Below are 72089 nucleotides of genomic sequence, written 5' to 3'. Positions count from 1 at the left end.
TTTCTTATTGACTAATGTTTGACTCGTAGAGATCACTTTTCTCTATTATTATTAGTACTGTTTAAATGGACATAGAATAGGGTGACATCCAATGAGTTTTGTTTTTAAATAATCCCCTCACATGGATGTCAGCAGGAGCCTATGTTATGTTTCTAGCAAAGAAAATCTGATAGTTACAGCCTTGATCATGTTAAACCACATAAGATTCTCTTAGCTAACTGAAGCAAGATGTTATTAATGGTCTTTAAGAAGTAAGTTACTGTGTTGTGACTGGGCCTATGACTAGATCACTTGGCAAAGAACTGTGAGAGCCCTAGGAACTGAGAGTGATTCCCCCACAACCAACATCCTGAAAAACGGTAAGGGTCTCAGACATACAGTCACAAGCAACCACAAAAGAAGGAACATTGCCAACGACCACATGAATTTGGAAGATGACATATTTGCAGAACTAATTGGGAACATTTTGATTACAAATTTATATGACCCTCAATGGAGAACCCCATTAATCTGCACCTGAACTCCTGACCTTCAAGTACTCTAAAGCTAAGATTGTTGTAAGCTATCAAGTTTTCAAAAATTTATTATGCAGCAAAAGAAATCTAATACAAGTTGTATGGGAGAAATAAGAAAGAAACAAAGAAAGAATAAACAAACACTTTAGTTAACAGTATGAAAATTTAGAAGTTTATAATGAATCTTTTTCTTTTCCAGAGGTTGATTTATTTCAGACTCTTCTTCCTTATTTGGGAGACTAGATTAATATAACATTCTCCACTGGTGTATGTATATTTAGTATGTATGTGTGTACATATATACGATATATAGTTTAATATACTTCAGGTGTTTGTTTTGACACAAAATCTTGAGCATTAAGATAATTATAGTGAAGTTAATTATACTGAAGTTAATTTGGCCAAAGCTCTGTAATTAAATAGAGCTCGTCAGCAAATAGTCAGGTATGATCATGTACATATGATAAAAAGATGTGAATTTCTTTGTTTTTAATTGTATTTAGTAATTTAGATTTGAAAGCCACTAAAAGTAGTTTTATTATACATTATTAAATTTCAAATGGAGGTGATGGATATCTGTTGAAAATGAGTTTAAAATAAATCACACTCAAAATTACTGATAACTCCAAAGAATGAAACATATGCTGTGTAACAAATACAGAAGAAAGGCAAAGAATAGAGAAAACTTGCGATTGTTGTAATATTTTAAATAGCTATATCCACTAAGGTGAGTGAATTGCATTAAGTTTTAAGAGAATTCCAAAAATATAAAACTTGCAAATTTTGGTCATAAGATTTTATTTTATCCCATAGGTGTTTTTCTTTAATTCTAATGCAAGACTCAGCAAACTGACACTTGGGTCAAATCCAATTTACCTCTTGTTATTGTATAAACCTCAAGCTGAGAAGGATTTTACATTTTCAAATGGTTGAATCTGAGTGTGGTGGCACATGCCTGTAATTCCTGCACTCAAGAGGCTGAAGCAGGAAGATTGTTTGAAAGTTCCAGACCAGCCTCGTCTACAAAATGAGCTCAATTATAGCTGAACTGCACAGTAAGACCCTGTCTCAAAAAAAGTTTGAACAAAATGAAAAGAATAGTACTCAAATGTCATTTCTGACCAATAAAGTGATATTTGAACATAGCCGCATATGTTTATTAGCATTGTTTATAGTTATTTTGTGCTACAATAATAGAGCTGAGCATTAGAATTAAAAATTGCATGCAACCTGAAAAACTGAAAATGTATATAGTACTTGTGTTTTATAAAGAAAAAATTTGTAACACTTTCTTTGGTGTTTGTTGTGTTTTTAAAATCATCATTAGAAAAGACTGTGTGCATGTTTTGCAGTGGTATACTATGTATGTGTGTCTAGTTCTGACTTTTAATGTATTGACTTGTTATGTCATGTATTCTATTACAATAAAACATCATGATCCATAAATACAAGATATAATCCTTCATGACACTTCACCCTGAGTGACTCAACTTTAGGCTCCATTTCTGTTTTCATCCTTTTTTCATTAACAATTTATGCCTCCTCATTAGCTCACAAAGCTGCCAGGATATTCCTGGGATTCATAGTCTAGCATTGCTTCATCCAAAAGTGCTTCACACCATCTGGCTGATTTCTTTACACAGGCACTGCAGGGGCCAGGAGTTGTAAATCATTGCTTGGCATTTCCAAAGGGTTAACAAAAGGGACTAAGGGCCTATTAGCATTGCATGAAGAGTAGAGTCCAGTTCCCATTTTCCCTGTGTGGAAATTTTGATAGCATGATGTCTTTATAAAACAGAAACAGGCTCAAAAGAAAGATAAAGGTAGCAATGGTGATGTTTGGAAAATTTAAACAAAGTCACTCTAAGAAGCACACAGGCATATGACCTTTTATATATGAAAAGGGAAGGATGGAAAATTATGGGAGAAAAAGTAATGTATTTTTTTTTTACTATTGTGGGCATTAGGCTGCTATGACTCTGACAAAATGTTTCTGAAATCTTCAGAGACTTATCTGATATTTAACTTTTCTGATTTCTCTGGCATGTCAAATTAATTTGTAATTTCATTTGTAAAACACTGAAAAACAAAGTACATTTTAAGATAAAATGATTCTGCAAATGATCATTTGCATTATTATTCCCTCCTCCATCTATAACTTTAATTTTACTAAAATCTGTACTGCATGAAAAAAATACAAAGAACTTATTTTAATTTTCATAAATGTTATTGCGTATATTAAATGTATGCAACATATTAGGCTCTTTTTATATGAATGGAATACTTTACAAAACTTAAGCCTTTGACTCTAACTTCTTTCACACAGTAGAGGATGTCCCTTATTAATATTCCTTACACTGCCTATTGGAAAATGGAAATGACTGAGGTTGTCTTCGAGAAGGGTGTTACATTGGTGCTGACCTAGTGGTCCAGAATTTCCTCTTTCCTGACCGAGCAAGGTCTTCTTGTTAACTTCTCAGGGAAGGTATATTTACATGGACATCCAAACTGTTTTTTTCTCATTGGGATTTAGCCTTAAACCTCAAAGTAGAGCATTACAAGTTTAGCTAAACTACCTTAAAATTTCTATATTTTCTAAATTCAGAAGAGTGAATATTTAGAATTCCAAATTGAAGTGCATTGATTGTGACTCTGAATTTTATAATTTTACTACCAAAAGTCATTATTTGGTACTTCAATTAGAAAAAAAAAAAAAAAAAAAAAAAACATTGTGCTATATCCTGAAATTAAATCCTGACCACCAGGCTTCATTTTGGAAGAAAAATTGCATGAATGTAAAAAAAAAAAATACAGAATGGCACAGATTATGCCAACCAATATGGTTGGATAGGAACACAACATAGGAAAGATAGAGTTCATTTTGAGGTAAGATAGATGAAATAAAAGTAAGTGGAAAAGAGACAAGAATATTATAATTTAAAATTTTGATTTTCAACAAGACTCACTAAAATTCCAAGACCTATTAAAAATGTATACCATTTCTTAATGAACTTTTAGATTTTTTCTCAATGTTCTAGTGTTACTAAAAATGCTGGAAAAAAGACCTTGCACATAAATCTTTTGGATATATGTCTGAGATTTTCTGTATAAAGACCATCTAAAATGGAATTATTTGATTAAAATATATGTATTAACATTGGAAAGCTTTGTATTCACTTCATGTGACAACCTTTATTTCCTAAGAGTGTATGAGAGATTCTGAATTTTTTCTTCATCTGATAAAATATTTATATGCCCCTTATCAGAAGATGTCTTTTAAAATTAACATTGGATATTACTTTGAATTTTAATGCAATTTTATATTCTCTAACACAATTATCTCTATATAAACTCTGGAAGATGATTGTTATTCCAATTTTAGAATAAGTATGGAATAGAGAGTTATAATCATCATGTCTGGGGCTAATTTCTGCTATTTTTGTTTAGTGTTAATGGCTTCCTCTGAAACAAATAAGGTTATGTGTCATCCATGATGTCCCACATAAAAAAGCAAGACCTTTCTACTGAAGCATTTTTAGAATGTATTTCATTCCTTAAAGTCAACTTTGCTATTTGGTTTCATTGCATTTTCTAAAATTGAATTTCATCACAGTGGACTTAAAACTAGGGATTCATATTGAGGGTTGGGTCAAAATTTCAAATTCATTTTGTGCTGCTATGGTTGTTGTTTTAAGATAGTCTATGATTTATTTACGTTTCACCAATGTGTTTATATATACAATAGGTTATTTTTATCTTAAGTAAATGTCTTAGTCAATCAGGGCTGCTATAAAAAATTACCAAAGATGGGGAACTTAAGCAACAGAAATTCATTTCTCACGGTTGTGAAGACTGCAAATATGAGGTTAAGATGCCAAAATATTTGGGTTCTGAAAAGAGTTCTCTTTTGAGTTGAAGACTCCTATCTTCTTAAATATTCACCTGAAGAAAAAAAGGGAAGAATAATTTTCTAAAATTCCTGCTGTAAGCATACTAATTCCATGTATGTAGGGGTGTACCTTCATAATATAAGTATCTTACAAAAGTTTCACCTCCTAATAGCATTCTGTCTTTGGTTAGGCATTCAGCATATTATTTTGAGGGGAGTACAAACATTTAAATTCACTGCACTCCAAACATGATCACACAAAATTTATATCTTTTTCACATTCAGAATGCATTCATTCCATCCCAACAACCTCAAAAGTGTTAATCCAGCATCAACTCAGAATTCCAGTCTCATTTAAGTATCCAAATAAGATGTATGTGAAATAAGATACATATTAAATGCATCAAATTCCTAGTTTCCAACTTGTCATATTCTTGTTGACTCTTAATTCTGTCATTTATCATGTTCTTTTGTCTTTGAATCAGGCATGCATTTAACATACATGCATTTTTTTCACCAATTCATTCAAAACATTTATTAAAACATCAAACAAAAAGAAATCCAAACCCTGTCACATGCCTGTACCACTATCATCTTTTCTGAAAGTGAAAGTCATCCTGGTTATAAATCTATCTTACTTTTCATCAGTAGAACTAAGGTCCTGAATTCCAATGAGACTGATGTCATTAGCCCAAGCATAGGGTAATCAAAGACGATAGTGGTATGAAAAAACAGTAATGTAAGGGTGACAGCTGCTATTTTTCACACTGATCTCTAGTTAAACAGGCCTATGGGAAAGGTAGTAGATAAAGACAGTGTATAAACTGAATTAAATTCTCATAAAGTAAGATGCATTTAATTTATTTTCATATTAGTATAATGAATAATTAAAAATGCTCATTCTCTTTTTAGATTTGGAAAGAACAGTGAATTTTCAAATCTACCTGGAAGCTTTATTAACTACAATTGTTTCTTTCTTTCAAAGAGGTCATTCTCTAGCTGAATTTTTAAAATCATTGTGGTAATTACGTTTTTCACTGTTATATTTGTGTGATTATATTCAAAGTTCTCATGTTTAATAAATGCATTGAATGGAAAAAAAGGCAAAATGATAACACTAGATATGAACAAAACAAGCACTTTAAATGCCCATATGTAAATGTGCCCTTAATTAAAGATTAGTCCATAAAGAAATCTTTAGAAATAAATCCACGTTCTTTCACTTTTTCTTAGAGTTTTTTTTTATTAACAAACTGAAGAAGAACTACTTTTTCCTCAATTATGTCATCACTGGAAAAATATCCAATCCTTAGTTTTGTTCTAGTGACAGAAGACCCAAGTTATATTCTCAATCATTATAATTAGGTTAAGCCTGTGGCATTCATGACAAAGTGATGAGAAAATTTGAATCATACCCAAGCTTAAGGGAGTAAATCGATTGCAACTATATTCCCAGCCACTGTGAGATAAGGATAATTCCTGAAAATATCATAAAGAAATGATAATCTCAAACCCTTCAGTGAAGGAGGAGACAGAGCAGCTGTAAGAGAGGACTGGGAAGACCAGATATGCCACTTAGAAGTCCTACATTTACCATCAAGACCTGCTCAATAAGGCAAAACTTTTGTTAGCCGCTAGTCTGTAAGGACTTTCTGATATACAGAAAAGAAATTTCTGACTACTAGATATTCAGTATGAGTTCATGTTCTCTTAAATCAAAGAATGCATTATAGGAACAATGGAGGTTAAGAGAAGAATTTATTTACTGAGAGAAAAAAGCTTCTGTTTGAGAGACAGAAGGGATCCCAAGTGAGTTACCAAAGACTCTTATCTTTTCTAGGGACTTTTATAGAGTAAAACTACAAAGTGAGGCAGGTCTAAGGTGAGGAATGTTTGGGAACTCACAAGGTGAGCATGAGGTGGGACAGAACTGTGGCAAACCAATAACATTAATTGCTCAGGTAAAATTGGTTAGGGGACAAATGAGGAAGTGAGTCATGCAAGTGGGCATGCATAAAGGGCAGTGATTCTTCTTTGTGGGGTTGGGATAATGATTCCTGGATTCCTCAGGGTGATAGAGACCTATTTAGAGTATGAATCCCTGATGATTTTCTTTAAGAAATATGTAGGTGCATTCATTTTTTCTTTTGTCCTGAGGTATGTCCCAGAGCAGAGGTGTTTGTCTCCCACCTTTGCAAGGTATCTGGCCTTCTGGTTCCTTTAAGGGCTTAGCCCTATCTGGATGCCTAGAGTATTTCTATCTAACTCAGTTGCCTGTAACACTTCTTTCATGTGTCTATTATATACTTTCATGTTATTCAAAATGCATGTTAAAGAAAAGCCATGGTTAGTCTGCCAAATTTGTCTATATTTCTACACTGTTTTTTTTTGTTTTTGTTTTTGTTTTTGTTTTGTTTTTGTACCAGGAATCAAACTCACAGCACTTTGCCACTGAGCTATATCCCCCACCCAAATTCTTTTTACTTTTTTTCACCTATTATTTCAAGATGTAAAGTTAATGAGTAGTGGGATGCAGTATCATTCTATTCATTTTGGGATATGTAGATAGATGTTTTTTCTTTTCACCTTCTTTGATTTAATTTTATTTTTGCTTTTCTTTCCTATTTAAAATCACTAATTTTGTGCCATAACAACTGAGTTTAGCAATATGATTGCAAAATTTTGTGACAGTAGGGAGATAATTGTTCCCTAAATAACATTTTGTGTATATAATAAATGAAAAAAATATTATGTACATAATATTCATCAATTATGTACTTATAAAATTTCTTTCACAAAATTGCCAATACTAAAAGGTATAAGTGACCTGTATTTTTCTCCTCTCTTATGGTATTTGTTCCAATTTTTCTTATCTTTATGTGGCATTCATTATAAAAAAAAAGTTCTGCATTCTTTTTGGGATAATATTTCTGTGAAGTCATACTGTGATTTAATTGCTCATTCCTTAATAGCTTTGACAATGCCTCACAAATAACTAGGTAGTGAGTGAATGTTTGCTGGTCAAATCCTTGTTGTTTAATGTGGAGAAACTACGGCCTTGAAAAACCAATGGAACGCATAGTTGATTATACAGCTACTAATTAGGGAAGCCTAACAAAACTTGAGCTTTTCTACTAAAAATCTGGTGTGTTTATTCATGACTGTGTGTTTAATTCTTGGCTTGCTACATTGACTTGCCCCTTAGGACACAACAGGTACTAAAGAAGTGGTTTCTCCTTGTAATCAACAGCAAATGCTACCACATGATAATACATGCCAGCTTGATAGAGCAAAATTACAATCATAAGCTACATGAATCTAAGGAACAGAATGAATTACACAGATCTGTTCAATTTGACATAAAAATGAGAAACATCATCATTTCCACTTTATAATGCATACTATCTTGAAGAATAGAATTATTCTAAAATGCTAATCAGTACTCAATGCACTCAGGTTTTGCTGTAATCCTCTTCAGGAGCAATAACTCTGATAGTTCCCAGTAGTAAACAAGAGGATAAAAGTGACAGACATAACTTCATTGTTTCTAGTCTGGAAAATAATAAATAATTTCAAAATATACATAATTAATAAGACTCTCAACACATGCATGGAGCTCTCCAAGTAGGAATTCAAGTCCAAAAATACCCCAACATATTTCTGATATAGGGGAATGAAACTCCCAACCTACTAGATGTCCAATATGAGTTTGCGTTCTCTAAAATCAAAGAATGAAATTTAGGAATGACAGACATTAAGGGCAGAATATTTATTGAGATAAAAATGCTTCTGTCTGAGAGACAAACAGAAGGGGTCCCTAGCAGGTTGCCAAGGATTCTGCTTTTTGTAGGGACTTCTATAGAGTAAAACCACAAGTTGAGATGGATCTAATGTGGGGAAAAATGGAAACTAGCAAGGTGTGCATGAGGAGAGAAAGAATTGTGGTCAGTATTAATTGTTGAGGTAAAATTGATCAAACCAGGGATAAATGGGAAAACAGTCATATAGCAAGCAGACGAGCTTATAGAAAAATGACTCTTTCTGTAGGGAGTTGGGATGGTGACTCCTTGCTTCCACAAGGTGACAGAGTTTAGACTCTAAATCCTTAGGATATGGGTGTATTTGCTTGACCTTTTGTCTTGGAATCTGGCCCACAGCATGAAGTGTTTGTCTCCTCCAAGGTACTTGGTCCTCTGTGCTGGCTCGCTCCGGGGCCTAGCCCTGTCTGACTGCCTATAGTATTTCGATCTAACTCAGCTTCTTATAGCATTTCATCTGAGGAACAGCACTGATTGAAGATAGAGCCAAGTTAAAACTATGCTCACCTCCAAATTTAGCAAAGGGCTCAGCGCACAGTAATCATATCAGACAGTCCAGGTCTAACATTAGGGCTTCCTTCCCTTGGAATCCTGCTTAGATCCAGCCAACAACCATATTCATTGCGTAAAAAAAAAAAGAGTCTTAATGAAAGGGGCAGGGGTAAAATATAGAAAGAAAACACACACATTCTATGGCTATGAAATCTTGTTTTGTTTTTTAAGACAATGAATGTAATTTTTTTTTTCTTCTCAGAATTGTTCTGGAGCCATAAAGCTTTTAAAAACATCATGCATCTAATTCAAAGCCTTTAATATTTATATCAAAAATTCATTACAGTGACCTAATAAATCAGTACTTGGTAGTAATAAATAATCAGAATGTGTCACATATTAAAATGATAAACCAGAATTTAATAGTAAAGAGCGAAGGTGTCTTCCAATCTGACAGCCAAAACACTATCTAATGGGAACATTTGGAAATTCAACAGTGATTTATACCAGGGCTTTTGTTGAGTGTGTGTAAATCCAGTGAAAGATTTTACATCTTATCAACTTCAACATTTGGTCCACCATTTATAAATCAGGAAATTAGGGAAAAGTCAGGGATCTGTAAATCTGAACAGTAAATCAGAAATTTTACTACTTGATTTATAATTGTGTAAATTTAGAAATTACATATATATCTAACCAGATAAGAAATTATATTTAAAATCAGGAGATTACCATTTTAAAATCTCAATCAAAATATATGTTAGACCATCTATATTTTATACCATCCACCAAGTTAGACAATTCTTAAATTGTGTATTTCATAAGACCATAAACATTTCTGCACCAAGTAGAATACCAACACTGAACAATGTTAATGAAAGAATTAACTCACTCTTACTCTGTGAAATTTAACAGGGAATAATTTATACATGTTATTTACTTTGTAATATTCTTGTTTTACCATAAATGGACCCCAAATGATTATATGCAAATCTTAGCCTGAAAAGATTCCATCTGATTGTAAACACAAAGTTCAAAGATCTTCCTTTTCTATTATAATGATCCATAAATAATTTTAGAATTCTCCATGTAAGGACAACTCTCTCATGCTTAACTTTACTTATGACTTCTCACAATGGGCTCCAAGGCCCAATCTGCTTCCATCAGTGCTGTCATTGCAGGGGATCCATGTGACCATTTTACATAAGCCCCATACTGTAGCATGGAAGCAAGTGAGCAAAGGGACCTTCATAGGACTCCCTGTTTGCTTATTCCAAATATCTCTTGAAAGAACAGGGAATATGCTCATCCTGAAAGTACTCAAGTATACCAGAATCTAGGGAAACTGAAAAGGCTAAGAAATGCCAACAGGTGACTAACTAATAGGTGAGACTCGGCGTGGCTTGTTTGTCTCTCCCTGGCTCCATTTCAGAGAAACACCATTGCTAGACTGTCTCCCTGTGAATAATACTGTGGTGGAAGTGCTTAAGCCAAATGCAGATTTAGAAAGATCCATCCTGTCAAATTTTCTCTGTCCATTATCTCCACATCCCATTCAATCCCAAGATTCAAGCATGCTTATTCTCCTGTTTATCCCTGTCTAAGTAAAATAACCCTCTTCCCCATTGCCTCTGCAGTGTCCCTGCCTTGTGCTCTCCTCTCTTCATACATACTAGTTCTTGTCTCACTGATCAGTAAGATCATCTGTGCCCAACATCCAAAACAATGTTAGTCTGTGACTCATTTAGGCTAAAATCTTTTTGAATTAATACAGATTTTAGTCTTTCTTGAGGAAGATAATGTTGTAAAATTTTGCATAGAATGTGGGAGAGGGAATAAAAAGGGGGTGAGGATAGGCTGAGAAGGCAGATTTTTAGAGAACTCAATTTTCACAATACATGTGGTTGCTCTGCTCAAATGCTGTAATTGGAGATCTCTGACGTTGACTAATAGGAAGTAGTCAGTGGAATGTAAACTGCAAGTTAAAAGTTAAGAAAATATTTGTCTTTGGAGCAGAAAAGATCAAGTGAATTTGACCAACTCTTAGAAAGCCTATCAGAGACCATTTGGCTATTTACTTGGTGACCATATGATAACCTGATGTTTTACAATTATGAGATCAGGGATTTGAGCAGCCAACTGCCTGGTTATTCCCAGGAGCTTGACACTGTGGCAATGTTTACAACCTTAGAAATCTGAGTTGAAACTGCCATCTTTTTAAATTTTATTTTATTTTATTTTATTTAAGAGGAAAAAGACAAAAACACAAAACAAAACAAAGCGGTGTAAGGGTACACGTAATACAGAACTACAAAAAAATAACAGTAAGAAATCACCTGTTAATAGATTACATACATCTTTAAGAAACATTATATAGGTCTTGTCCTGCTGGTCCCCAAATAAGGATGCCAATGCATATGTCCCTGTGTCTGCCACACCTACTGTTTTAAATGGCAGTGAAACTGTGAAGGGATATTTTTTTCTTTATTTTTAAAGAGAGTAAAATTAAACAGAACAAAACAAATAATAAGAAAACAATGTAAGAGACAAAGATTTGAAACCAAGACAATAGGAGATCTTCACTGTCTATCATATTGTCTCTTGTTTTCTTCCAAATAGTTGTCCATATCTTCACATAAAAAGAATTCATACAAAACAAGATAGTATAGAAGTGATCAGAACAGGATGGTGAAGGAATTTTAGGTCTTCAAGACCAGACAATAAGAAGTCAACAATGGCTGCCATAATGTCTCTCATTCTCTCCAAAATAACTGTCCATACCTTCATGTATGTTGAAATTCAACAAAACAAAACAGACTAAGATCACTCTGAACAAAGAGTAATAGTATCGCTGGATTTTACATCATGACACTACAGAATCAGCACTGGGTATCTTACTGTCTCTTTTTCTTCAAAGTAGCTGCTCATTTCATCATGCATTATACTATCAATTCTCATAAACCTTTTAAAAGTTATACACATGCATGAGTCCTTACATGTATAACTATCCTTTCTGTATTAGAGGAAAAAACAAAACAAGACAAAACAAAACAAATTCCTAGAAATACATGAAATGAATAAAACATATAAACGACAAAAGCAAAGATCCCAGAACACTGGTGATATCAAAACAAGGTGGTATGAGCATAACTAGGGTTGTTATTTTACATAATGATCTTCAAGAGTTCCTCAAATCACTATACAACAATATTCAAAATTGCTCTCATCCTATGAATGTTAACTATTTTGTTCAAAGAACTTGTAGAGTTTGTAGCACAATCATCTTAGCTATCCTAAGTGTGTTTATATAATTTTAGACATTTTTCTTTTTCCTGCTTTTCTGTTTTTCCTCATTTTCCCTGAGATATTATTTTCCCCTTTAAGCAGATTGTTATCCTTTCACTGTAATTATTGATTTTTTTGTACCTTATGTGCACTTACCATTTCTTAGACTAGGTACACTATACAGTATTTATACATGTGAATTTGATTTATTTCACTTATGAGTAAGACCTCGAGTTGCATCCATTTACTTATAAATATCTCAGTGTGTTCATTCTTTATAGCAAAGCAGTACTCTATTGTATAAAAATACCACATATCTTTTTTATCCATTCCTTAGCCCATGGGCATTTAGGTTGTTTCCAAGATCTGGCTATTATAAATTGTGCTGCTATAAATATAGGTGCACATATAGAAGAGACTATATTTCTTCCAGTGGGCATGTTTGGACCCTTTTTCAAAGATAAGGTGACTGATTGTGTTTGTCATTGCAGTTGTGTCTTCTAACCTATTGAATTAATCTTCAGGTATGTTTTTATTCCAGTACCATGCTGATTTTATTCCAGTATCTTTGTAGAATAACTTCAAGTCAAGGATTGTGATGCCTCCTACCTTGCCTTTGTTGCTTAGAATTGACTATGCTATTCTGGTTCCAGATGAATTTTAGGAGTAATTTCTGTAGATCTCTGAGGAATGCTAGTGGTATTTTGATTGGGGTTGCATTAAATCTGTATAACACTTTTAGGAAAATGGTCGTTTTGACAATGTTTGTTCTTCCTATCCATGTACAAGAAATGTCTTCCCATTTTCTGAGGTCCTCTTCAAATTCTTTTTCAGGATATTATAATGTTCCCTGAATACATATTTTGCTTTTTTTTTTTTTTTTAGATTATTTCCTAAGTATTTCATTTTTCTGGATGCTATTGCAAAGCATGTGGCTTATCTTATTTCTCCATCAGTGGTTTTGTTTTTAGTTTATAGAATTGCTATTGATTTTTGAGTTTGATTTTTTATCCAGCTACATTACTGAATTTATTTGTTATACCTAGGAGTCTTTCAATGGAGTTTAGGGGGTATTCTATGTAGAGTATCATGTCACCTGCAAATAATGATAATTTAACTTCCTCTTTTCTATCTTTATTCCTTTTATTTTTCCCTCTTTTCTAATTGCTCTGGCTAGTATTTCCAGCACTATATTGAATAGGAGTGGTAGTAACAGACATCCTTGTCTTGTGCCTGATTTTAGGGTAAATGTTTTCAGTTTTTGGCCATTTAATATGATGTTGGCTGTTGGCTTGTCATAGACGGCTTTTATCTTATTTAGGTAAAGACCATCTATTCCAGTTTCCTGTAAGGTTATTATCATGAATGAATAAGTGTTGGACCTAATCAAAAGTTTATTTTTTTCTGCATGTATAGAAATGATTATGTGGTTCTTATCTTTTGGCTCTATTGATATGATGGATCACATTCATTGGATTTGCATATGTTGGACCATCCGTGCATTCCTGGGATGAATCCCACTTGGTAAAGGTGTATAATCTTTTCAGTGATTTATTGCATTCTATTTGCCAGTATTTTATTGAGAATTTTTGCATCTATGTTCCTTTGGGAGATGGGCCAGGAGTTTTCTTTTTCGGTTGGGTCTTTCTGAGGTTTTGGTATTAGAGTAATATTTGCTTCCAGGAATGAGTTAGGAAGAATTGTTTCCTTTTCAATTTTATTGAAGAGTTGAGGATTGTCAGTGTTAAGTCTTCTTTGAATTTCTTATAGAATTCCACAGTGAATCCATCTGGACATGGGCTTTTCTTTCTTGCTAGAGAATTAATTGCATTTTTAATTTCATTAATTGAAATTGAGTTATTCAGCAGTTTTACATCTTCTTGGCCCAGTTTAATAATTCATATGTTTCTGGTAATCTATCCATTTCTTCAGTGTTATCAAGCCCATGAGAGTAGTGGTTTTCAAAATAAATGTTGATGATCTTCTGTGTTTCCATAGGGTCTGTAATGAACTCACCCTTTTCATTCCTTATTGCATGAATTAGAGCTTTTTCTTTCCTTTTTAAATAAAGTTGCCTAGAGCTCTATTAATTTTATTTATTCCTTCAAAGAGCCATCTTTTTGATTCATTGATTCTTTGTAGTGTTTTCTTAGTCTCTATTGCATCAAATTCTGCTCTGACCTTTATAATTTTCTCCCTCCTTTTGGCTTTGAGCTTGACTTGCTTTACTTTTTCTAGATATTTGAGTTGTAGTTTGCTTATTTGTGTTCATTCTGTTTTCCTCATGTGGGAGTTCAGCACAATAAATTATCCTCTGAGGACTGCACTCATTGCATTCTACAGGTTCCAATAAGATGTCTTTGTACTTTCCTTTGTGTACAAAAGTATTGTTTAATTTCTTCTTTAATTTCCTCTGTGACCCACTGATTGCTCAGGAGTGTGTTATTCAATTTCCATATGTTTGGGGGGTTTTTGCAGTTTTTTGTCATTAATTTCTAATTTTATGGTGCTATGATCTGATAGCGTCAATGGCATAATTTCAATTCTTTTGCATTTGCTTAAGAATGTTCTGTGGGCCAATATATGGTCTGTTTTAACCTGTGTGCTGTGTCCTGTGTGCTGCTGAGAATGATTCATATTCTGATGTTTTTGGTTGGAACACTATATACATCCACCAAGTCCATTTGTTCACAGATGTGATTCCATTCTGCTATTTCTTTACTGATTATCTGTCTAATTGATCTGTCCCTTTGTGTCAATGGCATGTTAATATCTCCCATTATAATTGTGTTAATGGTTATTTGATTTTTCATTTCTGTTAATATTTCTTTTGTATAGCTAGGTGCTCCCAAATTTGGTGCGTATATATTTAAGATTTTTATCTCTTCCTCTTCAAATGTTCCCCTAACTGGTATGTAGTGACCTTCTTTATATCTTTGGATCAATCTTGGTTTGAAGTTCACATTGTCTGCAAATAAAACAACTATCTCTGCTTTTTGGGGGAATCCTGTTAAATGGAGTATTGTTTTCCATCCTTTGACTTTCAGTCTATGAGCTTCCCTTGGGTTTAGATGGGTTTCCTGTATGCAGCACATGGTTGGATATTGTATGTGGATACATTCTGCCATCTGTTTCTTTTAATTGGTGAATTGAGGTCCCTTACATTAATGGTTATAACTGATATATATTGGTTTACTTTTGACATGTTATCTTCATACTGTTGATTTTTTACCTTTCCACTCTGTTTAATTGTGTGTGTTGTTTAGTGATTTATCCTATGTCTGTCTAGAATGTCTCTTTGTGTTCTTTGCAGGTATGGTTTGGTGGTCATGAAGTTATTCAGCTGTTCTTTGTCATGGAATTATCTTATTTCTCCATTTATTTTGAAGCACAGTTTTGCAGTGCACATCAGTCCGGTTTGGAACTCATTTTCCTTTAGGATCTGAAATATTTCACTCCATGTTCTTCTTGACTTAATGTTTGTTTTGAGAAGTCATCTGTGGCTCTGATACAATTTCCTTTATTGATGATCTGTCTCCTCTGTAGAAGCTTTTAATATTCTTTTCTTATGTTGAATTTCTGCAATGCTGATTATTGTATGTCTGGGCATAGGTCTATTTGGTTTATGGTTATTTGAAGTTCCATATGCTTCACTGATCTGTATATCAGTTTCCATTCTGTTTGGGACATTTTCATGTATTTCTTCTGTAAATAGCCTCTTGATAGCATTTTTGTTGTTACTTTACTTTTCATTTAGAGCTATCAATGTTATGTTGTTTTCTTTGCATCATCTTGAAGCTGTTGAATTTTTATTTCCTGTTTACTTGTTATTTTTAAACAATCTTTCTTTTCTTGTTCACTGGCTGCAATCATGTCTTTGAGGTTGGAAATTCTTCTTTTTAAAATTTTATTTAAAAAAGAGAAAGGTCAAAAAAGAAAAACAAAAAGCAAAATGCATAAACAACAACAGTAGATTCAAATAATAACAATAAAGCTTTTCAAAACAGAATGAAAGAAATTTGACAATGGTTATTATATTGCATATTGTTTGATTTTTTCAAATATGGAGAAGAATATTAAAGAAAATAGAGACAGAGAAAAGAAGGGTAAAACAATACCGAATTCAAACAAAAATTATCATCATACGATCACTAGTTGTTACATTTCTCATTGTAGTCTTAAAAATAGTTGCCAAAGTCACAAAGTTCAAGAATAAATAATGGCTAGACACTCAAACATTGATAGTACAAAGCCTTATGCTCAGTGTTCCAACAGAAATTCAGTAATCTGGTCATCTCTCTTACACACTATACATACCATTATACTCTTTAGAGCACTTTCCTACCTTTTCACTTTCATGATATCTATTATACTTTTTGGATCCCATTATTCTGTCAGCTTTTATTGTTTCTTACACTAGAGAGACAATGTGATATTTACTCATGTGAGTTTTGTTTATTTCACTAATGAAAATATTTTCATTGTGTCCATTTATCTATGAAGGACTAATGATCATTCATTTTTACAGCTGAGTATTATTCTGTTGTATAAAAATACCACATTTTTTTCATCCACTCTGCAGATGATGGGCATTTTGATTGTTTCCAAGATTTAGCTATCACAAATTGTGCTGCTTTGAACATGGGTGCACATATATCTCTGTGACATGACCTTTTCAATTTTTCTGGGAAAATATCCAGGTGGGGAATAGCTGGACTGAATGGAATTTTCAATTGTAGAGTTTTGAGGAATTTCCATACTGATTTCCACAGTGGTTGCACCAGTTTGCATTTGCACCAACAGTGGAGAAATATTCCCTTTTCCCTGCATCCTCACCAACATTTGTTAACAGTTGTTTCCTTGATGGCAACCATTCCTTCTGGGGTGAGATGAAATCCCATTGCAGTTTTAAATTGCATTTCTCAAATGACCAGTGATAGTGAACATTTCTTCATGTATTTATTTTCCATTTGTATACCTTCATCTGAGAAATGTGTGTTCATCTCTGATGACTGGTTTTGGGGAGGGTTTTTGAATTAGGGGGGGCTTGATGTTTTCAAGTTCTTTATATGTTCTGGATATAAGTCCTTTGAGGAATTGTTGCATAAAACTCTTTCCCATTCTGTGGGTTTTCTTTTCATTTTTTGATGATTTTTTTGAAGTGAAAAATCTTTTTAGTAATATGAAATACACTTTGAAGTATTTTCCATGTGGTTTGCATTTTATTCATGAATTGTCTCCCTATCCCTATGTCTTCAAGGATTTTACCTACTTTGTCTTCCAGTAGATTTAGTATTTCTGTTTTAATATTTAGATTCTTGATCCATTTTGACTTTAGTTTAGTGTATGTTGATAAGCATGTGTCTATTTACAGTCTTTGGTATGAGGAATGCCAATTTTTCCAGCATCATTTATTAAAGAAGCTATCCTGCATCCAGTGAATATGTTTAGCACCTTTGTTAAATATAAGGTGGCTGAGTGCTTTTGTAGTAGTGTTTGCATTTTTTAATTTGTTCCATTGATTCTCAGGTCTATTTCTTTGCCAGTACCATACTGATTTTATTACTGAGGTTTGTAGTATGGTTTCAAGTCAGGAATTGAGATGACTCCTGTCTTGCCTTTATTTCCCAGAATCCCTTTGGTATTCCAGGTTTCTTCTGTTTCCAGATGAATTTTAGGAATATTTTTTCTAGATCTGTAATGTATGTTAATGGTAATTTGATTGGGATTGCATTAAATCTGTGTAACAGGTTTTGGAGTATGGCCTTTTTCACAATGTTGCTTCTTCCTAACTAAGAGCAAGGAATATTCTTCCCTTTTCTAATATCCTCTTCAGTCTCCTTTTTTAGAGTAGCATAATTTTCAGCATATAGATCTTTCACATTCTTGACTAGGTTGATTCCTATGTGTCTGATTTTTTTAGGTGCTATTATGAAAGGTGATATTTCCATAATTTCTCTTTCAATGAGTTTTTGTTTGTGCATGGGAATGCTACTGGTTTTTGAGTGTTGACTTTATGTCCAGCTACACTGCTGAATTTGTTAATTACTTCTAGTAATCTTTTAATGGAGTTTTTGGAGTCTTCTATGTAGAGTATCATGTTATTTTCAAATAGTGATAATTGAACTTCTTCTTTACATGTTCTTATTCCTGTTATTTCTCCCTCTTGTCTGATCGCTCTGCCTAAAATTTCCAGAACTATATTGAATAGGAGTGGTGATAGTTCTCATTCTTGTCTTATTTCTGATTTTAGAGTGAAGACTTTTATTTTTTGTCCATTTAGTATAATGTTGGCTGTTGGATTGCCATTAATGGCCTTTATGAGATTTAGGTACAAACCATCTATTCCAAGTTTCTGTAGGGCTTTCATCATAAACAGGTGTTGGACTTTATCAAAAGCTTTTTCTGCATCTATTGAGATGATCATGTGATTTTTATTTTTGGCTCTTTTGAAGTGGTGTATTACATTTATTGATTTGCACATGTTGTACCATCCCTGCATTCCTGAAATAAATCCCACTTGATCATGGTGTTTTATCTTGTTGATATTTGTTGCATTCTATTTGCCAGTTTTTATTGAGAATCTTTGCATCAATGTCCATTAATGAGATTGGTCTATAGTTTTCCTTATTGGCTATGTCTGTTTCTGCTTTTGGTATTAGGGTAACACTTGCCTCAAAATATGATTTAGGATAGAATGCTTTTCTTTCAATTTCATTGAAGAGTTTAAGGAGTGTTAGTATTAAATCTTCTCTAAATTTCATGTAGAATTCATCCATAAATCCATCAGGACCTGGGCTTCTCTTTGTCAGTAAGTTTTTAATAACATTTTAAATTTCAATAGCTGATATTGGGTCATTCAAGATTGTTATATCTTCTTGATTGAGCTTTGGCACTTCATGTGTTTCTAGAAATCTGTCCATTGCCTCTGTGTTTTCCATTTTATGTGAGTAGGGATTTTCAAACTAGATGTTCATGCTGTTATGACTTTCCATGGGATCTGTAGTAATTTCCATATTTTCAGTCATTATTGAATTGATTGGAGTTTTTTTCTTTCTTTTTTGATATGGTTGGGTGGAGATTTATCAATTTTTTATCGTCTCAAAAAGCAGCTCTTTCTTTGTTAATTCTTTGTATTGATTTTTTGTTTCAATAGCAATAATTTCTGCTCTAATCTTTAAAACTTCCTCTCTTCTATGAGATTTGAGTTTGACTTGCTCTTTCTTTTCTAGGAGCTAGAGATGTAGCATTAGGTTATTTATTTGTGCTCATTCCATTTTCTTAATGTGACTATTTATTGCTATATATTTTCCTCTAAGGACTACTCTCATCATGTCCCATAGATTACAGTATTCTGTGTCTGAATTTTCATTGCATTGTAGGTATTGTTTTATTTCTTCTTTAATTTCATCTGTAACCCACTGGTTGTTCAGAAAGTTGTTATTTAATTTCCATGTATTTATGCAGATTTTGAAGGTTGTTTTTACATTGATTTCTAATTTTAGTGCACTACAATCAGATATTATGTATGGAATAATTTCACTCCCTTTGCATGTAAATAAGAATATTTTATGAGTTACTATTTGTTCTATTTTGGAGAATGTCCCATGTGCAGCTGAGAAAAATGTATATTCTGATGTGATTGGATAGAACACTCTGTAAACACCCACTTAGTCCATTCATTCACAGGTGTGATTCAGTTCTGTTATTTTTTGGTGACATTTTGTCTAGTTGGTCTATCTCTTTGTGACAGTGGAGTGTTAAGATCTCCTATTACAATTGTGTTCTTGTGTTCTTGGTTTTTCATGTCCATTCGTGTTTATCTTACATAGCTGGGTGCTCCTGTATTTGGTGCATATATTTTTTTTTATAACTGTTAGTTCATCCTCTTGTAGTGTTTCACTTATGAGTATGTCATGGGCTTCTTTATCTCTTTAATCATTTTAGGTTTTCATTTCAATTTGTCTGAAAACAGAATAACTACCCCTGCTTTTTTCTGGCTTCCTGTTGCATGGAATACTGTTTTCTATTCTTTGACTTTTAGTTAAGAGTTATTTTTTGAGTCAGATGTTTCTTGCATATAGCATATAGCAGGGTCCTTTTTTCTTGATCCATTCAGTCAATTTGCTTCTTCTGACAGGTGAATTGAGCTCATTTATATTTATGAATATCACTGATATTTACTGGCTTGATTTTGCCATATTATGTTCCTGTTGTTGGTTTTCTGCTTTCCTCACTTGTTTAATTTCTTTTCCAGCCTGGTGGGGAAACAACAACAACAACGTTGTTGTTCTGGACATTGTGGTCATTTTTATCTCTATCTAGTATGCCTTTCAATACTCTTTCTGGGGTTGGTTTGACAGATATGAATTTCTTCAGTTGTTCTTTATCATGGATACATTTTGTTTCTCCATTAAATTTGAAAGATAGTTTTTTCTGGGTATGTCATTCTGGGTTGAAAGTTGTTTTCTTTTAGGGCTTGAAATACATCATTCTAAGCTCATCTTAATCTGAAGGTTTGTGCTGAGTAGTCTGCCATGATGTTTTTAGACTTTCCTTGATAAGTGAGCTGTGTCTTTTCTCTAACAGCTTTTACTACTCTGTTTTTATGCTGTATATCTGGGATCTTAATTATTATTAGTCTGGGTGTATATCTATGTTGGTTATGACTGTTTGCCAATTTATATGCATCACTTATTTGTAGGTCAGATTTTTCCCCATGTTTGGGAAATTTTCTCTATTACTTCTGTGAACAGCTTAGTTATTTCCTTACATTGTCTCCCGCATCCTCAGTGATGCCTATTAGCCTTACATTGTTTCTCTTGGCATCATCTTGAAGCTGCTGGATTGTCATTTCATGCTGCTTTGTTGTTTCTATAAGTTCGATTTTTTCGTGGTTGTTATCTGTAATCCTGTCCTCAAGGTCTGATATTCTATCCTCATCTTCATTTAAACGGTTTTGCCAGCTTTCAATAGAATTTTTTGTTTCTTGGATATCTCTTTCAATTCGTTTCATGGATTCTGCTTGTTTTCTACATTGTTCATTTAAAGTTTCAATTTCCCATGCTCCTTTTTTTTAAATCTATTTCTTCCCTAGCTATGTTGAACAAATCCTTTACTAAGGTTATTTCTGTCTTTACATAAGACATTACTTCTAAATTGATTTCCTCTATAGCTCATGGATTTGTTTCTTTACTTCCCTTGCTATATTTTCAGAGATTTCTGGTGTACAACTTTTAAAATCCTCCATTTTGCTGTCACCTGTTCTTGCAGATGATGGACTACATGTTTGAGATTGCATTTCTTTTTTTTGTTTTCACCTTCTGGCCCAATATCTGGTTATTTAATCCCAATAGTCACAATCATTGGCAGTGTATGTCGCAGGGTCTTGACATGGTTGATGTAAGCCCAATTGTTGGGTATGTATTGACCAGTACCTGTCTGAGTGAGGGACCAACATGTGTTCTGTCAAACGAGCACTGCCAGTCCACCACAGTTAAAAATTCTGGGAGGAAGAGTGGGAACCAAACGTTCACAACAGTGCTTGGTCTAAGAGATGGGGAGGGTACCCCAGGGCAGTGGGTTGAGCCAGGGTAGGTGCAGTGGTTCTATGGGTCAGTACATAGGAGGAGCATTCTGACTCAATGCTCATCATCCCGAGCCAGGAAGGAGTATGACAGTTGTCTTCTGTGTGGTGGCAGTGGGAGGGCATTGACATGGGCATGTCTGGCACAGCTGCCAGAACCGGGGCAGACCTCAATGTTTTTCTTCCTTGTGGCAGGGGGCTGGCAGTGGCCAGGGGCACTGAGGCACTCAGAAATGCCCAGAGGCATGAGCTGGTGTGGAGCTTGATGGCCTCAGTGCAGCGCCTTCCACAGTGAAGCCCAGCAGCTGATCAGGGGCAGAGCTTAGTGTTCTTCCTCCACAAAGTGGGGTGGCCAGCAGTGACTAGAGTCACTGAGGCACTCAGGCATGCCCAGCGGTGTTAGCCAATGTGGTGTTTAGTTGATTCCTCAGTGCATCACTTGCCACTGGAGGTCTTAAATTCTATTTTCACTTTCATTGACGCAGTTTTACCAACTTTCAATGAAATTTTTGATTTCTTGTATACCTCTTTGAATCTGCTTCATGCATTCTGTTTGTTTCTTATATTCCTCCCCTCAGCATTTCTATCTTTTTGCATTGTTTCGTTCATTTTTAACTATATCTTCTTTAGATGTGTTCAGCGTTTCTTTCATTACACTTATCATTTCTTCTTTTACCTGGGAGACTATTTCTGATTTGAGTTCAATTATAGCTTCCCAGAGTTGTTTGTTTACTTCAATTGATATCATTTTAGGCATTTCAGGTGTATGGCTTATATTCTCCTCTATGTCCCTGCCTCCTAGGCTTGCTTGGGTTGGGCTAGAAGTTTGAGATTACATTTTGTTCTTTTGTTTTGTCATTTTCCTATATTTCTGTGTTTCAAGAAATGATTCAAGGCTTCCTCCATGCACTGAGAATCACCTAGCCCACTTTTGGCTCCTGGGACAGACAGCAAGCAATAACTAGACACTTAGAGTTCACAAGGCATAGGTCAGTTAAGCCCACAGGGACTCTTGTGTGACCTCCTGTTATTTCAGATGTGGGATGAGATCTTACAGCCTGGAGCAAAATTCCAAGGGTTCTCTATGTGCTGCATTCTGGGCCACACACTCAATTAAGGCCCCTGCCAGCTGGTTGGAGTTCACTGGGCATGGCCTAGTTAGGCCCACTTGGACCTCCCGTATGTCCTTGAGTGATTTCAGATGTGGGGCAGGGTTCTACTGCCTGGAAGTGAAGTTCCAAGGGTTCCCTTTGTGTTGCATTTCAATCCACACATACTCTGGGCCCTGAAGGGCTCTTTGAATGCTAGCTACATCTGTATTCAGTCCGCCTTGTAGACGAGAGCCCTTCTACACACATGAATGTGTGTCCTTCATTGTGCTATTGTGGCTGCCTTGGTGTCCTGAATAACTTCAAAACATTTAAATTTCATTATCATTTTGACTTAGAGCAGCAGCCAGAAGTCACATGGTGTCTGGTTTGATGAATCAGATGAAGGAGTACAAGTCTTAATATTTTTCCGTTTGCTTTTGCATTGGATGTGACTATCAGGAGAAACCATAATACTTTTGATAATAACTTGTAAAAACATTCATGTAAAAGGACTACCAGAACTTCTTCAGAAAAAGGAAGAAGAATCAAGTAAGAATAATCAATGTGCAAATGCACCAATTCCCCATAATGAATGTATTTATTATCACATACATTTACATAAAAATTGTTTTAAAAAGAAAATATCAAGAGTAATGAGTTAAGTGTATTTGAACCAAGTGGGAATTTATGGAGCATAGTTAATGACAACATTTCTTTTTCGGCAATAGTTTTTTAAATTTAAACTGTCACTATATTTTCATCACTCCTTGTATCTATTATTGCTTCTTTTATAAGTCTGTCTTCCCAATGAGGATTCCAGTGCATCAAGGGAATCTATTCCCAATTCTCATCAAATTAAATATTCTAAATACCAGATTTAGTACATATAATATTAAATATTACAGAATAAAGGAAAATGGAGGAAAGAAAGAAAGGAAAGAAAATTCATAGAATTATAAGTAATAGCAAGAATCACTAATTAGCAGTTCCCTACAATACAATGGAAATTATTCTAATTATTTAATACTTGCAATCTTATGAAATTGTTGGATGAATTCTTTTACACTGAAAAAACAGATCTCAGTTGAATTAAACAACTTCTTTAAATTACATAAATGAAAATAGTAAAATCCACGTATGATCAGTTTTAATTATTTAAAAATCCCATTTTAATGTACCACACCCAGAAAACACAAGAGCCCCAAGAATTTGAGCAACTAACCTAGCAAGCAATGTGAACTTAGAAGAAGATTCATGACTCTAGCAATTAGAAAGACTTTAATGACAAATAACAGTATTAACAGTAACTGTGTGAAGCTCAGTTAAACCTATATTATGTTCATTCTTTTGCAAATCACAAAGCAGTGTACTGGCTTCAGAAATTAGCAGAAACTATAGACAAAAACCAAGACTTAGAAAGTCATTAGGGTCATGTGTCTAACTTCTCACTTATACACTCGTCATTCCACCTTGCAGATGAGCAGTTTCTGTTTTTCAGTTTAATAGAGGAAAAAAGAATAGTTTTCTCACAGTCTCAAGACATATATGACTCAAATAAAAGTATAAACAGCCTTATCTCAGTACTAATCCAGATTTCTGCAGAAAAACACTTTATTGGCCTAACCCAGTCCACAAGACATCCTGGTCCAAATGCAATAGATGAGGTCATGAACTATTAAAATGTTCAGCAGGGACTCACTCTGGCCTGGGATCATATAGATTTATGCAAGGGTTGATTTTCAGAAAAAGAAGAATGTAAGATGAAAAGATACTAAAATTATCTACTGTGATTATTGTTAAAACCTCTATGACACCTCACTGCTTTTTTTTAACCCCATTTAAGGGACAATTAAAGTAAACTTATTTTTCTTATTCTACCAATATATTTTATTTTAAGGAATTTTATAATGAAAAAACAGTCAACAATTTCATTCCTTTTTAAATTTTTCAAACAAAAATTTTTTAAAAATGATACAGAATCTCAAAATAATTAAATACAAAAAGTGGCTAGTATTTTGCATATTGTTATCTTTAGTTGTTCAGATTGCAAAATATAGTCATAAAAATGATCAATCAAACAGTGAAATCATGAACTGTTCTTTTTGCAACAAACTGCTCTTTCATTTTTTAATTAATTAATTTTACTACTACATTTTGGGTACATATAATGATCACATTCATCATAGGAAATTTGAATCAGTACATGACATATCTCCATTCTTCAACTTTTCCCTTATCCTCCCTTCAACTCCTCTTCTCCTCTGTATTTATAAAAGCCCCATTTTCATTGTTTCCTTCTATTCTCATTTTTGCCTTTAGAATTCCTTCAAACATCTCCAGTTCACCATCCCATTTGAAAATTTTCTGTTTATTTTACAATATCTATTGTGCATTTGGGTTCTTATTGACACTTTCAGATTCTCTCACTAGAAAAACAATGTAATTTTTTACATATGTCTGTCCCATTTATTTCATTTAAGAGTATGGTCTCAAGATCCACCCATCCATTTAGCAACAAAGTTCTCATTTTTCTTTTATATGGCTGAGTAATATTCCATTATAAAAAAAATCATATCTTTATCCATTCTTCAGTTGATGGATATTTGGCCTGTTTCCAAGATTTAAGTATTATGGATTGTGTTGCAATAAACATAGGTATGCATATACTGCTATCATATGAGGCTTTTAGTTATTTTGGGAAGATAACAAGAAATGGAATAGCTAGATCTAATGGGTCTTTTAGTTCTAGATTTTTGAGGAGTCTCCACACTGATTTCCACAGTGATTCCACCAGTATACTGCCCCACCAGTAGTAGAGAAGTGTTTCCTTTTTCCCACAGCATCACCAGCATTTGTTATTTGATAAATTCTTGAAAATAGCTATTCTTTCTGGGGTGAGATGGAATCTCAGGGTTTAAATTCACATCTCTTGAATGACCTGTGATATTGAACACTTTTAATATATTTATTTACTGTTTCTATTTCTTCATCTGAGAAATATCTATTCTAAGTTGCCCATTTTTGATTGAATCTTTAATTTGGGATTGAGTGTTTTTTATATCATAGGGAGTAATCCTTTGTTGGAGGAACAGCCAGCGAAAAATTTTTCCCACATTGTGGATTCTGTCTTCATTCCATTGATAGTTTTTCTTGTTGTACAAAAACATTTTAATAGTCTAACAAACAAATTGTTGATTCTTTGTGATAATTCTCATGTGATGCAGGTTTTGTTCAGAAAGTCTTTGCCTACAACAATGTTAACATTTCTATCTATTGTCTTTTCCAGCAGACTCAGGGTTTGTTTTAATATTTAAATTTTGATCCATTTCAATTTTAATTTAGTGTTTGGTGAAAGGTATGGATCTAATTTGGAGATTCAGTGGCACTAGGTCTTCTCTAAAATTCTTGTATAATTCAGTAGTGAATCCATTAATCCCTGCAATTTACTTTGTTGACAGGTTTTTAATTATATATTCCATTTCATTGACTGATATTTTTATGCAGAATTGTTATATCTTTTTATTCAGCTTCGGTCATATATATGTACTTGAGAATCTGTACATTTCTACTGCATTCTCCATCTTATGGAGCTGAGAACACAGAGCTAAGAACAGGTTCTTAATGTAGGTACTCATCTTCTGAATGTCTGCAGGATCTGTTGTGATTTCAAACTTTTCATTCATAATTACATAAATTTGAGGCTTTTCTTTCCATTTTTTGACAAAATTGGCCAAAGGTTTCTCAATTTTATTTAATCTTGCAAAGAACCAACTCTTCAATTCATCTATAGTTGTATTATGTTCTCAGTCTCCATTGCACTAATTACTGCTCTGATCTTCGTAATTCCATCCCTCATACAGACTTTGGGTTTGATTTACTCTTCTTTTTGCATAAGCTTAAGTTTGAACATTAAGTTGTTTATTTGATCTTGCTCTATCTTCCAGATATGGCTAATCACTGCTGTGTATTTCTCTCATAGCACTGCTTTCATTGTGTCCCCTATATTCCAGTATGTTTTATTGGCCTTATCATCTAGCTATAGAAACTCTCTTATGTTTTCTTTAATTTCATTTGCATTCCATTGTTTGTTCAGGAGGGTATTATTTAGTCTCTATGTGTTTATAAAAATTTTGTGAATTTTTTCCTCCATTTATTTTAAATTTCACTGCACTATGATCTGGTAATATGCATGGGAAAAATTCAATCCTTTGCACACTTAAGCATGTCCTTTGAACTAGTATGCCATCTACTAGAGAATGTACTTGTGCCACTAAGAAGAATTTGTATCAACTGGTAAATGCTTTGTTCAAAAAATTGGTTCAATTCTAATATTTCATTGTTAACTTTTTGTCTATTTTAACTGTCTATGTGTAACAATGTTGCACTGAGGTCTCCCATCAAAATTATATTAGTGCTTATTTGATTTTTCATGTTAATTAAAATTTGTTTTACATAGTTGAGTACAATGGTATTTGGCACACATATATTTATGATTGCTGTGTCATCCTGTTGAATCATTTCTTTTACAAGAATGTAGTGACCTTCTTTGTCTCTTAATCAGTCTTAGCTTGAAATACAATTTGTCTTCAAGTAGAATAGCTACCCCTGGTTTTTTCCAGGTTCCCACTGGATGCAGTGTTGTTTTCCATGGTTTAACTTTCTATGAATTTCTTTTTGAATTTTGAATCCAAATTATTGTTGAATCTTAATTCTGGGTTCTTTCTGCCAGTCTGTTTCTTTTGATTGATGGACTGAGATTACTAACATTAATATTTATCACTGATATGTATTAATCCAACATTGTCAATCTTATTTTCTTGTTGTTTGCTCCCTTTTCTCCCTCAATAGCTTGCCTTGCCTCGTGGACTCACTCTGTTGGGGCTTATGGAACTATAATACTTGTTATCTCTTTCTAGAATGCTTTGAGAACATTTTGAAGTGCTGCATTAGAGTTCATGAATTTCCTCAGGTGTTCTTTGCCATGTAAGTGTCTTATTTCTTTAAGTTTGAATGATAGTTTTGTGAGGTATGTCAATCTGGTTTGGAGGTTGTTTTCTTTTACATCTTAAAATATATCACTCCAAGATGTCCTTTACTTCAGGATTTACGCCAAGTAATCTGCTGTGATTCTGATGGGCGCTGTAGATGATATGTTTCTTTTCTCTAACAGCTTTTAATAATGTTTCCTCATGTTGAATTTCTACGATCTTGACTGTTATGTGCTTTGGAGTAATTATTTTTTGATCATGGCTAATTGAAGCTGTATATGCCTCACATATCTGTATGCAAAGTTCTTTCTCCCTGCTTCGAACTTTCTGTCCTGAATTCTGTACAGGTTTTTTAAAATGTCATTTGTGTTATTTTCTGATTTTTAATTGATTGTAATTGATCTTATATTAGTCTTCATTACATCTTCTAGAAGCTGATGGATTTATCTCTCATGATTCCTTGATATTTTAAGAATTCTTTCTTTGTAACATCTCTTACCACAGTCCTATCTTCTACAAATGACGTTCTGTCCTTGCATTGGCTTATTCTGCTGTGTATACTTTCAATGAGTTTTTTAATCATTTGTGTTTCTATTTCAAGGATTCCATTTTTTCCTACGTTGACTGTTCATATTTTTCATCACTTTCCTGAGTTACACTATACTTTTTTATCTATATCTGCTGTAGAGTTGCTAACGATGAATTCCATTATGATCAAATCTGTAATTATCTGAGAAAGTATTTCTGATTTTTTTCTAGAGCTTCATTAATCTGCTTTGTTACTGCAACTTTTACCTTTTCAGACAGTCCAGATGGGTGGCTTTTGAATTGATCCACCTCACTGACCCCTGGGGTTGCCTTTGAAGAGTTGGAAGTCTTGGGTTGAATCTTGCTGAAGTGTCTTCTCACTTGCTTTTAATTCAATTCTTGTGTGGATGCTTTTAAACTGGCTATGGAAATTGATATTGTTTCTCATGTTTATAACTGTTAGGAAATGACTACTTATCAGAGATGTCTTCCAGGTGTACCTGACCTTTGGTCTTTTAGTCCGCTGCAAGTTAATACCCCTTAAATTTATTTGTGATAAGTTGCTGCCTACTTGCCCCAGCCTCTGGTTCTTTAGCACTAGTGTATAGTACTTTTGCAACCCCAAGGCAATCTCAATCTTTGTATAATAAGAAAAGCAACTGGATAGAACACTTATGTCACTTTTCTTAAACTGTTGCATAATGGTTGATATATTTTGTCAGTTTGAGTAGTCTATACAGCTAAATAAGTAATTGAGCAGCTCTACATGTTGGAATATAGAGGACATGCCTTAACTTTTCTGGAATGTGTTTCTTTGTGTGAATTTGAGATGTTTTAAAGTTTAACTAAGTGATTCAGCAGGGGCCCAGGGTTTGTACTTTGTAAACATCCTGTCTGTGCAAGAGAAGGGCCTGTAGAGGGTATGAGTGTAAAGGACACCCCCCAGGGTGCATAGCCTGAATACACAACAAGGGAAATAAGGAAGGACTTATTGTTGGTCCTTAAGTGGAGGTCCAGTATTTATCTTCAACTTAAACATCATGGGGACTGATTGTTGGTCCTTCAATGGAGGTCCAGTATTTACCTTCAACTTGAACATCATCATCTGGTTTCTGGTACAGACTGTTCAGCTTCTGCCTGGGACTCTTCAACTTTCCAGGATAGACTCTTTAGAATTCTAGTGTATATTATTCTTCAGCCTTATTTCACAGATTCTTCAACATTCCATCATAGACTCATCAGCCTTCTGATATGGACTTTTCAGAATACTGCAATGAGCTCCAGACCTTGGCCTGTACCTTTAAGCTTCCAGGGTACAGATACCTTTGCACACTTCCTCATATAATTCTGTGGCTAACCATTGTAAGTCAACCGTATAATTTCTTACACACTTGTGTACTGTGTGTTATATCTGCTAATCTAGTAAACCCTGACTGATACATGGTGTAACCAGCAACAACAATATCATAATGCATAACCAAGAAAGTGATAAATTGAGGAAACAATTAATTTGGCATGTTTAAATGTGTGAACTAGATTTATGGTTTTACACAAAATCTAAAATGAACAGAAAATTGTGTACCACTAATAAACTCTCAGTATAATAACTTTATTCTTGAGGTAAGTAATTTAAAAGGGTCCATATAAAATAGAGAAATAGAATAGGAAGAAATAAGAATCAAGGCTTGAGGGCAAAGGAAAATTATACAAACTTTAGGAAATCAGAGGAGAAGACAGGGGGAAAGAGAAAAACAAAATAAAAACAAGAGCAGAATAGAAAAACTAGAAACCATGATAACATTTATTTTTAAAAAATCTACAAAAAACCAAGAAAAACAAAATAAAATAAAATATACAAGGAAAGTGAGAAAAAGACTATAAGAAAAAATTCATTTCAGGGTGTTTCTCTGTTGTCACAGTGTGGACATACAGAATCTAGATCTGAGTTCGTTAGTGTGAGCAACCCAGATGTAGCTTTATGGCGGAGTAGTGTATATTCCTGGTAATCTTGCACCTTTAGTTACACTGAAGTTCAGGCTTATTTCTGGCCATAAGTCTACAAGTCGAATAGTTCAGCCTGTAGCAGTTTGTATGCTTCCCTTTGGTTTGAACTTGGCTTCCTATCCCCAACACTGAGAGCTGCTAGATGGACCTATCATTTGCTCTGAGTTTCAAGCTCAGTTGGTACTTCTCTAAGACAATTCCTGACCAATCGTCCCCTTCTGAGGGTGTGTGAACCTTAATTGATCAGCCACTAACATCTGTTGTATATTCTGCTCCATTCCACTGGTACCTTTCTCTGTGGAGTCTTCTGGTATCATCAGTATTCACCACATATCTGGAGATTAAAGCCACCCATCCTATGCAGTAAGTCTGGGCTCAAGAAGAAAGCAACACCTACCCCTTCATCCTCCTTCTTTGTTGAAGTCTCCCTCTTCACACACCAAATGAACTTCAATTCTCACTTTGGATCCTAGTTGCATTCCAGGGAACAACCACTCTTCTTCTCTCCACATTGCTATATTTCAGTGTGGAAACCAAATGTTGGAGAGGCTGTTTGTGTGCTGCTCACCACTCTAGCATCTGCCTGAAAGTCTAGCTCACTCATTCATTACAGAAATTTTAAAACACATTGTGCCAAAATTTTCTAAATCATCAAATTCAAATTCAGAATCCTTGAAAGAAGAGCAAGCTACTAGTATAGGAAAAAAATATTATACTTCATCTAAAATACAAAAAGAAGCAAAATTTTTAATTCAGAAAGGTTAGATAAAACATCTTAGACATCATTAAAATTTCTCTGAGAATTTTCAGAAAAGATCAAAGGTTTTTAGACCTTAAATGCATAGTAGTCCTGTTCAAATGAAAGACTCAATTCATGTAACAACCTGGCTCTTCTAGCTAATGATTAAATTTACCTCATTTGGAAAATGATTCATGCAATGAATATTAAGAATCCTTTTATACACATAATTACAGCTTTCATATTTTATTTTGCATATATTCATATTGATGACTTGAAAATAAAAGAGATACCCATTTCTAGTTACTTCTTTCTCCCCAAAGATAATGAAAATATTTTAACAAAAGACTTATACAAAAATATTCATAAGAGCTTTTTTTCATAATAGCCCAAATTGAAATAATCCAGATGTTATTCAGTTGATGAGTCAATAAACTACTTATGATTAGGCTTTATTACTCAACATTATAAAATAATCTACAAGCATAGGTAACAGTAAGAAGGAATTTCAAATGTCTTACACTCAGTGAAGGACACTAGGTAAAAAATCTTGGCAAACTGTGTAATTCTACCACAATATTTCCTTTTGGAAAAAGAAAACTTACAAAAACAAAATTACATCAGTATCTGGGAATACCTGGGAATGACAGAAGGGAACTGACCCTAAAAGTACATAAAAGAAATTTCAGGAAATGTATTATATTATGAATATTGTGATGGAAATATATCTATACACAATTGTCAAAATACATCAAAATGCACAAATGAAAATGATGATTTGGCTATACTTATCCCTCAAAAACCTCACATGAAAGTGTAAAGTAAAAAAGAAATTGTTGGTAGTCAATGAATCCATGGCAAAATTTTATTGGTCATTGAACTAATATGCACACAGACACAAAAAATACACGTATTAAAACAGAATTTAAAATTTAACTACATCCTGAAGTTTCTTAAATATTCACCATTTTAATTAAAATAATGTACTTTGATGGACTGGATGAAGAGGCTCTGCTGATTCTGTCATTTATTATCTGTGTAACAGAAGAAAAAATTGCACTTGTATATTTCTTCTTTTAATTGTAAAGAGAGTAAAACAAGACATAACAAGACAAAACAGAACAAAGCAGAGCAGAATAAAACAATGCAAGCAACATAGGATTTCAAAACAACACAACAGGAAATCAACAGTGGCTACCATAATGTCATTTGTTTTCTTCAAAACAGTTGTCCCCACCTTCAGACACAATGAATTCAAACAAGACAAAATAGAGTAAAACTGATCAAAACGAAAGAATAAAAACATTACAGGCCTTCAAAACTGGACAACAGGAAAATAAACAAATGCTAAAATCATATATTTTGTTCTCTTCAAAATAGCTGCCTATATCTTCACACATATTGATATTAAACAATACAAAACATATTAAACTCATCAAAGCAAAGAAACTAGACTTTACAAGAAGATGATAGGAAATGAGGAATGACTACCATAATGTCTCATTTTCTTCAAAGTAGCTGTTCATACCATCAAACATAACAAAATCAATTCTTGTAAACTCTTTAGGAGAAGTTCAAAGCATGCATAAACCTGTACATATACATCTATCCTTTCAGTAGTAGAAAGAAGAACAAAAAAAAGCCATACTACTAGAAAAACAAGAAAAAAGAGACAAATAAATATCAATAGCAAAGAGACCAAAACAATGACAATATAGGCTTTCAAAACAAAGTGGCAGTAACATAACTAAGGTTGTTATTTTGCACAGATATCTTTGAAAGGCCTACTCAGATTACCAGATAAAAAATGTAAAATTGATCTAATCTTTTCAATGTTAACTGTTTTGTTCCAAGAACTAATAGAATTATTAGCACAATCATTTTAACTATCCTGTGTGGCCATAAAAATTTATAGCTTTTTTGCTTTTCCCTTCCCTTTTTTCTTCTTTCCCCTGACATATTTTTCTCCTTTGAGTAGTTGGTTTCTCACCCTTTCACAATATTTACTGAAGATTTTTTCTCTTATTTACTCTTTTACTTTTTACACTAGAGAGCTAATATGATACTTACACACTTGAGTTTGATTTATTTCACTAATGATTAAAGTCTCAAGTTGCATCCATTTACCTATAAAAACCTCAATATGATACTTTTTTGTAGCAAAGTTGTACTCCATTCTATAAAAATAGCACGTCATTTTTATCCATTCCTCAATTGTTGGACATTTGGGTTGTTTATAAGATTTAGCTATTACAAACTGTACTCTATAAACATGGGTGTACATATATAACTTTGGTATGATGTTTCCAATTCTTCTGGGAATATGCTCAGAAATAGAATAGTTCAATAAAATGAGACTTCCAATTCCAGCTTTTTTTTTTTTTTTGAGGAAGCTCCAGACTGATTTTACAGTGGTTGCACGAGGCTATATTCCCAAAAACAGAAGAGAAGTGTTCTTTTCCTCACAGCCTCTCCAGCATTTGTTATTGGTGGATTTTTTTTTTTTTTGAACTTGACCATTCTTACTGGAGTGACATAGAATCTCAGTGTTCTTTCAGTTTGAATTTCTGTAATGACCAATGATGTTGAACATTTTTAATACGTTTACCATTTGTATTTCTTCAGCTGAGATGTGTGTATTCATCTCAGATGCGAATATTTGTATCAGATGCTTGAATTTCAAGGGTATGATTTTTTAAAATCCATTATTTATTCCAGATAGAGGTCATTTGTCTAAGGAAGACATGACTAAGAATATTTTGCAATTTGTGAATTTTCTTTTTACTCTGTTGAAGATTTCTTTTGAATGGAAATCTTTATAATAAGGTGAGATCCAGGTTATTGACTCTGGGAAGAATTTACCAGAATTTGATTTTTATTAATTTATTCTCTGCCCACTCTTATATCTTCAAGATTTCTACATATGTTGTTTTCCAGCACATTTAGTATTTCTGTTTCAATATTTATATATTTGATCGAATTTCCTATAGTACATGGTGATACACATGTGTCTAGTTTAATTTTTGGCATATGGAAAGCCAGTTTTTTCAGCACCACTTATTAAAGTGGCTATCTTTGTTCCAGTGAATGTGTTTGGCCACTTTGTCAAAGATAAGGTGGCTGCATGTGTTTGTAGTTGGTATTGTATCTACTAATTTATTTAATTGATCTTCAGGTCATTTTTCATTCCAGTACCATCTGGTTTTTGTCACAGTAGCTTTGTAGTAAATCTTCAAGACAGGGATTGTGATGTCTCCTGCCTTCTCTTTGTTGTCCATAATTGCCTTGCCTATTCTATATCTCTTCTGCTTCCAGATGAATTTTAGGAAAGATTTCTCTAGATCTATAAAGTATGAAAATGGTATTTTGATTGGAATTGCATTAAATCTGTATAACAAATACGTTAATGGGCATTTTCACAATGTGTATTCTTCCTATCAGGTACAAGGAATATCTTTCCATTTTATGAGATCCACTTCAATTTCTCTATTCACAGTACTGTAACTTTCATTGAACAGACTTTTTACTTCTTTTGTTAGATTGATTCCCAAGTATTTTATTCTTATTTTTCTTTTTTTCTTTATGGATTCTTTTGTGGACAGTTTGGTTACTTTTATTTTTCTCAGTGAGGTTGATTTTTGAATACATGAATGCTACTGATATTTGAGTGCTGAATTTATACTGAGCTACATTACTGAATTTAGTTATTATACCTAAGATTCTTTCAATTGAGTTTTGTGTGTCTTCTATGTAGAGTATCATGTCATCCCCAAATAATAATGATTTAACTTCTTCCTTTTCTTTTGTTTTTCCTTTTATTTCCCTCTTTTGTCTAATTGCTCTGGATAATACTTTCAGCACTGTAATGAATAGGAGTGGTGATAATGGACATCGTTGCCTTGTTCCTGATTTTAGAGTGAAAGATTTCAGTTTTTTAGTGAAATGCATATTAAGACAACACTGAGACTCTATCTCACTCGAGAAAGAATGGCTTGGAAAACAACTAATTCAAATGCTAGAGATGGTGTGGGGGGAAAAGGGAATTCTGCTTTTTGGTGGGAGTAGACTGGTGTAATTATTGTGGAAATCAGTCTGGAGATTCCTCAAAATCTGGTATTGGAGGTACCATATGACACAGTTTTCCTGCTTATGGGCATATTCCCAGAAGAATTGAAACATTGCACTACAGTGATATATGTGCACCCATGCATATATCAGCACAATTTGTAATAACTAAATCTTGAAAACAACCCAAATGCACATCCACTGAAGAATGGATAAAAAATATGTGGTATTTTTATACAATGGAATATTTTTCAACTATGAAGGATCACATTGAGGTTTTTATATTTAAACGAATGTGATTTGAGACTATATTCATAAGTGAAATAAATCAAAATCACTAATATAAATACCATGTGGTCTCTCTGGAGTAACAAACTAAAAAATTAAATAAGACCTAAAATCTTAAGTAAATTCTGAATGCATAACAAAACTGCAAAAAAGGGGGGGATAAATTGGACAAAATAAAGGAGAAAAGAAGGAAGGTAAAAGAAATAAGATACAAATTTATATATATATACACTCATGTGTATACATCATAGATATCTGAAGTACACATAGATCTATGTATACATATCTATTTATACATCATAGATAGCTATGATGATTGTACTGCTAATTCTATTAGTTCTTGGAACAAAAGAGTTAACCCATAGGATTAGATCAATTTTGCCTGTCTATATCTGGAAATCTGAATGACTCTTTTGAAGATAACTATGCAAAATAACATTTGTTAAAGTTCCTATCACCTTGTTTTGAAAGCTTATGTTGTTTATTTTTTATTTTATTTTAGAGAGGGTAAAACTAAACAGAACAAAGTAGAACAAAGCAGATCAGAAGAAAACAATGTAAGTGACACGGCTTTCAAAGTATGACCATAGGAGATCTATAGTGGTTACCTTAATGTCTCTTGTTTTCTTCTAAATACCTGCCCATATCTTCATACACAATGAATTCACACAAAACAAAATAGTATTAAACTGATCACAATAAAGTGATGTAGGCATTATAGGCATTCAGAACCAGACAATAGGGAAATCAACAATGGCTGCCATAATGTCTTCTGTTCTCTTCAAAACAGCATTCCATCCCTTCATATATGCTGAAATTAAACAATACAAAACAGACTAAAATCACTGTGAAAAAGAATAAAAACATTATTGGGTGTCATAGCATGATGATACAGAATAAACAATAGATACCATAATATCTCTTTTTCTTCAAAGTAGCTGTTCATTTCACACACATAATATAATTGATTCCCATGATCTCTTTAGGAGAAGATCTATGCATGTATAAGGCTCTATATGTATACCTAGGCTTTCTGAATTAGAGGGAAAAATAACACAAAACAAAACAGGTTACTCAAAAAACACGAAATAACAATAGCAAAGAGCCCAAAACAATGACGATATAGGCCTTCCAAACAAGGTGATAGGAGCATAATAAGGGTTGCTATTTTACATAATGATCATCAAGAGTTCCTCGGATCACCAGACATTAACATGCAAAATTTTTCAAATCTTATGAATGTTAATTGTTTTGTTCCAAGAATTTATAGAATTGGTAGCACAATCATCTTAGCTATCCTATGTGTTTTTATACAATTTTAGATATTTTTTATGTCCCTTCATTTTTTCCTCCTTCCCCTGAGATATTATTTTTCCATTTTGAGAAAATCCTAGTCCTTTCATTTTACTTATCAAAGATTTTGTCTTATGTACATTTACCACTACTTACACTAGAGAGGCTGTACAGTATTTACACATGTGAGTGTGATTTATTTCACTTATGAGTATAGTCTCAAGTTCCATCCACTTATTTGTAAATATCTCAATGTGATCATTCTTCATAGTTGAGTAATATTCCATTGCATAAAAATACCATATCATTTTTATCCATTCCTCAATTGATGGACATTTAGTTGGTTTCTAAATTCTGCCTATTGTAAGTTGTGCTGCTATAAACATGGGTGCATATATATGACTGTGATATGATGTTTTTAGTTCTTCTGGGAATATGCCCAGAAGTGGAATAGCTGGGTCAAATGGGACTTCTAATCTCAGATTTCTAACATCCACAGTGGTTGCACCAGTCTAAACTCCCACCAACAGTGCAGAAGAGTTCCTTTCTCTCCACAGCCTCTCCAACATCTGTTGTTGGTAGTTTTATTTATCCTGTCCATTATTTTGGCATGAGATGGAATCTCAGTGTTGTTTTAATTTGCATTTCTCTAATGACCAATAATGCTGAACATTTTTTTCATGCATTTATTTGTGTTTCTTCACCTGAGAACTGTGTATTCATCTCAGATGCTGTTATGGATTGAGAAATAGTGGTCAACTTAATTTCAGCTGGATTGTATCAGCATGCATTGAGCAAAGATGCTCCATCTGAGGAGGGTTGGCAGGATAAATAGGTGGAGAAGAAGGGAGGTTTGAGGGTTGAGGCATTAAGGATGCATTGTGGGTTCTCCTGCAAGTTGTTGTCTGAGATGTTGGTTCTCCTGGAGAAGCTTTGGTCCTCATATTGAGCATTGCTTCCTGGCTTGGAGGGGAAGACATGTGTCGCTTGGTCTCCAGGATGAGCTCATCATGCTGCTTCTTGGCATGTACCCGACTGTGCTTGTCATTGGAGGAGCTTGGGGGGCCTCCGTGTTGCTGAGGACAGCTGTGGTGCCTTTCAGGATAGCCCTGGTCTTTGTTGTGAGTGTAACTTCTCGGCTCTAGCATAGAACCCTCAGTCCACTAGCACAGCTCCTTCATCCTGCTGGCATAGACTTTCTGGCTTCCACTGCTGACCCTTGGGTCTTCCTGGCACGGATCCATAAAAGAGACTGGTGTGAGTCCTTCTTGTGGGCTCTGGACTCGTGGAAGCATTGTCCTGAGCTCTAGATTTTTATCTGGACTCATGTGGGACATTGCTGTCAGGTTTAGGCTCTTGACTAAATAATCTATGTCTTTGGTGTTACAGATAGATTTCCTTTATTTTCCTGTGTTAAATTCTGGAGACCATTAAAAAATATTATAAACTCCATGCCTTGATTGTAATTGTTCTCTGTGTACAACCCCTGACTACAACAGATGCTCATTTTTGGATTGGGTCTTTGAATTTGGGGAGTCTAATTTTTTAAAAATTCTTTATGTGTTATAGACAGAATCCTTTGTCTGAGGGACAATTCACTAAGAGTTTTTCCCTTTTGTGGGTTTTCTTTTCTCATGATGGTGATTCCTTTCAACATGAAAAAAACTTTTTATAAACATGTGGTCCCAGTTATTGATTCTGGGAAGTATTCCTGTGTGGTTTGATTTTTGTTCATGAATTGTATACCTATCCATATATCTTCAAGATTTCTACCTACTTTGTCTTCCAGAAGATTAAGAGTTTCAGTTTTAATATTTAGATCTTTGATCCATTTAGACATGAGTTTAGTAGGTGGTGATAGGCATGTGTTTAGTTGGGCATATGGATAATCAATTTTCCTGCATCATTTATTAAAGAGACTATCTTTCTTCTATTGAACATGTTTGGCCCCTTTGTTAAATATAAGGTGGTTTAGTGTGTTTGTAGTTGTAATTGTATCTTCTAGTCTATTCCACTGATCTTACAGTCTGATTTTACTACAGTAGCTTTGTAGTGCAACTTCAAATCAGGGATCATGACACCTCCTGCCTTGTCTTTGTTGCTCAGAATTGCCGTGGCTACTCCAGATGTCTTCTGGTTCCAGATAAATTTTAGGAATCACTTCCCTAGATCTGTGAGGTATGCAAGTGGTATTTTCATTGGGATTGCTTTAGATTTGTATAACAATTTTGGGAGAATGGCCATTTTCAGTATTTTTGTTCTTCCTATACATGAACAATGTTGTGTTGTTCCTTTTTGTGGGGTCCTCTTTGACTTCTTTTTCAGGGTATTGTAATTTTCCCTGAATAGATCATTTACTAGTTTTGTTAGATTGATTCCTAAGTATTTCATTTTTTGGATGCTTTTGTGAAGGGTGTGGCTTCTCCTATTTCTCTCTCAGTGATTTTGTTGTTTGTGTATACCAATGCTATTGATTTTGGAGTGTTTATTTAGTATCCAGCTACATTACTGAATTTATTTATTATACATAGGAGTCTCTCAATGGAGTTTTGGGAGTCTTCTATATAGAGTATCATGTTGTATGCAAATGATGATAATTTAACTTCTTTTACTCCCCTTACTCCTTTTATATCTCTTGCCTGTCTAATTTCTCTGGCTAGTATTTCCAGCATTATATTGAATAGAAATGATGATATTGGATGTCCTAGTCTTGTTCCTGATTACAGGGTAAAAGCTTTCAGTTTTTGGCTGCTTAATATGGTTCTGGCTGTTTGTTTGTCATAGATGGATTCTATCATATTGAGGTACAGACCATCCGTTCCAACTTTCTGTAAGGTTCTTATCACGTATGAATAAGTGTTCGAGCTTATCAAAAGCTATTTCTGCATGTATACAAATGATTATGTGACTCTAATATTTGGCTCTATGGATATAGTGGATTACATTTATTGATTTGCATATGCTGAACCATCCATGCATTCCTCAGATGAATCCTACTTGGTCACGCTTTATAATCTTCTTGATGATGTGCTGCATTCTGTTTGCTAATGTTTTATTGAGAATGTTTGCACCTATGTTCATTAGGGCGATTGGCCTGTAGTTCTCTTTTTTGGTTGTATCTTTCTCTGGTTTTGGTATTAGAGCAATACTTGCTTCTAGGTTTGAGTTAGGGACAATTGATTCTCTTCCAATTTCATTTAAGAGTTTGAGGAGTGTTAGTGTTAAGTCTTTTGTTAATTTGTTGTAGAATTCTACAAAGAATCCACTTGGAGCTCGGCTTTCTTTGTTAGTAATGATTCAATTATGTTTTCAATTTCATTAATTGAAATTGGGTTATTTTGCAGTTTCACATCTTATTGATCCAGCTTCCGTAATTCACATGTTTCTAGGAATCTGTCCATTTTTTCCGTGTTTTCAAGCCTATGAGAGTAGAAGTTTTTGAAATAGGTATTGATGATCCACTGTTTTTTCACAGGGCCTGTAGTGATTTCACTCTTTGCATTCTTTATTGCATTAATTTGAGTTTCTCTTTCCTTTTTAAATAAGGTTAGCTATGGGCTTGTCAATTTTATTTAGTCTTTTAAAGAACCAACTCTGTGATTCATTGATTCTTTGTATTGTTTTCTTAGTCTCTATTGCATTGGTTTCTGCTCTGATCTTTGTCATTTCCTCCCTTCTTTTGGCTCTGTGCTTGACTTGCTCTTGTTTTTTCTAGATGTTTGAGGTGTAGCATCAAGTTTTTTATTTGGATTCATTCTGTTTTCCTGATGTGGGAATTGAGTACCATAAATTTCCCTCTGGTTACTGATTTCATTGTATTCCTCAGTTTCCAGGAAGTTGTATTCATGTTTTCATTTGCTTGTAGATATTGTTTAATTACTTATTTAATTTCCACTGTGACCCACTGATTGCTCAGGGGTATATTATTCAATTTCCATGTGTTTGTGGGGTTTTTGCAGTTTCTTTTGTCATTAATTTCTAGTTTCATGGCACTATGATTCAGTAACATGCATGGAATGATTTCAGTTCTTTTGCATTTACTTAAGCATGTTCTGTGGGCTAGTATATGATCTATTTTAAATAATGTCCTGTGTGTTGCTGGGAAGAATGTATATTCTGATGCTGTTGGGTGGAATACTCTGTGTATGTCCACCAAGTTCATTTGTTCATGGATATGATTCAGTGCAGTTATTTCTTTTCCTGATTTTTTTCTAGCTGATTTGTTTGTTTGTGTCAATGGAATGTTAATGTCTCATTATAATTGTGCTATTGTTCATTTGACTTTTTATTTCTATTAATATTTGTTTGTATATATGTGTGCTTCTGATATTGGTGCATAAATATTTAAGATTGTCATCTCTTGCTTTTGATGTTTTCACATAAATAGTATATAGTGACTTTTTATCTCTTTTGATCATTCTTGGTTTGAAGTTCAGATTGTATGCAAACAAAATAGCTACCTTTGCTTTTTGGGGGGTTCCTATTTTATCAAGTATTGTTTTCCATCCTTTGATTTTGACTTTCATTATATGAGTTTCCTTTTGATTAGATGGGCTTCTCATAGACAGCATATGTTTGGATGTTATTTCTTGATCCATTCTGCCAGTCTGTTCCTTTTAATTGGTCAATTGAGTCCATTTACATTAATGGTTATAACTAATATATATATTGGCTTACTTTTGACATGTTATCTTTCTGCTGTTTATTCTTTACCTTTTTCCTTGGTTTAATTTTGTTATTTGTTTAGTGGTTTTTTCCTATCTATTTAGAATGCCTTTTAATAATTTTTCAGGGTTGTTTTGGTGGTCATAAAGTTCTTCAGCTGTTCTTTGTCATGGAGGTATCTTATTTCTCCACCCATTTTGAAGGACAATTTTGCAGGGTATGTGAGTCTGGTTTTGAAGTCATTTTTTGTAGGATCTGAAATATTTTACTCCCTGCACTCCTTCACTTCATTGTTTGTGTCGAGAAGTCTACTGTTGCTCTGATAGGCTTTCCTTTAAAGGTGATCTGTCTCTTCTCTCTAGCAGTTTTTAATATTCTGTTCCTATGTCAAATTTCTGGAAATGTACATTATTATATGACTAGCCATAGTTTTATTTTTGTTGTAGTTATATGGAGTTCTATATGCTTCTCTGATCTGTATACCAGTTTTCATTCTCATGTTTGGGAAATTTTCAGCTATTCTTCTTCAAATAGCCTCTTGATATCATTTGTGTTGTTAATTTCCTTTTCGTTTATACCTATCAATCTTATGTTGCTTTTCTTTGCATCATCTTGCAGCTGTTGGATTGCTATTTACTCTTTGTTGCTTTTAAAAGAACTTTCCTTTCCTGTTCACTAGCTGCGATCTTTTCTTTGAGTTCTGAAAGTCTGGGGCTGGGGATTTAGCTCAGCGACATAAGCACCTGCCTTGCAAGCAGGCAGTCATGAATTCGATCCCTGGTACCGATAAAAATGAGAAAGACAAAAAAAAAAAAAAAAAAGAAGAAGAAAGAAAGTCTATCTTCATTTTCATTGAGGCAGTTTTGTCCACTTTTGATGGAATTTACTTTTTATTTCCTGGATAGTCTTTGAATTGGCCTCATGAATTTTGTTTTTTTATTAAATTATTCATTCAGCATTTCCGTCTTTTTGCATTGTTCCTCTAATTGTTTAACTATGTCTTCTTTATGTATGTTCTGCATTTTTTCATTTTATTTATCATTTCTTTTGTTACCTGGGAGATTATTTCTGATCTGAGTTCTTTTATAGCTTCCCAGTGTTGTTTCTTTACTTCATTTTCTGTCAGTTCAGGAGTTTCAGGTGGTGGCTTACATTTTCTTCCATGTTCATGTCTCCTAGGCTTCTTTGGGATGGGCTGGAGGTTTGAGATTCCATTTTGCTTCTTTGTTATGTCATTTTTCTATATTTTTGGGCTCCAAAAAATCTACCAGTCTTCCCAATGAGCTCAAAATCACCTTGCACACTTTTGGCCTGTGAGGTAGAATGCAGGCAGCTGCTGTCTGCCCAGGGGTTGCTGAATGTGACCTATTATTATTGTTTTGCCAGAGTTCCTGTTCTTGATTTTATTTTTTTCTTATTTTTCTAGTAATTTTTTGCTTTGTTTATTTTTCCTTTTTAAAATAAATAAATATGTTTCTCATTTATCTTAGTACAATCTGAAATTCAAGCACATTGCCATTTAGTCAGTGTAAGTTTATTAGGATTTTGTAAAGTAGAAAATGTCCATTCCATGATAAACTAGGTCATTCTGGTCTTTTCTTACAGCACATTTCTTCCTTTATAGGCTATTACTTCACTCACAATTTCAAGGGATAAAGTGCTCATTTATTTCAAAAAATGGATTTAAAACTTGATTCTGACTTGTCAAAAGATCAAAGGGAAGGAAAACATAGACAGACCACAAAGCATAGGATCTGAAAATTAAGATGGCTCAGAGAACTGTGGAGTTTCCAGCAAGCAGGTGGGTGCACACTATCCCCAGAGCCCAGCCTATTTGGGACTCTTGCACCATCTGGGGGCAGAGTAAGGGCTGGGTGGACCTGGGGCACCTGCATCCCCCTACCCATGTGTCTGGAGGACTGTGGGTTTCTCAGCAAGTAGGCGAGCATTACCAGTTCCAGAGGACCTGTGGCCTGCGGTAAGTGCCCAGTGCACTCTCCCCCAAGCGCAGACTGCTCAGGACCCTCCAGTCTTCAGGGTGCAGTGAAGTGGATAAGTGGGTCTGGAGTGACTACTTCCGCCTCCCCATTCTGGTTGTGCTCAGAGAACTGTGGAGTTTCAAGCAAGCAGGCAGGTGCACAGTGTCCCTGGAGCCCAGCTTATCTGGAACTATGGAGTTCTAAACAGGCAAAAGATGGCCACTGGTTCCAGAGGCCCAGCAGCATGGGGGAACTGGGTTCCAGAGTCCCAGGAGATGCAAACATAGAAGTGGATTTCCAACAGATCCCGAGGAAGTTTTCAAATAACACTTGAAACACAGAAACATAGGAAAATGACAAAACAAAAGACCAAATTACAACCTCAAACCTCCATCCCATCTCAAGAAACCCTAGGAGTGATGTATATAGAAGAAAATATATGCCATACACCCCAAATATTGGACATAATAGCTACTGAAATAAACAAGCAACTCCAGGAAGCTTTAAAGGAATTCAAACTAGAAATAATGTCCCTGGTAAAAGAAGAAATGATAAAAGAAATAAAAGAGATTCTGAATATATCTAAAGAAAGCACAGTTAAAAAACTGGAAGAACTAAACAAAAAGATAGAATTCCTATATGAGCAATATAAGAAACAAACAGAACACATAAAGCAGATGCCCAGAGATATACAGGATATCAAAAACGCCAAAGAAAGCTATAAAAACCGCCTCAATGAAAGTGAAGATAGAATTTCAGACCTTGAAGACAAGATTGAAGCTAGTGAACAGGAAAAGAAAGATCTTTTAAAAATAAAAAGGAATCAGAAAATAACAATTCAACAACTGCAAAATGATGCAAAGAAAAACAACATAAGATTGATATGCATTACTGAAAAAGAAGGGGACAACATAAAGGATGTCAAGAGTATATTTAGAGAAATAATAGCTGAAATTTTTCCAAGCATGAGATCAGAAACCGACATCAGGTTCAGTGAAGCATATAGAACTCCAAATACTCAAAACCAAAATGAAACTACACCCAGACATATAATAATTACCATCCCAGAAATCCAACAAAAGAATAGATTATTAAAAGCTGTGAGAGAGAAAAGACAGATCATTTATAAAGGAAAACCTATCAAAATCACAGCAGACTTCTCATCACAAACAATAAAGTCAAGAAGAGCATGGAGTGAAGTATTCCAGATCCTATGATTTCCAAACTAGACTGACATACCCTGCAAAGTTATCATTCAAAATCGAAGGTGAAATATGATATTTCCACAACAAAGAACAGATGAAGAACTTCATGAACACCAAGCCGACCCTGCAAAAAATATTGAGAGACAGTTTAGATATACAAAGGAAAAAACCACTAAGCAAAGCAGATAATTAAACAGAACAGAAAGATAAAGATGCAACAGCAGAGAGATGACATATCAACAATAAACCAGCATATAACAGTTATAACCGTTAATGTAAATGTTCTCAATGTACCAATCAAAAGAAACAGACTAGCAGAATGGATCAAGAAACAAAATCCAAACATATGCTGTTTACAGGAAACACATCAAACCCAGAAGGATACTCACAGACTGAAAGTCAAACGATGGAAAACAATACTTCATGCAAAAAGGAATCCAAAAAAAAAAAAAAAAAAAAAAAAGCAGGAGTAGCCATTCTTTTTGCAGACAACGCGAGCTTTTTTAAAAATTTTATTTAAACCAACAATGATCATAAAGGACAAAGAAGGTCACTACATATTCATTAGGGGAAAGAGGAAGAGATAACTATATTAAATATATATGCACCAAACTCCAGAACACCCAGTTATATAAAACAACTATTAACAGAAGTGAAAACTCAAATTATCAATAACACAGTTGAAACAGGAGACCTTAACATGCCACTGACACCAAGGGACAGATCAACTAGACAGAAAATGAGAAATGAAATAACAGAACTGAATCACCTGTAAACAAATGGACATGATAGACGTATACAGAATGTTCCACCCAACAACATCAGAATACACATTCTTCACTGCAGTACATGGGTCATTCTCCAAATTAGACCATATATTACCTCACAGATTTAAACAAATGCAAAAGAGTTGAAATCTTCCCTTGCATGTTATCAGATCATAGCACTTTGAAATTAGAAATTAATGATAAAAGATACTGCAAAAATCCCACAAACACATGGAAACTGAATAACACACTATTGAGTAATCAGAAGGTCACAGAGGAAATTAAACGAGAAATTAAACAATACCTACAAGAAAATGAAAATACAGATAAAACTTACCGGAACCTGTGGGATGCAATGCAAGCCGTCCTCAGAGGAAAATTTATTGAACTGAGTTCCCACATCAGGAAAACAGAATGAATACAAATAAATAACCTGATGCTACACCTCAAACAGCTAGAAAAGGAAGAGCAAGACAAGCCCAAAGCCAAAAGAATGGAGGAAATTATAAAAATCAGAGCAGAAATCAATGCAATAGAGACTAGGAATCAATCCAAAGAATCAACAAATCAAACAGTTGGTTCTCTGAAAGAATAAATAAAATTGATAAGCCCCTAGTCAACCTTATTTTTAAAAAGGGAATAAAAAGCTCAAATTCATGCAAGAAAAAATGAAAAAGGTGAAATAACAACAGACTCTACAGAAATACAGAAGATCATCAACACCTATTTCGAAAACCTCTACTCTCAAAGGTTTGATAACACAGAAGAAATAGATAGATTCTTAGAAACATATGAAATACCAAAGCTAGATCAAGAGGACGTAAAACTGCTGAATAATGCAATCTCTATTAATGAAATTGAAAATATCAGTAAGTCCTTACCTACAAAGAAGAGTTCAGGCCCAGATGGATTCACTGCAGAATTCTACAAGAAATACAAAGAAGACCTAATGCCGACACTCCTCAAACTATTCAATGAAATTGAAAGGGAAGTAATCCTTCCTAAGTCATTCCTTATAGCAAATATTACTCTAGTACCAAAACCTGAGAAAGAAACAACTAAAAAATAGAACTATAGAACTATCTCTCTAATGAACACAGATGCAAAAATCCTCAATAAAATATTGGCAAATAGGATACAGCAAATCATCAAGTAGATTATACACCATGGCCAAGTGGGACTCATCCCAGGCATGCAGGGATGGTTCAACATACATAAATCAATAAATGTAAGCCACCATATCAATAAAGCCAAAAGTAAGAATCAGATGATCATTTCTATAGATGCAGAAAAAGCCTTTGATAAGGTCCAGCATTCATTCATGATAAGAACTTTACAGAAAATTGGAATAGATGGTCTTTACCTCAATATAATAAAGGCCATTTATGGCAAACCAACAGCCAGCATCATACTAAATGGACAAAAGTTGAAAGTCTTTACTTTAAAATCAGGCACAAGACAAGGATGTCCTTTATCACCACTCCTATTTAATTTAGTACTGGAAGTACTAGTCAGAGCAATTAGACAAGAGAGAGAAATAAAAGGGGTAAAGATAGGAAAAGAAGAAGTTAAATTATCACTGTTTGCAGATGACATGATATTCTGCATAGAAGACACTCTAAACTCCATTGAAAGACTCTTAGATACAATAAATAATTTCAATAATGTAGCTGGATACAAAATCGATACTTAGAAATCAATAGCATTCCTATACACTAACAACAAAATCACAGAGAGGGAAATAAGAGAAACCACACTCTTCACATTAGCCAACAAAATAAATGAAATATTTAGGAATTACTCTTATGAAAGAAGTGAAAGACTTATACAGTGAAAATTATAATACACTTTAAAAAGTAATTGAAGATGATCTCAGAAAATGGAAGAACACCCCTTGCTTGTGGATAGGAAGAACAAACATTGTGAAAATGGCCATTCTCCCAAAACTGCAATACAGATTCAATGCAATCCCAATAAAAATACCATCAACATACCTTATAAATATAAAGAAATCTCTCCTCAAATTCATCTGGAACCAGAAGAGACCTAGAATAGCAAAGGCAATTCTAAGCAGCAAAGGCAAGGCTGGAGGCATCACAGTCCCTGACTTCAAGTTATACTACAAAGCAACAGTAATAAAATCAACATGGTACTGGAATCAAAACAGAGTTGAAGATCAATGGAATAGATTGGAAGATACAACCACAACTACAAACACACTCAACCACCTTATCTTTGATAAGGGAGCCAAGCAGGTTCACTGGAAGAACAACAGTCTCTTTAATAAATGATGCTGGAAAAACTGGCTCTCCATTTGCCGAAAACTAAAGCTAGACCCATTGTCTATCACCATGTACTAAATTAAAATCTAAATGGGTCAAAAATCTGAATATTAAAACAGAAACACTAAATCTATTGGAAGACAAATTGGGTAGAAACCTTAAAGACATAGGAGTAGGTAGAGAATTCATGAACAGGACTCAAACCACATGGGAAATACTTCCCAGAATCAATAACTGGGACCACTTCTTATTAAAAAGTTTCTGCATGTCAAAAGAAATCTCCAGCATAGTGAAAAGAAAACCCACAAACTGGAAAAAGATTTTAGTGAACTCTCTCTCAGACAAGGGACTCTTGTCTAAAACATATAAAGAATTAAAAAAACTCAGACCTCCAAAATTCAAAGATCCAATCCAAAAATGGGCATCTGAGATGAATACGCACTTCTCAGATGAAGAAATGCAAATGGCAAATAAATACATGAAAAAAATGCTCATCATCATTGGTCATTAGAGAAATGCAAATTAAAACCACACTGAGATACCATCTCACTCCTGAACGAATGGCCAGGATCAAGAAAACCAACAACAAATGCTGGATAGGCTGTGGGAAAAAAGAACTGTCCTACACTGTTGGTGGGAGTGTAGACTGGTACAACCATTGTGGAGGTCAGTCTGGAGACTTCTCAAAAAGCTGGGATTGGAAGTCCCATATATTCCAGCTATTCCACTTCTAGGCATATTCCCAGAAGAACTGAAAGCATCATACCACAGTGATATATGTGCACCTATGTTTATAGCAGCACAATTTGCAATCGCCCGATCTTGGAAACAACCCAAGTGTCCATCAACTGAGGAGTGGATAAAAAAGCTGTGGTAGGGGCTGGGGGTTTAGCTCAGCGGCATAAGGGCCTGCCTTGCAAGCAGGCAGTCGTGAGTTCAATTCCTGGTACCGATAAAAATGAAAAAGACCAAAAAAAAAAAAAAAAAAGCTGTGGTATTTCTATACAATGGAGTGTTACTCAGCTATAAAGAAGGATCACATTGAGATATTTATCAATAAATGGGGGCAGCTTTAGACCACACTCATAAGTGAAATAAATCAGTCTCGCATGTGTGAATATCGAATAGTTTCCCTAATGTATGTAATGATTCAAATATATAAAAGTATGTGTTAATCATGATTCCCCATTATGTGGCCTTGAAGCCTGATAAAGTTTTCACTTATTAATTCGAATGGTTTTATTCTGGGCTGCTTGATAGTATTGCCTGTGATGAAATGAACAGCCATTTTGAAAAAAAAATATGTCATCATAATAGCTAGTGCTGATTTACTATCATCTTGTTTTGAAGCCCCACCAAACTATGGCTCTTCTGTCTCCATTGGTTTTATTATGTTGTTTCTTGCTGGATTTTATTATATGTGATATTGTAAACAAAAATTGTTATAGGCAAAGAGATAATAGAAATCATTGTTCATTTTCTGTTAGCTGGTTCTAAATACCCTACAATGCTTTCACCCACTTGAATGGTTTTACACGGACCTGATATGTTTGAAGCTATAGTATATGAAGTTATATTCAAATATTTCAAGGAAAAAGACAGTATGGTAACTACTATTAAGTCGGGTTATTTGATGGTGAAGCACTAGGTTGCTGCAATTGTCATGCTTTGAGCTGTATTGTTATGTTGTTATGTCCTCTTTTATCTCAATCTCTCCCTTATTCGTTAAAAAATTACTTAATTATTTTCATGGTTTTGTTTTAATTAAGGGGAAAATCAAAAAATTGGCAGGATATATTATAGTAACTTTTTTGATTTCCCATTAACTTGATTTGAAATCCTGTAACACTCCCATTATCTTGGTTTGACTGATTAGACTTTGTTCCATTCTGTATGATAGTATCAAGTTTGAGGGTATAGGCAACTACTTTGAAGGCAATAAGATTCACTATGATGCCCATTGTGGTTTGACTACTATCTTCTTTGGAAGTCCTGTAATGTTTACGAGGTTTAGGTTTTATTGGTCTTGTTGTCTACTGTTTTGTTTAACTTTATAATACCTAATGAGATAGACAATTCTTTTTAAGGAAGCAAGAGGCATTATGGAAACCATAGTTGATAACCTTGTACTCTGTTTTTACATCATGAGCTATGTCTATCCTTGGTTTTGACTGACAGCTTTGTTTTGCCATATTTGACTTTATTCTCTTCCAAAAAAAAGTAATAAGAACTACGGAGTAACAAATCCCAAAATGTGTAAATTTTGTTGTAAAAAAGAAAGGAAAAAATTGCTCTAAAGGATACAACTGCAAGTGTGTTTAGCAGTGTAAAATAGATGACCATATTAATGGTTTTGGTTGGATCATTGAACACAACTGTTTGCAGTCTCGCTGTTTGAATGTCCACTTTGTATGCTTTGATCCTGTGACTTGAGCAACTATCTCTAAAATGATAATGTGTAATCTAATAACTGGTGATTTCTTACTGTTTTTTATGTAGTTCTGTATTACTTGTACCCTTACACCACTTTGTTTTGTTTCTTCTCTTTTTCCTTTTAAATAAAATAAAAACATAAAAAAAAGATTTTTTCCTGTTAACTCAAATGTATGAGGTGACAATCTTATGGTAAGTTGATGGATGCTAGGAATTCATATAAGACCTTTCTAAGTACCTCAAATATTGGAGTTCAGAAGTTATCATGAGCAAATAGTGATGCCTGGATAATGTACTGTAAGGATGCACACATTGTCAATTGGTTGACCCCTAGCACGCAGTCCTATTAAAGATGTACATGTCACATATGTATATGTGCATTATTTCTCTTGTTTTATCAGGCAATATAGTCATCTTCTCTTCTCAGCAGAACTGGGCTTTTGCAGTAGCTACTGTATCACCTATAGGGCTATTTTTTCTGAGATATTCTTAAGCTACTAGAATGAAGCACTGAAATAAGTCTTATGGCATAGGAACAGAGAAAAATTTGTATTGTTTTGTAGGCATGAAACTGGGGCACCAGTCATCCTAAAGGTCAAAGGCCTACCTGTGAAGAAGCACCCAAATCAAGTATGACTGTCAGTCTTGGCACAGGGGCCATGGAGGCCACCATTCTGCAGGTCTTCTCAAGGGACACAGGCTGGTATCTGAGTAGAAGCAGAAGTAGGAAGAATGGAACACTTGTGCCACACATATGTTGCCTTTGCTTGTTCTCTCTCAAAAATAAACCTTTTTCTTTCTGAGATGTGTACAACTTTTTAAAAAATTATTTTATTAGTAAAGAACGCAGAATGTATTAATATGAAAAGTTACAAGTGGTTTCAAATTTTAACTAAGTAAAACATCACACTAACTCAAGTCAATTCTTAGTATTAGCCATTGTCTTTCTTTCTTTTCACCTAGCAAGTACTTTTTCCATAAACTATATTTGCTTCTTTATCAACCCCATTCCATTCCACTCCATTCCACCCCATTCCACTTCATCCTATCCCAGTCCTCTTCTGAAACAGCTGGAATTCTTTTAGCTCCTGTGTTCACTTAAACATTACCTTCACCAAGTTTTTTTTCTGTTCTGTTGTCAGTCATGCAGTGATTAAGAGAAAAACCTATGAAATCACATAAATTCAAACTTGAATCTTGGTCCCACTAGTTAACACATAGTCAACTAATTCAACTTCCCTAGGCCTTTAAATTAAGAACAGTGCCTAGGCAATAGAGCTACCTCAGGGATTTAAAAAGCACTCTGTGTAATGTGCTGGATAGTGTCAGGTACATGGCACACACTCGGTTAATGTTAATATTTTACATTCTCACTATGCCCCTTCAACTTGTTTCATTTCTTATGAGTAAATTTTCTTACTTTCTGTGATGAAATTATTGCACAAGAGAATCAAGTTAGCATATCTCTTCTCTCTGACCACATAGCTGCAGCAATGTCCATGTACTGAACCCTCAGTCAGATGACCTCTCCTGAATACCTTGTTGTGACTTAAGTGTTGAGTTTAAGTTACAAAATCAGGCCAGCAAGATATGAGAAACTATGAGGAAAGTGAATTCCTGTTAAAGAGGCATGAATGGTGGCTAATGACCAATATTCTCAAAAAGGAGTGTTTGTTAATACAGGTTTTCACTAAATTGAGCCAATGTCTTTTTATTTCTGAAAAAGATATAGTAAATGTTTGTTACTAGTATTCAAAGTTTTGACTACTAGTGCATTTCTTTGTGTTACTTAGGCCTATTTTGAAAATTTCTGATGTTTTTAAGTAAAATTATCAGCATAATGATAAAAATTGGCTTAAATATAGCCCCAGAAATCCACAGTAAAGTAGGTTTCATGTGACTGTCTGTGTAGGAATCAGCCTGAAAAGGAAATGGACAGGATAAACATGAATCTCACCTGCTACATTCTGTGATATGAGACCTATCTACAGGCAAATTAGTTTCCTACGCAGCAGCATACCAGCAAACATCCACATAAACTTCCTAGAAATGATAGGAGAGTTCAAATTAAAATAAAACCATCTATGTAGAGAGGTTTATGAGACTGATGAGTATGTTATTTAGAGGCCAATTCCACAAAGTCTGCTGGCTAAGTAATTAGAACAATAGTTACCCTGACCTCTCTTCCTCTCTGACTTAGCTCACACAATTTGTCTACTCAAACAGACCTGTCAACTAATATTTTTCTTACCAAATACAACTCAGTCTATTCTAGGACATAACCTTTTTATCAAATTAGTATCAACATCAGTATCATGATCCATTTCTTCTAAGAGCATATCGTTTAAAAGCATCGGGAAACATTTGCTGTAACTCAGTCAAAAAGGCAGAAAGATAATAAGTTTGAGGTACATTCATTCATTCATATAATTTATCATTCCAAAATGACTTTCAGGGAGACACTTATATTAAACTTTGTTCCAAGGCTTTGAAATAGAATGAGTGAGACAGAAATAGTTTCAACTCTAATACTTATTTCCTATGGTGATAGAAAATAAACAAAATAAGTAAGTAAAATATAAAATATAATGATGAGTGATGGCTGGATAAAAATAATCAGTAAAGAAGGAAATGTTTGTGTTTTAAGGCAAATATATAGAGATATAGGCATATTGATATATCTAACATTAGTAATACTACTGTTAACATTGGTAAAAATAAAAATATGAACCCTAGACAGGCATGCTGCTGAACATCTGTAATTCCAGCACTTCAGAGGCTGAGGCAGGAGAATCACTGTGAGTTCAAGACCAGCCTGTGCTACTTACTTCAAGGTCAGCCTGAACTGTAGAGCAAGACCCTGTCTCAAAATAAATGGGATTCTCAAAGAATCTAAATGCACCAGAGAAGTAAAGTCTATTAACTGTCAGAAAAGATATTGGATTAAGACAGAAAAAAATAAAAGCATTTAAGGGTAGCTCTATAAACCTTGTAATTAAAAGAGGAAGAAATGTCAAGGAAGTACTGTATACAAAATCAGATTGAAGACAGAAAAGATAATTAAGGATAATTGGATAGCCATTTCTTACAGAGTCTAAGCAAAACACTAGAGAAGCACATTTTGCAGCACTCAATCAAAATAAACTCAATTCCTAAGCAATATTCTCCTTCAGACAGGACCTTTGATAAGCATGTTAGTCTGACAGAAGTCAACTCATCTTGAAAGAGACCTACATTTAAAAGGAAGGGGGTGATTATGGTAGCAATGTCAATGGTATTATTTAAATTACTTAATAACCAGTGTTGTAGCTGAGTTTAGATAGAATGGAGATAGGCTTAATACTGGAAAGAGTTTTAGAGGACAGTGTTAGGTATTCCTACTTAGTTCTTTGGTGGATCCCATGAGAATGAGAAGGGCATATCTGAGGCATTGAAACTGATGTCTGGGAGCATAATGCAATAGCTGTTAATTCATCTGGTACTTCAACAAACAATATATTCATACAGTGTCCTTAACTGTCCAGTATTCTAAGTCAGTGTCCTATGGGGTTAGCATTGATGGCAAAAAGTTCCTTTGGCCATTAATCATGTTTTGGTACAGGTGAGGAGTACAGTAACATTGTTAGAATACGGAGTGAGTCAACCAACTTGCTTACACACTATATCTATGGAACACTTTTTTTTTCTTGATTCTTCCACAGTAAAATGAAGATGAAGGTACCTATCTTGCAAGCATACTATGAGGATCAAATGAAATATGAAAATCCTCAGCATCACAATTTCCATATGCAAGTTGTGCAGTAACCCTTGATAAATTACATTACACTGGAAGATATGATTCAACTCCATTGTACTATTTACGAGAAACTGTAGCTACAGAGATATTTGTACTTTCACTATAGTTGTCCAGTAGTTTAATAGTAAATTCATGAGAGAAGCATGTGTTTCTTATTTTCCAATTAACAGAGTCCTTAATTCTATATAATACTACGCCTCCTTTGTTCTTTTACAAAGAATTTACCATACCTCTGTTCTCATGGTGCTTATTAGGCTATGTTCATGTTAATAACATATTATTGAATAACTCATAGTAATAGTAAATAGGAAAAAATAAATATAAATGAGATTTTTACAGACATTATAAAACTTATACGGATATCCTTTTTTATTTAAAGAGAAAAACAAAACAAAACAAAGCAAGACAGTAAAAGGCTACAAGTAATACAGAATTTCAAGAGAAAAAATATACAGTAAGAATTCACTAGTAAATAGATTACATATTGTCATCTCAGAAACAGTTGTGCAGGTTACAAAATTAAAGCATAAAAAGTGAACATTAATACAGTGAGATTGCAGAGAGTTCTGTTCAGTGATCCAACAAAAACTCAGTAATATGGTTTTCTATCCTACACCCTTAAATACACTTGCAGTTATATCATTTAGATCACTTTCTTTCCTCCCTTTTTATGCTAACAATCACACATTTTGTGTTCCATTACTCCCACAGGTCTTATAACTTTTTCTTTGAAGAGGAAAAGAAAAAAATAAAACAAGAAACAAGACAAAACAAAACAGAACAACAACAACAACAAAAAAAAAACAATGTGACAAAGCAAAACAGAGTCAGTTAGAACAGGAGGGTGGACATAGTATCTAATGCAAAAAGAGATTACTAGGTGATCAACAATGGTTATCATTATGCCTCTTGTTATCCTACAAAGAGGTGCCTATAACAGCTGGTATAAAAGAATTGAACAAAACAGTACAGAACAAGACCAATAAAACCACATTGGAGATTTTACAGGACTTCCAAAGAAGATAATAGTCAAACCATAATGGGTATCATAGAGTATCTGGTTGCCTTCAAAGTGGTTGCCTATACCCTCAAATTTGATACTATTAAACAAAACAGAATATAATAAAATCAGTCAGAACAAGATGTGGAGAACAAAACAAGGGTTCAAATCAGTTTAATAGCAAAACAAAAAAGTTACTATACTATATCCCGCTATTTTTAATTTAGTTTCCCTTAATTAAAAGATACTAAGAAATAAATTAATTTAAAAAAAAGAAAAAAAGGGGGAGATTGAGATAAAAAAGAGCATATCAATAGAACAACCCAGGCCAGAAATGAACAATTTAAGCATCATCGTGTTTCACCACCAGATAGCCTGACATCAATAGTAGTTACCATAGTGTCTCTTTCCTTGAAATATTTGAGTCTAATTTCTATGCAGATATTCTTAATGAAGGGTGTTGAGGTATATGCAAACAGAAGGGAGCATAGGATATGAGACCAAAATTTCAAGAATTTCAAGAATTATATTATTTTCTGTTTGTTGTCCTCAGCAATACTTCCCAGTTATTCCCCAACTATCCAATGGATCAGGTAGGGTAATATATTTAGATGGAATACAGGAGATGTTGTCTCTAAATTGTTGCCATTGAGAGTTCTGTGACTGCATTTTTTAAACTGGCAGCTTCAAGAAGTTTATAAATAGTAACATTATGTAAATAGTCACAGCATAAAGAATACTTCCAAAGAATTAACACTATTCCTGAGTGCTAGGTACAGCAAATTTACATTTTTAAAAACTCCCAAATGTGTCATCTCACTCATTTCTTTTCATTTATTTTTCTGAATTCAATAAAAGTGTTTAAGTGTAGAGAAATCAAAGGAAAACAAACATCACATCTGGATTTTAGAAATATTCTGTCTTTGTGCCTTCTCCCCAGTGAATACATCCATTCATGAGCAGCATCATGGTAGTGGAAATATCATTCCATGGCTCATTATTGTATGTGTGCATGTGTGATGTTTCCACTTATATGTAAAATTTTCACAGTTATTAAGGCAGCAGAACATGTTCTGCCTTCCAAGAAGCAGAAAAAATTCAGTCATAACCTATCAGAAAACAACTGTCAAAGAACTATTCTAGAAATACAAAACTTTGTTTACTATGGTATTAACATTCCAAACTATGTATAGTTTATAATATTGATAGCCTACACCCTGCCACTTATTAAATCAGTTACACTTAATTTATTAGGACATTAACTTTAAGCAAAAACAATTAAGTGACAAAGTGTATGTGTGAGAGAGACAGAGACAGACACAGAGAGAGATAGAGACAATGAGAAATTTTCAAGTGGACAGTAGTTAGGAATTTTAAAATGACATGTGGGAACTCTGCTGTGTAGTTCAGGCTCTTCTTGTCCCTCTTTTTGTATCCTACAAGAAGTAAAGACAGATTACTTAAATAAGAAGCCTGCTGAGATCAGAAAGCTAATATACAATTAACAATTGGAAAGTATGTGCAAAATTAAGTAAACATCATCAATAGAAAGGTGATTGTGTGCACATCAGCGCATGCGCATGTGGAAAAACTGTGACTAGAATAAGGAATTAATTATTAACCAAGTAAAAGCATTAAGAGTTGTACTATTATAGTACAAAGTAAAATTTATCCTTAGTCCTTGACAGGGATTTAAGTAACATTTAAAATTGAATATCGGTGCTCCATTGATTGTAGATTTTTAGACTTGGTTAAGATACCTTACTTTCCTGTACCTCATTTTTTCATTAATCTACTTCACAGATTTTTGCTTCTAATTAATACATTTTTTTTCTTTCAGGCACTACTTTTAAAGGCATGTTACTTTTCATAGAAGTTGTTTAAAAGCTGCTATAAAAAGGAGATATTTTAAGTTTTGGTGTGCCTCTTGTGGAAGTCCTATAAGGAGTGGTTTAATTCCACTTTAACTACAGTTTCTTTAAGTATAGGGACTATCCCAGTTTATATTTCTTTTTATCTAGCATCCAGAATTTTATATTTTATGTAGTAGGCCCTCAAGAAAATCATGATAATTTGACTACTTTGAAGGCTTTAGCATTTGTCAAAGTAATCTGGGACTCATTTCCTTGGCTGTTTCTCCATCTAGACATGGCCCTTTCATTTGTAATGTATCATTCAATATTTAGTGTCTACACATTATTTTCTACTTCATTCTAGAAAAATTATTTTTGATATATTAGATTCTGAAATGTGACAGCATTGGCTATTGAATCCCTTTTGAAAAAAATTCTTCAGAAGGCAGAGATAAACTATTAACACTTAGGTCCAGTCAGGGAGACAGAATTTATGCTGATGCATCAAATGAAAATATAATGATCTAGTAGAATTCAGAAGAGAACACTATTTAAAATCAAGATTATAAATCACTTAGGGAGCAGCTATACGTATTTCTATTGCACATGTCATTCACCTATTTGAAATGCCTTGCTTCTACCCATACCTAACATAGCAAAAATTTGTTTCTCTTTTAATCCCATCAAAAACCACTATGTCTGGAAAGCATTTCATTCTCATTTCATCTACTCTAACATTCCAATAACACATTTCCATTATCATTATCTGTTTTACTTTGTGTTATATTCCCTATAAAATAGTTGTAATCCAACAGCTGTGTTTCATTTATTCAATGTCTAATTTAGTCCACTGTCCAGACATTTCACACCATTGACTTATGCCAAGAAAGTATAATAGGAGGTGAAGTTTATTTTTTCATGTTTATTTATTTGCTTATTTATTTTGGTTCTGGGGATCAAACTCAGGACCTCTTGCTTGTCAAGCAGGCACTTATGCCACCGAGGTAAAACCCCCTCACCTAGGAAGTGAAGTTAAAACCTGTGTAAGTACACTGATGAAATAAAGCAAATGGAATATTTTCAAAAACATGGAGTTTTCAACACACAGACACAAAATCTAGTAGTAAAATTGCCATTTTTACATGTTCATGCAAATTGGAATGTCTAAAGAAGTTTTAAAATTGATTGAGATATGTGCATTTATTAAATCATTTGCCAAAGGCAGACTTAAAATAGAAAGTGAAAATGCAGATACATTGAGTCATTTATTTTTCTTTGAACTACTGAGCCATCCAATTATTTGTAGTCAAATTCAACAGCATCCATCATACATCACAACCTCTAGATCAGTTTATTTCAATATCTAAGGAGTAGTATCTAAAAACCTTAAATATTTAAAAATTCTCTAGTAATAAGTAAAAGAAAAAATATAAATTATTGATATTATAAAATTCATATTGTGTTAGATCTTGCACTTTCTTTTTTTCTGTATTTTAATTCAACATTTATCTTATTTTTTCTCTTTCATCTCTTATAACCTCATTCACGCTTCCTTTCCTTTTTGAATGGTTTTATGTATGTATGTATATATATATATATATATATATATATATATATATATAAGCTTTGGCCACCATTAATCATTTGAATATTTTTAAAGGAGTACAAAATCAACTTTAAAGAGAATACAAATATTGCATATAAATCTATGACATAAAGAAATTTAAAAATACAGCACTAATAAAGAAACAAACAAGCTTGTGAAAATAACTTGGCAACTTATACTTCTAAACAAGATGGACAAAGATGTACTGGATTTTCTCTCTGCTGTAGTTTGGATATTGGTTGTATTCCAAAAGTATGTGTTACAGGACTTAGCCCCAGAGTAGGTAACATTTAAGAAGTCTTAGTCTTTTTAGTAGGAGATCTTAGGTAACTGAGGTTGTAAACTGGAAGAGGGTGAAAGGGAGCCAACTCTTTACTTTCTCACTTGGCTTCCTAGCTGACATAAGGTGAAGGTGCTATGCTCTCATCATATATAGGTATACAGATATGTATACATACATATATATCAGCTTACCCATAGACTCAAAAGCAAACAGAGCTCTATGAGTCAAACTACCAAAATAATGAGAAATAACAAACCTTTCCTCTTTTTAAACTTATTACCAAGGTATTTTGTTACAGTGACAGAAAGCTCAATGAAATACTTTTTACCTGATAACAATCTACATACATACAATCCCGATCTTGTCTATGTGGTAACAAAACTAAATTATAACAAGTGATACATGAAAATATGTTTTTAAAACAATTATTGTAAAGGGCAGCTATATTAGAGAGATGAGAAACAAATGAGATGAACCCTATTTTTTTTATAAAAAAAAAAAAACTTATATGTTTGCCCCCATACTAGTTACAAATGTTCCCAGGTCACAGTCTGAGAATTAAAAAGCCTAAGAAACTAGGCAGTCTAAGTTGAGAAGATAGACCTGAGTTCAAAAAGAAAGTAAGCACACTAAATATAATATTCCTGAATCAGAAAGGATTATCACACTTTTCCATTATATTTTATCGTTTTCAACTTAGTATATTTTCATGAAATAGTACTGAAGAGCCTCTCTCTCTCTCTCTCTCTCTCTCTCTCTCTCTATATATATATATATATATATATATATGTGTGTGTGTGTGTGTGTGTGTGTGTGTGTGTGTGTGTGTGTGTATGTATAATCAGTGCTCCACGATATTCAGTTAAGAAAAAAATAAACATTTTTATGTCTAAGGCTCTGTTTCAATAAACTCTGGGGGAGGGACGTGAGAAAAGATCCTTACCTCTGGCAATAAAATCCCCTGTTCTGCCAATAAATATTCATGGCTCAGTTGGAAAAATTGATATATTAGCGAATGACCACTACACAATTATGATAATAAAATATGAAACATCTAGAAATAATATTATAAGATTCTAAGACAGTTTTACAAAAAAGTGTCTTATTGACCATGCCCAGTGAACTCCAAGCACCAAGCAAGGTCCAGAATTCAGTCCTAGGCCCTGATCATGCATGCAGGTCAAATCCCAGTGAACAGGAAAACCTTGGAACTTCACTCCCAGGCAGTAAGATCACACCCTGCATCTGAAATCACCATAAGACACACGGAGGTACCTTTGGGTCTAAACAGGCCATGGCCAGGGAACTTCAAGCATCAAACAGGGTCTGGAATCCAGTCCTGGACCCTGACCACATATGCAGGTTGAATTCCAGCACATGCAGAAACCTTGGAACTATGCTCCCAGGTGGTAAGACCATGCTCTGCATCTGAAATCACCCTAGACACATGAGAGGTACACTCAGGCCTAATTAGGCTACGCCCAGTGAACTCCAAGCAGCATGCAGGGCCCAGGATCCAGTCTTGGACCCTGACCACATGCGGGTTGAATTCCAGCATACAGGAAATCCTTAGAACTTCATTCCCAGGCAGTAAGACCATGGCCTGCATCTAAAATCACCAAAGGACACATAAAGTCCCTGCAACCTCAACTGGCCCACATCCAATGAGCTCCAAGTGGCAAGCCATTGTCAGCAGTCTTCCCAGGGAACAAAAAGTGAGCCAGGTGATTCCCAGTGCACCTAGGAAACTTTAAAACATTGCTCAAAACTCAGAAATAGGCACGACTCCAGCTGACATTGAGAATGCCATGCTACCCTGGGACCTTGGCCTGTGCTGCCACGTGCTTCCTGTGTGACTCCCACTGACTCTAGGGAATGTGTGCTGCACTCGGTCTTGTGCAGGTCTGAATGTGTGCTGGCCTGTGCAGGCGCCCACTTCCTGCTTGACTCCAGTCAGCACTGAGGAACACCACACTGTCCTGGAACTTGGCCCATGCCCAGTGTACACCAGGACACAGGACATTTGCTTGACCCTCAGAGACACTCCCTACTGCCTGGACCTAATACAGCTGTTGATCTTCACCTCCCAACCTTTCTCCCAGAACCTTGGACTACAGCAAATTAACTGTGCTAGCTTGAAGAGAGATTCAGTAACTGCCTCATCCAAAACAGAAGATCTCAACAGGCTCAAGTCAGTGTGGTGAGTATGGCCCTAAAATAGTGGTATACAGTGGGTAAATAGTGCCAGTAGTAAAGCTCCCTCCAACTAACTGTAAGACCTTGGTGAATCTGACAAGAGTGTGAGTGAGTATGTCTTGTACACAGAAAACATCAGGCAGGGTGAGGAGTGTTCTAATAAGGACTCCCCCAACTTGGAGAAAATCAAAAGGGGTTATGAGACACACAGGCACACAATAAGGCCACAGTAAGGCCTCAGGTGACAGAAAGACTACAGACAGGGAGATTTGGTGACCTGGAATAAGCTGAAGATAAAGTAATAGCAGAAACTAAAAGTTGACACACACCAGTATTACTGGGCTTGTCAGCCCAGGAAGAATATAGGACTCACTCAACAGTCTCTGCAGTGGGAAGTCAGATGATTGGCCCACCTGTTAATTGTGAGACCCAGCAATTGGACAAACATCATACTTACATTAGAACCTCAAGATACACACTTGACACTAGTGGGACTGAAGGACCAAATATTAACTAGAAAGGGGAAAATGGCAAAATAATAAAGCAAAATGCAATCTCAAATATCCAGTCCAGGAGTAAGTACAGGAGACATTGAAATAGAGGACTTCAAAATTAACACACTGGAAATCTCTGAAAAGATAGTGAGTGAAATAAGTAAACAACTCCATGAGACTATCAAAGAAATCAAATTACAAGTACTCTCTGATGTAAAGATAGAATAACAACCTTAGTAAAGGAGTTTCTCAGGGCAGCTAAAGAATAAATATATAAAACAGTACAGGAGCATGGAAAACTGATTGAAACTTTGAATAAGCAATGCACAAAACAAGCAGAATTCATGAAACAAACTCAAAGAGACGTGCAAGAAACAAAAAAAAATCTATTCAAAGCTGGTGAAACCATTTAAATGAAGCTGAGGATAGAATTTTGAACCTTGAGGACAAGATTGCAAGTAGTGATCATAAAAGGATATAACTTTTAAAAATAACAGAGCAGCATGAAATGACAATCCAGCAGCTTCAAGATGATGCCAAGAGAAGTAATATAAGATTAATAGGCATCAGTGAAGAGGCAGGAGTCCATGCAAATGACATAACTAAAATATTCACAGAAGTAAGAGCAGAATATTTCCCAAAAAAGGGAAAAATCTGATACATAGATATGTGATGCATATAGAACATCAAACAGTCACAACCAACATAAATCTACACCCAGACATATAAAAATTAAGTTATCAGACATACAACACCAATACAGAATACTAAAAGCTGGTAGAGAAAAGACACAACTCACCTATCAAGGACAACCTATTAGAATCACAGCAGATTTCTCAGCGCAAACCCTGAAGTCAAGATGAGCTTGGAGCAAGGTATTTCAAGGCTTGAAAGAAAACAAGTTTCAACCCAGACTGATGTACCCAGAAAAACTTTCATTTAAATTTAATGGAGAAACAAGATACTTCTATGACAAAGAACAACTAAAGAAATTCATGTCCACCAAAACAACTCTAGAAAGAGTATTGAAAGACATACTAGATGGTGATAAAAATAACCACAATTCCCAAAAGAACAACAAAATGAAACCACCAGGTAGGACAAGCAATTAAATAAGGGAGAAAAAAAGCAGAAAGCACCCAACTGGAACATAACATGGCAAAGTCAAGGCAGTACATATCAGTGATATCCATAAATGTAAATGGCCTCAATTCACCTATCAAAAGATATAGGTTGACAAAACGGATCAAGAAACATGATCCCACAATATGCTGAATACAAGAAAAACATCTGACCTAAAAGAAAACTCATAGATTAAGAGTCAAAGGATAAAAAACAATATTCCATGCAACAGGAACCCTGTTCTATTTGCAGACAATATGAACTTCAAACCTAAAATGATTAAAATATATAAAGAAGGTCACTACATACCGGTTAGTGGAAAAATTCAAGTGGAAGACATAACAGTTATAAATATATATGCACCAAATACAGGAGCACATAACTATATGGCACAGATACTAATGGACATGAAAAACCAAATACACAAGAACACAATTATAACAGGATAACTTAACAACCCATTGTCCCAAAGAGATAGATCAACTAGAGAAAATGTCAGCAAAGAAATAATAGAATTGAACCATACCTGTGAGCAACTGGACTTAGTAGATGTTTACAGTGTTCCACTCAACCACATCAGAATACATATTCTCAGTTGCACATGGGATATTATTAAAAATAGACCATATATTATCCCATAAAACATTCTTAAGTAAATGCACAGGTATTGAAATTATCCCATGTGTAATATCTGACCAGAGCACAGTAAAATTGGAATTAATGGCAAAAAATTGTAAAACCTGCATAAACACATGGAAATTAAATAACATTTTGAACAATAAGGGGGATACAGATCAAATTAAAGAAGAAATAAAAAACACAACTCAATGAAAATGAAGAAACAAAATACTGCAATCTGTGGGATACAATGAAAACAGTCTTAAGAGGGAAATAAATATATAGCAATAAGTTGTCATATCAAGAAACTGAACAAGCATAAATAACCTAATGCTTCCTCTCAAGTTTCTAGAAAAAGAAGAGCAAGTTAAACCCAAAACTCATAGAAGAGAGGAAATTATAAGGATTAGAGCAGAAATGAACGCAATTGAAACTAAAAAAAAAAAAAAAGTACAAAGAATTAATGAAACAAAAAACTGGTTTTTTGAGAGAATAAACAAAAGCTAACATTAAAAGAAAAAGAAAGAAGAAACTCAAATCCATTCAATAAGGACTAAAATGGGGAAATTACTAAACATCCCATGGAAATTCAAAATATCATGAATATCTACTTTGAAAATTTCTACTCACATAGAGTGGAAAACACGGAGGAAGTGGACAGATTTCTAGGAACATATGAACTACCAAAGCTCAACCAAGAAGATATAGGAATTTTGAATAACCCAATATCAGCTATTGACATTGAAAACATAACTTAAAAATTACTAACAAAGAAAAGTCCAGGTCCTGATGGATTCACAGCTGAATTTTATGAGAAATTTAGAGAGGATTTGATACCAATACTTGTTAAACTCCAGTGAAGTTGAAAAGGTAGCAATCCTCCCTAAATCATTCCTGGAGGCAAGTATTACTCTCATATCAAAACCAGAGAAAGACCCAACCAAAAAGGAGAGCTATAGGCCATTCTCATTAATCAACATTGATCCAAAGATTCTCAATTAAATACTGGCAAATAGAATGCAGCAAATCATCAAGAAGATTATACATCATGACCAAGTGGGATTCATCTCAAGAATGCAAGAATCGTTTAACATACACAAATCAATAAATTTATTACACCACTTCAACAGAGCCAGAAACAAAAACCATATGGTAATCTCAATAGATGCAGAAAAAGCTTTCAATAAAGTCCAAAACATGTTCATGACAAAAGCCCTTCAGAAACTCAGAATACACAGTGTCTACCTCAATCTTATAAAGGTCATCTATAACAAACCAACAGCCAAAATTTTATTAAATGGAAAAAAACTGAAAGCCTTCATTCTAAAATCAGAGATAACACAAGAGTGTGCACTATCACCAGTGCTACTCAATATAGTTCTGGAAATATTAGCCAGAGCAATCAGAAAAGAGAATGAAATAAAAGGAATAAAGATAGGAAAGGAAGAAATAAAATTATCACCATTTGCAGATAACATGATACTCTATATAGAAGACCCAAAAAGCTCCATTAAAAGACTACTGGAAATAATAAATTCAGCACTGTAGCTTGATACAAATTCAACAAGCAAAGATCAATAGCATTCCTTTACACAAACAAAAAACTCACCAAGTGAGAAATTATGGAAATATCGCCCTTCACAATAGCATTGCAAAAAAAAAAAAAAAAAACGAAATACTTAGGAATCAACCTAAGAACATAAAAAGACTATATGCTGAAAATTACACTAAACTAAAAATGGAGATTGAAGAAGACATAAGAAACTGGAAGGCTATTAATTGCTCTTGGCTAGAAAGAACAAACGTGAAAATAGCCATATTGCCAAAACTGTTGTACAGATTGAATGCAATCTCAATCAAAATAGCATTAGTATACCTCACAGATATAGAGAAATCACTCCTAAAATTCATTTGGAAATAGAAGAAACCTGGAATAGCAAAAACAATTCTGGGCAACAAAGGTAAGACAGGAGGCATCTCAATTCCTGACTGGAAACTATACTACAAAGCCATAGTGATATTTTTTTATCTTTTTCAATTTTATTGGTACCAGTATAGAAATCACAACTGCACACTTGCAAGGCAGGCACTTATGCCGCTGAGCTAAATCCCTAGCCCCAAAGCCATAGTGATAAAATCAGCATGGTACTGAAGATAGACCTGAGGAATAATAAAAAAGATTAGAAGATGCAAACACAACTACAAAGACACTCAGCCACCTGATATTTGACAAAGGTGCTAAATAGGTTCACTGGAATAGGGATAGCCTCTTTAATAACAGGTGTTGGAAAAATTGGCTTTCCACATGCCAAAGACTGAAACTAGATCCATGCCTATCAACATGCACAAATCTAAAGTCTAATTGGATCAATGAGCTAAATATTAAAACAGAAACACTAGGGGCTGGGGATTTAGCTCCGCGGCATAAGCACCTGCCTTACAAGCAGGTGGTTGTGAGTTCAATCCCTGGTACCAATAAATAAATAAATAAATAAATAAATAAATAAATAACATAGAACATAAAACAGAATCACTAAATATACTGGAAGACAAGGTAGGTAAAAGTCTTGGAGACATAGGGGTAAGCAGAGAATTCATGAACAATATGCAAACTGCACAGGAAACACTTCAAAGAATCAACAACTGGCATCTCGTATTATTGAAATTTTTCTGCACTTCAAAGGACATCACCAACATAGTGAAAAGAAAACCCACTTAATGGAAAAGAATTTTAGCCAGCAGCTTCTCAGACAAAGGACATATATCCAGAACATATAAAGAATTGAAAAATATTTCAAACTCCCAAAATCAAAGATCCTCTCTATAAATGGGCATCTAAGATGAACACACAGTTCTTAGAAGAAAATATGCAAATGGCAAATAAATACATGAAGAAATGTTCATCATCACTGGTCATTTGCAAAATGCAAATTAAAGCAGCATTGAGATTTCATCTCACTCTGGAAAAAATAGCTTCCATAAAAAATCAACTGATAACAAATGTTGGCGAGGCTGTGGGGAAAAAAAAAGAAACACTGCTCCACTGTTGTTGGAGGTGTAAACTGGTGCAACCACTATGTAAATCAGTATGAAAAATTCTCAGAAGACCATAATTGGAAGTTCCATTCAATTCAGTTATTCCCCTCCAGGGTATTTTCTCAGAAAAAGTGGAAAAGTCATACCACAGTGAATGATATGAATATTCCATATTCATAGCAGCACAATTTGTAATAGCTAAATCTTGGAAGTTCCATTCAATTCAGTTATTCCCCTACTGGGTATTTTCCCAGAAAAAGTGAAAAAGTCATATCACAGTGAATGATATGAATATTCCATATTCATAGCAGCACAATTTGTAATAGCTAAATCTTGGAAGCAACCAAGATGCCCATCACCTGCATAGTGGATGAAAAAAAAGTGCGGTATTTTTATACAATGGAACATTACTCAGCTGTAACAAAGGATGAGGCTTTCATAGACAAATGGAGACAACTAGAGGCTATCCTCTTTAGTGAAATAAATATGAATCATATTTATAAATATCATATTGTGTCTCTAGTGTAAAAAGAAATAAGAAATGGAATAATCAAACTCAAAATAGTAATTTCTATTGTAAAAAAGAGAGGAAAATAAAATGCTCTAAAGAATATAACTGCATGCATGTTTAAGTGTATAGGATTGATAACCACATTACTAAGTTTTTGTTGCATAGTTTAACAGAACAGTTGCAGCCTTGCTGTTTGAATATTCACTTTGTATGCTTTAATTTTGTAACTTAAACAAGTATTTCTAAGGGGACAATATGTAATTTGTCAGCTAGTGATTCGTTACTGCTTATTTTTTAGAAATTATGTATTATTCCTACCCTTTTTCTGTTTTATTTTTTCTTTCAATAAAAAATAAAATGCCTTATTGTTTCATATTATACTAAAATAAAAATTATAAATCCTTATCATTTTTCTTGTTTTATCACAAAAACTGTCTTATTTAGAAGTAGTTTCATGCATCATGATAATAATTTCATCTGGTTATAGGAACTGTTTTGAAATTACAAAATGCATTGTAATAAACAAGTGAGAACCCCCTCAAATTTCTTCATATTGCACTTATTGAAAAAAAAAAGATGATAGCTACTAATTTACCTTGACATAAGCTTGGCATTAGACAATACAATGAACAGAAGAATGATACTTGATGAAAGGATTTATTTTTAAAAAAGATTTAAGTGTGCTGTGTTTCATCTCAATTCAATTCAAATGAGAAGAGCTCCAAGATCACTAGGGAGAGTTTTCACTATGTTTCCAAGAGCTTTAGTAATTAAAGTACGGGCATTTTATTTATGCTTTGGATAAATCTGTGGCTGGTGATTCCCCCTTATTTTTTTATTTAAAGAGGAAAAGAAAGCAGTAAAAGGGTACAAGTAGTACAGAATTTCAAGAAAAAAATATACAGTAAGAAATCTCTAGTTGATAGATTACATATTGTCATCTTAGAAACAGTTGTCCAAATTACAAAATTAAAGCATACAAAGTGGACATTCATACAGTGAGATTGCAGACAGTTCTGTTCAGCGACCCAACAAAAACTCAGTAATATAGTTTTCTATCCTACACACTTAAATTTACATGCAGTTATATACTTTAGGACACTTTCTTTTCCTCTCTTTTTTACAATAACAATTACACTTTTTGGGTTTTATTACTCCCATAGTTCTTATTACTTTTTTTTTTGAAGAGAATAAAACCAAATGTGACAAAACAAAACAGAGTCAGTTAGAACGGAAGGATGGACACAGTATATGATGAAAAAATAGAATACCAGGTGATCAAAAATTATTACCATTATGCCTCTTGCTACCTTGAAATGAGTTGCCCATATCATCAGGTATAACATAATTGAACAAAACCATACATAACAAGACAATAAAACCTACACTGGAGACCTTACAGGACTTCAAAAGAAGATAATAGTCAAACCATAATGGGCATCATAGTAAATCTTATTGCCTTCAAAGTGGTTGTCTATACCCTCAAACTTGATACTATCAAACAAAACAAGTATAGCAAAATCAGACAGAACAAGATAGGGAGAGCAATACTGGGGTTCAAATCAGGTTAATAGGAAAACAAAAAAGTTACTGTAATATATCCCACTATTTTTAATTTAGTTTTCACTTAATTAAAAAATAAGAAAAAAATTAATTTTAAAAAGTGGGAGATTGAGATAAAAGAGGACATAGTAGCAGAACAACACAGGTCAGAACCTAACAATATAAGCATCATTGTGTTTCACCACCAGATAACCTGACATAGTAGTAGTCACCATAGTGTCTCTTTCCTTGAATTATTTGAGTATAACTTCATATACTATAGCATCAAACATATTAAGACAGTGTGAAGCCATTCAAGAGAATGTCAGAATTACAGGGTATTTAGAACCAGCTAACAGAAAGTGAACAACAGTTTCTATATTATCTCTTTGCCTATAAAAACTTTTGTTTATACTATCACATGTAGTAAAATATAATAAGATACAACATGTTAAAAACCATGGAAATGGACAAAAAACAGCTTGATGGAACTTCAAAACAAATGATATTAAATCAGCACTAGCTATTATGCTGTATTGTTTTCTTTGAAATTGCTATTTGTACTATCACAGACAATAAAATCGAACAACCCAGATTAAAACCATTCGAATTAGTGAGGGAAAACATTATATGGCTTCAAACCAGTATGACTGGGAATCATGATTACTATGTACTTTTATGTATTCTTATCATTTCTTACACTAGGGAAACTATTCGGTATTTATATATGTGAGTTTGATTTATTTCACTTATGAGTATGGTCTCAAGCTGCGACCATTTATTTATAAATGTCTCAATGTGATCATTCTGTATAGCTGAGTAGTACTCCATTGTATAAAAATACCACAACTTTTTATCCATTCCTCAGTTGATGGACACTTAGGTTGTTTCCAAGATCTGGCTATTACAAATTGTGCTGCTATAAACATGGGTGCACACATATCATTGTGGGATGATGCTTTTAGTTCTTCTGGGAATATGCCTAGAAGGGGAATAGCTGGGTCAAATGGGATTTCAAGTCCCAGCTTTCTGAGAAATATCCAAACTGATGTCCACAATGGTTGCAGTAGTCTACACTCCCACCAACAGTGCAGGAGAGTTCCTTTTTCCCCACAGCCTCTCCAGCATTTGTTGTTGGTGGTTTTCTTGATTTTGGCCATTCTTTGAGGAGTGACATGAAATCTCAGGGTGGTTTTAATTTGCATTTCTCTAATGACTAATGATGAACATTTTTTCACATATTTATTGCTGTTTGTATTTCTTCATCTGAAAATTGTTTATTCATTTCAGAAGGCCATTTTTGGATTGGGTCTTTGAATTTTGGGGGTCTGATTTTTTTTTAATTCTTTATATGTTTTAGACAGAAGTCCTTTGTCTGAGGGGCTGTCCCCTAAGATTTTTTCCCCAGTTTGTGGGTTTTCTTTTCACTATGTTGATTTCTTTTGACGTGTAGAAACTTTTTAATAACAGGTGATCCTAGTTATTGCTTGTGGGAAATATTTCCCGTGCGGTTTGAGCCTTGTTCATGAATTCTTTACCTACTCCTACGTCTTCAAGGTTTTTACTCAATTTGTCTTCCAATAGATTTAGTGTTTCTGTTTGAATATTTAGATCTTTGATCCATTTAGTATTTATTTTATTACATGGTGATTGGCAAGGGTCTAGTTTTAGTTATGGCATATGGAGAGCCAGTGATCGCAACACCGTTTGTTAAAGAGACTATCATTCTTCCAGTGAACATGTTTGGCCCCTTTAACAAAAATAAGGTGGTTGAGTGTGTTTGTAGTTGTGGTTGTATCTTCTAACCTATTCCACTGATCTTCGGCTCTGTTTTGATTCCAGGACCATGTTGATTTTACTACAGTCGCTTTGAGGTATAACTTCAAGTCAGGGATTGTGATGCCTCCTGTCTTGCCTTTGCTGCTTAGAACTGTCCTTACTATTCTAGGTCTCTTCTCACTGAAGATGAATTTTAGGAGTGATTTCTCAAGATCTATGAGGCATGTTGCTGGTATTTTTATCGGGATATCTTTGACTATGTATAATAGTTTTGGGAGAATGATCATTTTCACAATATTTATTCTTCCTATCCATGAGCAAGGGATGTCTTTCCATTTTCTGAGATCATCTTCAATTTCATTGTTCAGTGTATTATAATTTCCCTGTATAGGTCTTTCACTTATTTTGTGAGAGTAATTCCTGAATACTTCATTTTTTATGGTTGCTAGTGTGAAGGGTGTGGCTTCTCTTATTTCTCTCTCTGTGATCTTGTTTTTAGTGTATAGGAATGCTTTTGATTTTTGAGTAGCTACAATGCTGAAATTATTTATTATATCTAGAAGTCTTTCAATGGGGATTTGGGTGTCTTCTATATAAAGTATCATGTCAAATGCAAATAATGATAATTTAACTTATTCTCTTCTTATCTTTACCCCTTTTATTTCTCTCTCTTGTCTAATTGCTCTGGCTAGCATTTCCAGTATTATACTAAATGGGAGCAGTGATTAGGGACATCCTAGTCTTGGGCCTGATTTTAAGATAAAAGCCTTCAGTTTTTGGCCATTTCATACGATACTGGCTGTTGGTTTGTCATAGATGGCCTTTATTATATTGAGGTAAAGACTATCTATTCCAATTTTCTGTAAGGTTCTTATCATAAATGAATGTTGGACCTTATCAAAAACTTTTTCTGCATTTATGGAAATGATCATTTGATTCTTACATTTGTCTTTATTAATATGGTGGATTACATTTATTGATTTACGTATGTTGAACCATCCCTGCATGCCTGGGATGAATCCAACTTTGTTATGGTGTATGATCTTCTTGATGATTTGCTGCATCCTATTTGCCAATATTTTATTGAGAATTTTTGCATCTGTGTTCATTAAGGTTATTGGTCTGTAGTTCTCTTTTTCAGTTGGGTCATTCTCATGTTTTGGTACTAGAGTAACACTTGCTTCTAGGAACAGTTTAGGAAGTATTGCTTCACTTTCAATTTCATTAAAGAGTTTGAGGAGTGTTGGTTAAGTCTTCTTTGCATTCCTTGTAGAACTCTGCAAGTGGGCTTTTCTTTGTAGGTAAGGATTTAATTATGTTTTCAATTTCATTAATAGAAATCGGGTTATTCAGCAGTTTTACATCTTCATGACCTAGCTTTGGTACTTCATATGTTTCTAGGAATCTATTTCCTCTGTGTTATCAAACCTTTGAGAGTAGAGGTTTTCGAAATAGGTGTTGATGATCTTCTGTATTTCTATAGGGTCTGTAGTGATTTCACCTTGTTCATTCCTTACCACATGAATTTGAGTTTTATTTCCTTTTTTAAAAATAAGGTTGGCTAAGGCCTTGTTGATTTTATTTATTCTTTCAAAGAACCAACTCTATGACTCATTGATTTTTTTTGGATTGTTTTTTTAGTCTCTATTGCATTGATTTCTGCTCTGATTTTTATAATTTCCTCTCTTCTTTTGGCTTTGGGCTTGACTTGCTCTTCGTTTTCTAGATGTTTGAGGTGTAACATCAGGTTAATTATTTGTATTCATTCTGTTTTGCTAATGTGGGAACTCAGTGCAATAAATTTTCCTCTGAGGACAACTTTAATTGCCTCCCACAGATCCCAGTAAATTGTATTTGTGTTTTCATTTGTTTGTAGGTATTGTTTAATTTCTTCTTTAATTTCTTCTGTGAACCATTGATTACACCCGAGTGTGTTATTCAGTTTCCAAGTGTTTTTGGGATTTTTGCAGTATCTTTTATAATTAATTTCTAATTTCATAACGCTATGATCTTATAGCATGGAAGCAATAATTTCAACCTTTTGCATTTATTTAAATATGTTCTGTGAGTGAATATATGGTCTATTTTAGAGAATGACCATATACTGCTGAGAAGAATGTATATTCTCTTGTTGTTTGGTGGAATACTCTATATATGTCTATCAAGTCAATTGTTTCACAGCTGTGATTCAGTTCTTTTATTTCTTTGCTGATTTTCTGTCTGGTTGATCTGTCCATTGGTGTCAATGGTGTGTTAAAATCTCCTGTTAGAATTGTTTTGCTGTTAATTTGGTTTTTTGTTTCTGTTAATACTTGTTTTATATAGCTGGGTGCTCTGGAAT

Source organism: Cavia porcellus, unplaced genomic scaffold (genome assembly GCF_034190915.1).
Source record: "Cavia porcellus strain 051 isolate PalLab524CR breed Dunkin Hartley unplaced genomic scaffold, mCavPor4.1 scaffold_3, whole genome shotgun sequence".
NCBI lineage: Eukaryota > Metazoa > Chordata > Mammalia > Rodentia > Caviidae > Cavia > Cavia porcellus.
The sequence above is the reverse complement of the archived record's forward strand: the minus strand, read 5'-3'. Positions refer to the sequence as shown.